This window comes from Amia ocellicauda, chromosome 1 (genome assembly GCF_036373705.1).
Source record: "Amia ocellicauda isolate fAmiCal2 chromosome 1, fAmiCal2.hap1, whole genome shotgun sequence".
Taxonomy (NCBI): domain Eukaryota; kingdom Metazoa; phylum Chordata; class Actinopteri; order Amiiformes; family Amiidae; genus Amia; species Amia ocellicauda.
Window position 1 is genome coordinate 58,361,296 of NC_089850.1, and position 69,258 is coordinate 58,430,553.

The following is a 69,258-nucleotide window of genomic DNA, read 5'->3' on the forward strand; positions in this document are numbered from 1 at the left end:
ATACATTAGTGGGCAGTAATGATATGAGGATTACAGCTGTGTTTATGAACCAGACGAGAGCGACCGGATGGCTTTCATTACTCCGCTGCGGAGATGCCCCATGTTTTCTCATTGTGTGATTTTTCCTTTCCCTTCCAGGATGGCGTTACAAGGAGGGCTGGTGGACAGGGGAAAGGGGGGGCAGGCAGCTATGTGAAGAGGGGAAGATCAGAGCCCTTCAAATTGAAATACACGCACGTCCTGAACACATCCATGAGACATCACAGATGGAGTTGTTTTTTTTCTGGTGCGTATTCTGATTTTAGTTGTTTTTCCCCAATGCTTTCCCTTCTCCCCCTCTCTCTGATATCAGGGTCTGGGCATAAAAGTGGAGAGACTTCCGAGGCTGCGAGGAGGAGCAGCATGGGGGGAGGGGCTTGGGGGGGCAGGGGGAGGGAATGAATTGCAGTTTCCAAAACAAAGCATGATTTTTTTTTTCTTTCTATTATAATGTTTTTAAATGTCCCAGAAACCAAAACAAGTTGAGGAGTGATTCCTGCAGGATCCGTCGTTCTGGCACAGAGCCCCCCCCCCACTGGCTGCTCTGAACTCGCACCCCTCTCCCTGACACACTGACTGACAGGTTGACTGACACACTGAGACGCTGCCTGCCTGCCTGCCCGCCCGAGTTGCGGCTGACTCAACGACTTGCCTCAGTTAGTGACACACCAGCTGGCAAACGAGCTGAAGGAGACTGACTGACACCCCCCCCAGCGTGGCCTCACAGCAGGAATAAAATGACACAAACTGGCAGAGTCACAACGCAAACAAGCCAGCGCAGCCACAGCCTGCTCAATGGCCGTGTTCTTCACAAACCTGGCTGCCGCCGGTGAACGGAGTCGAATAACAACCCTGCGAACACAACCTCCTTCTCTCTTCTCCCACTCCCTCCCTCCTTCCCTCCTGTTCTTCCCCCAGCGGGGGGCGTGGGCGGCTCCCCTGGCTGCTCCCCTGCTCCCTGCAAACACACACAGCCTTTCCACCACAGCTGCCAAGAAGAAGACAGATGGGGGCCCCGGCCCCAGGAGACAGGCCGGCCCCAGGTAGAGTGGAGTCCCGCTCCAGACTGGCCACTTACCCGCCTGGGTGCAGCCACTTGGCCGTGTTTATTTAATATTCAGCCAGCTGTGGGGAGCGGGGTTAGCCACAGCTTATAAAACTCACTCAGCGTGACCAAGAAGTACCCCCCCCTGTCGAAACAACTTCCACACCCCTAATACACACTCACACACACACACACACACACACTCTCTCACTTAACTCACTGCCGTTCTGCCAACAAAAGCAGAGGCAGTTTTTGTGTATGGACTCCACAGCATCTGGAGGGAAGCAGAGACGACTGAGGCCTACTCCACTCTCTCAATGACTCCCCACTCCTGAGTTTACTACTACGAGCTCTGCTAGAGCAACTACTACCACCATTACAATGATTACTACAACTGCAACTACTAAAACCGTTGCTGCGAGGATGACGACTGCAATCCCGTAACTCACACTGCCACAAATCACAACTCCTCCCGCTATAGCAGTCGCCTACTGACCGAGCAGCTACTAACACTACAAACTACTGCTGCCACTACGGCCCCTACTAGTTTTAATATTTTGGGCCGACCTTTTAAACCCTGGAGAACTGGCCTTCGATGCCACCACTGCATTACAGACTCACAGGGCAAAGTAGGAGCGTCCGCACAGGAGGTGCTTCAGTAAAAACACTGACTCAAACAGGGCGTAGGAAATGAACACGGCCGCCGAGAGTAAAGCGGCGTTCAGCGCCTCTCTTCACCAGTGTGTTTGTTGTGTGCGTGTCTTTGTTCTCTCCGGTTAGATTGACTTTATTTCCTCGGTACAGCAGCCCACCGAACGATAACCATCGCAGGCCGGCTCTGTTCAAAGTCCTCCTGCGTGCCTGGCTTCCCCTCCCCGATAAGCGCAAACGCAGCGCGGGGCACAGCGGCTCACATGACTCTCCCGGGCGAGCGAGTCCCTGCAGGCCGCTCTCTAAATGCTTCCTTCTGAGGCTGTAACTTTAGGAGGCTGGTTTTCCTTTCCCCACAGAGAGGACAGAAACCCTCTCACGGAGGAGAAGGCCCTGAATGGATCCACTCAGGTCTGTGAGCTTGTTTCTGGGCTGGGGGGTGGGGGGGTAAGATGATCAGATCACAGGCAGCTTTTGTTTTTCCTCGTTCTACTATGAGCTCACTATTCAGGCCTGCTGTATTGTAACCCTCACCGCTTGCCTGTGTTTTACACCGAGTTCAGCGCTTCACTGCAGGACTGGAAATGTACACTTTTGCAGTTGTGTACATACACCGATCAGCCATAACATTATGACCATCTGCCCAATATTGTGTAGGTCCCCCTTTTGCCGCCAAAACAGCCCTGACCCGTCGAGGCATGGACTCCACTAGACCTCTGAAGGTGTGCTGTGGTATCTGGCACCAAGACATTAGCAGCAGATCCTTTAAGTCCTGTAAGTTGTGAGGTGGGGCCTCCATGGATCGGACTTGTTTGGCCAGCACATCCCACAGATGCTCGATTGGATTGAGATCTGGGGAATTTGGAGGCCAAGTCAACACCTTGAACTCGTGATTCATCAGACCAGGCCACTTCTTCCATTGCTCCGTGGTCCAGTTCTGATGCTCACGTGCCCATTGTAGGCGCTTTCGGCAGTGGACAGGGGTCAACATGGGCACCCTGACTGGTCTGCAGCTGCGCAGCCCCATACGCAACAAACTGCGATGCACTGTGTGTTCTGACACTTTTCTATCAGAACCAGCATTCACTTTTTCAGCAATTTGAGCTACAGTAGCTCATCTGTTGGATCGGACCTCACGGGCCAGCCTTCGCTCCCCACGTGCATCAGTGAGCTTTGGCCGCCCATGACCCTGTCAGTTCACCGCTTTTCCTTCCTTGGACCACTTTTGATAGGTACTGACCACTGCAGACCGGGAACACCCCACAAGAGCTGCAGTTTTGGAGATGCTCTGACCCAGTCGTCTAGCCATCACAATGTGGCCCTTGTCAAAGTCGCTCAGATCCTTACGCTGCCCATTTTTCCTGCTTCTAACACAGCAACTTTGAGGATAAAATGTTCATTTGCTGCCTAATATATCCCACCCACTGACAGGTGCCATGATAACGAGATTATCAGTGTTATTCACTTCACCTGTCAGTGGTCATGATGTTATGGCTGATCGGTGTATATTTGTTTTTAATTTGTTTGAACACCACAAGACTTTTGTACTATGTAACCTTTTCTTTTACATTTCCTGGCTTAAATATAATTTTAGGGTTTTCCATGTAGTTACAAACTACATCAATGAGTAAAATATACAACACAGAATATTTGGGTATAAATATCCCTGTAAAAAAACTCATCCACACACTGGACTGAACACAACAAGAAACATCAGTCTCTTTTTTGCCATCAGAGTAGTCAGCAAGTCGCAGGTGTTGATGTGCGAGTCCGTGTGCAAACGTGTGTGTCTGTGACGGGGGGAGGCGGGGGGCTGTGTCGGACCCGGTTATTAAATTTCCCAGAAGGCCGAGCTCATTCCGCCCCAATGAGCGATCCTCCCAGCATGCTTCAAGCCCTTCCTGGACTGGCTGACTCCATGGCAACCTCTCGGTCAGGGGTCAAGGGGAAAGGTCCCTTTTATCTGCTAATGAGGTCGCTACCTGGAGCTCGCTCTCTCGCTCTCTCTCCCCCCTCCCTCCTCCTTCTCTCTCTCACACACAGAGGAAAGGGGAGCTGCAGAGGGGTGCAATCATTATGAGAAAATGGAAGAGACAGGCCTGCGGTCGTGGGGCCGAGCTCATCCCCGACTTCAAACGCCCAGTCACTCGGCGGCACAGAGGATAACTGATATTAAAAAGAAAACACAAGACGGAAGACAGACAGGAGCTCTACGGACACTCGCCACCACTGTGTGCATCGACAGGGGTGACAGACAACCTCCTTATCCTACAGGCCTAAACATGAACAAAACATACATTTACACAATTAGGATTTAGCTTAAGTACAATCGGTTCAGTTGTACTCAAAAGTATTCACACCCTCCATTTTGAAACACCGATACTCAGCGACTCATTTAGGTTTACAGTTAGGGTTTCGTCAGGTAGGGAATGGACATCTACCTACAATGCACCCTGTCCCAGAACTGGGAGCAGAGCTCAGCGGGTTCAGGGAGAACAGGACGGCGCCGAAGACGCTTCACAGCCCGGCTCAGAGTCCCGACCTCAACCCAAGCTATAGGCAGAACAGCAAAATCAGGAAGAGAATGTGAACACAGGCAACTAAATCCTCTGGCTAACCCTGCTCTGCAGGGGGACGGGCATTTCTCCGGTCATCTATCAAAAAGATTACAGCCGTCATTAGGGCGAACAGCAGGCCTGTCTCCTATTAAATACATTGTGAACAGCTGTGCTTCGGTATTTCGTCTGTCCCGATACCTTTTGTGGTGCACGGTAAATAATATTAGACATGATGCCGTTTTCAATGCGCAGTTATTCAAATTAAGGATAGGAATGAGCGTCATGTTAAGGAGATTATTTCCCGAAGCTGATTTGAAACAGAGTCACCCATGAGAGTCTTCTCGGTAAGTGCGATTTCAAAAACACTTCCAAACACTGGGGCAGGGCCACGGTGCCAGCCAGACAGACAGACAGACACCCCAGCACTGTTTTTCACGTACTCACACACACAAGCAACATTGCTCTTTGAACACACACAAACACACACAAAAAGGAATCAGACACTCGGCCACAATACAGTGACGCACACTTCCTCCGGGACAATGGGCGCACACCCTCGCGGACAGTCACTCACACGCCCCCCTGTCATGTTCTGGGGGCTGAGCGAAGGGCTCCATTAACTCTCGATTTAGTGGCGAGGTCACACGGGGCCTTTGTAGCACACTGACACCCTGTGAATGGGGAATCGGGGCCCTCTCGCTCCCTCCCCTCCATTGAGCCCGGACCGAGGAGCGAGCGAAGGAGAGGAGAGGTTTGGGGGGGTGTTGTTGCTGCCACACTCTCCCCAGGGTTCAGAGAGTCTGTCTGGGGGCTGGAGTGTCTGCGGAGGGCTCACACACACACGCACACACTGTCACTCAACATCAAGACTGGAGACTGGGGGGGAACGGAGGAAGTGAAGAGAGGGACAGAGAGAGATAGAGAGAGAGAGAGCGAGAGAAGGGGGGGGATCTCCTGCGGTAACTGAACAACGCAGCAGTGCTTGAAGGTAGAAACATACTTGTGAAAATAAAGAGAGAGAGGCGCGAGAATGAGAGCACGAGGAAGAAGAGAGAGAAAGAGCAACAGAGGGGGTCAGGGGTCGACAGTTACTGCCTGCTTCCTAAAACCCCAAATAAGAAAATATTTACACAAACAGGAAGCTCGACATTTCTCAATAATTGGAACCAAATGCAACCCCCTTACACACACACACACACACACATCTGTGCTCCGTGACTCAGATAGAGAGAGACAGATACAGAGAGAAAGAGAAGGAGAAGGAAGAGGTGGGAAGGAGACTCAGGGACAGAGAAACAGAAAATTAATGGAGAGATGAGGGGTCAGTGAAAGAGAGAGCCAGAGGGTAGGAGGACATGGAGGGAGAGAGAGAGTGAAAGGGGGAGAGGAACGAGGGGGTGTGGAAAGAGACCCCAGGAGATGAAGGGAGAGACTGCGGAGGAAGGGCGTAGATGAGCAGGGCGCTGTGAAAGAGCGTCCCTGTGGAAACACCTGACACACCCTCAGTGTAGTTCTAGGGAATCGGAGGTTGGCGTGATCTTGACACTTGTGTGAAGCGTGATTCCCCAGAGCAGGCCCACGCGTTCAACACGGATATAGCTTTTCCTCTTCTGTCTCCACATAGTCTCACCTCTCCCGCTGGGACTGCCCTCACTCCCACAGTGTTATTACAAGTGACCTGCCTCATCCTGCAGATGAAGAACTAGATCACGAGTATCCACCAAGCGAGGAACATCAATTCGCAAACCGCCGAGAGGAGAAAATGACACGTCAGCCGCCAAATAAACGAACAATGACTCGCTTACACTGGGCCTTTAAAAGCAAATTGGTGGAAAAACTATGGAGGTATGGGTAGACCACTATCGCTGAATCATCTCATCTCATCACATGGTGCACACCTCTACTGAGAGGAGAGGCGCCAGGCAGGCGAGCTGCTCCCAGGTAAGGTCGTTCAATGTGGGTGGTAATAACAGCTCTCTCTCTCTCTAGAGGATCTCCTGTATCTTGCGGACTGACTCATATTCTTGGACTCTGTGGATCTGTCTCAGAGTTTCTGCTCATTCATTAAACAACGAAGGGCTGGGGCCAATCTGTGTTGAACTGCTGTGCCAGTAAATCCATTAATGGGTTTGAATAACGGAGGCACAGTTACACATTTACATTTCTGTGAAGAAAAATGTAGCTTCTGACTACCGCTCACAGGTCTAATCAACGCACTGGGCTTCTTTTAACACCTTCAATGAATTATAACTTGGGACACTAGTTCCCAACTGTAAATCTCTCCAGCAACACTCAACTTGTCTCTCACAGGCCACCGTCCGGTCTCCCACTTACTCATCTCCGAGTGTGCGTGTAAATGGACAGATAGATAGACACATATAAAGACCAGTAAATATACAGACCACTGTTCACCTCGGGGTCGCCTCCATTTGTTTATATGTGGAAATCATAACAGTTGACCAGTTTGTTAAGCAGTTAAATGGGCGGACATTAGGCTGGTTTGAAGGTTGAACGCCCGCGCATGCGCCGTTGCACAATTATGGACTATTGAGCTTAGAAACGGTTTTACTGTAATAAAGTGCGTTCCAGGCCAAGAGGGACAGCGAGTTTATACCACCGCTATTATGGTGGCTCAGTTATATACTCTCAGCAGCAGTGGTTTCTCTCACCTCCTCTCTGGACTGGCCAGATCCGCGGGGCCACCTCCGCGGCCCTCCGTGTCACCCATCCTCCTCCTGTGCGTCTGTTAATAACGCTCAGTGTTGGTTCTTGACTTTTCCAAATAACATAAACTGACTCAAAAATCACAGAGAAATAGGTTTAAATTATACTGAAAAAGTACAGGCGTCACATTATTCCAGGCAGTGCGTCATACTAACAAAATCGCTCATACCCATCATCCTTCGCGTTGGAATAATGCTACGGAAGCCCACACAGGACATACATACTCAGTCCCGCTCTATAACATACCGTAGATACACCGGGGCCTGGCAGACTGACCAATCACGGCCCTTAACCAGGTTCCAAATCCCAGACAGACAGGCGAGTGGTCCAATGAGAGCGGAGAGGCACGAATACATCTACAATCCACAGATAAATAGAAATAATGTTTGAATTGACACTTAACCCATCGATAACCACGTCCAATAACTGGGTAGAGAATGCCAGCCACTATGACTGTCTATGCTAGCAGCGATAGTGGTTGTCCAATTGCCCTCCAGTTGAAACAATGTGAATTAAATAATCTAGTCCAGTAAGTGTCTATTAAACTGTACTTATTTGTTAGGTAGTTATATGTTTTAGTTCTAGCGAACACCGTTTCCCCCTGGCAAGTGAGAGCAGAGATGCCCCTCAACAACCAGGGTCTGAAAACACTCCTGAAGCAATAATATAATACATTTAAAATAAAAAGTGTTTCGAATGGTGTCGCAGGCACGGGGGTGGGCACTTCATATAACCGTGCAGCGCGTGTTCCTGTGCTGTAACGTCTCAGACCCAGGAGAGCAGAGAGCCGCCCCCCCATCCATCCTCCCTTCCCCGCTCGCTCCCCTCATTGCCCCCCCCTTAATTAGTGCCCCGTCTGAAGGAGTGCAGCAGGTGCGGCCCCACAAAACACTCTTTCAATTAGGGCCCGGGCTGGGGGGCTGGGGGGGTTGCAGGAGGTGATGTCATTTCACACACACAGACAGCCAGCCTGTTTGTCTCTCAGCCCCCCCCACCGCCACCACTGCCCTCCCTGCCCAAAAGCAGTGAACAGCCATTTTGGGACGCCCTTTAGCCACCCTAGACACAGAGGTCCGTCAGATTTTTTTTTTTTTAAGAAAAGTACCTCTCTTTTCTCCACACACACAAATCCCACGGGACGGCTGCCATTTAGCAGAATACATCTGTTATCCAGCTGTGATCACCACCGCCCCCCCACTCCGCTCTTTGTCCCTGAGCTCTGAAACCCAAACAGCTTAAGTGCTGAAACCCTGGGAGAAAAGGACCCCGGGACACACTTAGAGACAGAGGGAGCAGGCGGAAGAGGAAGAGGGGGAGGGAGGGTGCTGACATGCAGATCCAGTGTGGAGGAGGGAGTGGGGGGGGTAGAGGACAACAGACCAGTTTTCTACTGTTAGATACAATACCAGTGTAGCCTCTGGACACACTTTGATCCTATACCCTCTATGTCCTTGTACCGCCTGCACCCCCTCTATCCCTGCCCCGCCTGTAACTCTATAGCCCCTGTAACCCTATAACTCCTGTGACCCAGTACTCTGTGTATCCCCTGTCCTTGTTGTGCCCATGTCCCGTGTCCCCCGTCTTTGCTGTGCCCTGGTCGACAACTGAGTTCTCTCAGTCAACACACAGCCAGGGATCGAGTCCTCAGACACAGGACACAGAGCTGCGCTGCGGCTCTTTAATTAAACCCACAGCGCACTCTGGTGGTGCAGATCCAAAAAGCACAGAAATCATTTTGACAAAGGACAGAGATCTGTAAACACAAGCCAAGTGGGAGACAGACAGATGGACGGACGGACAGACAGAGAGATACACATCCACACACTCCTGTGTAGATGAAATGTCACCTGCAAACAACCACAATCATTCCAAAGCTTTACTGGAAAGAAATACCCACATACAAATATATAGAAAATGCATTTACTTATATATATATATATTTATTATATACTTATATATACAGAGGAGGTGGCGAGTGGAGCCCATTCAAGTCTTCAAACAGTCAGAAACCACGAGTAGAAATGAAGGCCAGGTGCATGTAGAAGTGAAGACAGGAGGCACGTCTGTACACACAGAGTTGTAGGGGTGTGGAGCAAGCCATGCAGCCAAAGCTCTGGGCTCCTTCAAGAACCATGACTGACCAACCACTGAACAGCCCAGGCAGGGGAATCCAGCTCCTGACCCAGTCCGGTCCGGTCCAGTCCAGTCCAGACGCTGTCAGGAGGCGAAGGTGCGCCCCCGTCCACACAGGACAGACCGCGGCTGCCGGGGAGCCCTGCCCCGTAGAGAGGGGGCTGGGGGGGGCCGAGGGGCAGGGGAGGCGGGGGGCAGGGCCGGCTTCACGCGCACGCTCACCCCACCCCCCCACTGCCTCTGGAACTCCAGGTGGCAGCGCAGGTAGGAAGTCAGTCTCACCAGGGAGAGGAAGTCAGCACGGGCCGCCTCAAACTGCCAGAGAGAGAGAGAGATCTGTGAGTCTCTCAGATATATCAAACGCTTGTGTGTGTGTGTGTGTGTGGGGGGCTCGGCGTGTCAGAGTGCCGGTGTGGTTGTTGATACCTGCTCGATGTTCTCCTGGTCCACACACTCTGTCCACTGCAGGTCCTGCCCCTGTGACCCCACATCGGCCCGAAACTCTTCCAGAGAGGAGGCCAGCGCCTGCCAACACCAGCACAGCTCACTGACCCACCTGCTGACCTCTGACCCCGCAACTCATGTTTAACACTGAACTGCTAACACAGCAAGCGTGGGGGGGAGGGATTAAAGCCCCACTAGGCCTCTCCAGATGTTGCTGCAGATGTTCAAGTCACAAACCTGCAGTTTGGTCAGCATAGGGCCGAACAACACAGGGCTGATAAGGAACCCCCCAGGAAAAGCCATCGGTGAGCGCCTCTTACCTGCAGCAGCTGGGAGGCGTCCGTCAGCTGGCTGTGACACACTTCCAGCGCGCCCTGGTACTGACCCAGCTCTGCGGAGAAACTCTGACCCCCCGCAGACAGCACAGCGTCAGCACAGCGTCACACCCTCGGTACAGTGCGCTCAAGAGCTACTCAACAACACAGGGCCGGGTTCATAAACACGGCACAGCCCGGATGATAGACAGCAGGGTGTTAGAGAGTGAACACAGCACAGCAGAGTGAACACATTGAATCTGCAATGGAAAGAGAGAAAGCAGAGAGAGAGAGAGAGAGAGAGAGAGCTAGTCCAGGCCGGTCTCACCTCCAGCTGTGTCAGTGTGGCACAGAGGTCCCGGGCACCCCCCCCCATGCTGGCCTGGCGGTGCAGCTCCCCCAGCCGCACCCAGCTGCCCCCCTGCCACAGCACAATGCCCTGCACCCGTTCACACAGCTCCTCCTGCACCTGCAGCAACCGGGCCAACAACACCAGCCTGAGAGAGAAAGAGAGAGGGGGCACTTGCTCTGTCTTTTTTTCTTCTTTCCTCTAATAAAGTGCAGCCAAGCTGTGTGCGGGGGGGGGATTGAGGAAGCAGTGGAGAAAGAGGAATGTAGAAAGGGGAGGGAGAGAGAGAGACTGGGAGAGGGAGAGGCAGCAGGAGGCGGAGAGAGGAAGGGAGATGAGGGCAGGGTTATAATAGAAGTTTGCTTTGAAAGTCAACAACTACATCTGTATCAGCGCTGTCAGGCAGTCATCGACCCATTGGTTCATTTACTGGGTTTCATTCTCATATTTCAGCTGAAGGAAGTCTCTGAACGCGTACTGTGTAACTGCCGAGTCGGCGGGTACCTGTGCCGCAGGAACGCGTCGAGGTGCTGCAGTCTGTCCGTCAGCCCTGGGGGGTCAGAGGTCACCATGGAGTCACTGGCGTCCTTACTGCCCTCCCTTCTCCCCTGCCTGGGCATCGACACCCCAGAGCTGTGGACGGCCTTCAGGACTGACTGGAAACAGAGCAGACACACAGACACACATGAGTCAGAGGAGGGAGGGAGGGAGAGAGAGAGAGAGAGAGAGAGAGAGAGAGAGAGAGAGGTCAAAGAAGAGGGAGGTGTAGAGATGGAGGAGGAGGAGGGGCTGAGGGTGGATTTACAGCTGATAGCACGGTCTGTGTTTCGGGACACGAAGGCAAAAATCAAGAGAAAATCCAGACTTGTGTTGAGTGTTGGAGCCCTCGGTGTGTAAGACGGTGTGAAGCTCGCGTCTCTCACCTCCAGCCTGTGGGACAGCGCCTGTATGTGGGGCAGGCTGTCCCCCCCCAGGGGCTCCCAGCTCAGGCAGGAGTGCAGGGCCGAGAGCAGGGCTTCAGTCTGGGCCTCCATCACGGGCACGGACACCGTCTCTGAGCCCTCTCTCACCTCCCGCTGGGACACAACAACAATTAAACAATTAATTAGACTTTTACTGCTTTATCTCCCTCCCCTGCCACTCGTAAGTTTAACTGCCCACACTTTAAATAAGGCTCTCACAGTATTCATTCTCAGATAATCAACATATAACAACACAAAAAATACCCAGATCACATTATGTAATAAATTAAACAATGTATTACTAATTTGGTACTAGAAATATGATAAGCAGTCACGTTTAATGATTTACATGTGTTTTGCCGTGTTCCTAACTGGCACCTGGACACAGAAACAGAAAACCGGACTGTCCGGGTGAAAACCAGACCGCTGGCATCACTACGACACAAGATTCCTATCCTGACAGCTACAATCTAGCAATACTGACAAAGCAGACCCTCCTCCTTTAGTTTGAACTCCACCTGAAAACAAATAAAATCCAGAAGATACTCTACCCACATTTTTTCCACAAAAGAAGGAAAATAAAATGTCCAGATCGACTCAGACTCACCAGCGGCCCCCTGCCTCTCCACAGCAGCGCCAGGGTGAGGAGACACAGACCCCCCAGCGCCACCTGCAGGCCAAGCCGCGCTTCTGCAGCCAGCAGGCGAGTCTCGCCCTGCGGTGGATCCGGGCCCGTGGGCGCCAGTGCCAGTGCCAGTGCCAGCAGCGCACAGCATAGAGCTCCAGTCCGGCTCAACTGTAGACTGTCAGAGGGAGACGGAAATATGGACAGAGAGAGAGAGGGAGCGAGGGGGAGAGCAAAGGAATGAAGATAGGGAAGAGAAATAGGGAGGGAGGCAGAGAAGGAAGCATGGGGAGAGAGAAAGGGGATGGGGAGAGAGTTGGCAATAGAGGAAAGAGGAGAGAGAGGGGGAAGATGGGGAGGCAGAAAGGGAGAGAGAGGGAGGAAGGCAGAGAAAAACAAATGTGAAAACTTACACTGGAAAGAGAAAGTGACTTGAATGATCAATTCACCACTAGTACACTGCAGGATCGAGTGCTAAACGTCAGAAGCCCAGAATCTGGACCATCTGTACACAAGCACAGTGGCGCCCCTATGTGCCTCCCAGCATGCTCTACTGTTACCCACAATCCCCCTCGTCTGCCTGTTCCTACACTACAAAGTACATCAGACTCCCATCAGCTGAACAAGCAGAGAAAAAGGAAAACATGAAGAGCGAAAAACAAAACAAAAAAACTCGACACTCACCCCAACTTGAGCGCCCATCCCTCTGTCCTGTCCTCTGGCACTCTGTCCATCACAGACCCTGACCCCGCCCTGTGCCCGCCGCCCCCAGCCCTGGCACCGAGAGCCCATAACACAGAACACACCACCACTGAAAGCAGACACACACAGGCGCACACACGCACTCCTCGCTGCAGCCTGCTGGACAGGTTCAGTTCAGGTCAGATCAGGTTTGCTTCAGGTTTTGTCTTCTCCTCCATCGCCCCCACAGGAATGCCGTCTTTCCAACAGGCTCGGTCTGTCCGAGACCCGGGGCATGCCACACAAGAAGGGCACGCCCATCCAACCCCCCGCAGGAGTGGAGCAACCGCACCCAACACCAAAGCCCTGCGCTACACTTTGTTTTCTTGCTTCCTCTGTAATTTCTTTTGTTCAGTTCTTGTGTAGTGTCAATATTTCGGCTGGTGTGGTTGTGTGTGGCGTTAGAGACCTGATAGATCCTTGCACAACACCCGTCCCTTATCCACTGGCCCATCCCCAAGCCATGAGTAACACAGCTTTACCCGTGTGTGAGTGTGTGCGTATGTGTGTGCGTGTGTATGTGTGTTATTATGAGTAACAGAGCGATTGTTGACTGAAGATCCGATCCTCTGGGTATGGTCCCGGCCCGGTCCCGGCGCCGCCACAGTCTCTGGGTACCGTCTCGGCCCCGTCCCGGTCTCCGAGTATTTAGGCCTCCGATGTGAGGTCCTGCACTGGCCCTGTCACACTGTTCTCCAGAGCAGGGGCCAACGCCTTAGAAACTGCGAACGAGATCAGCAGAACCGCAGATCCTTTACCGGCACACTCCCCCAACACAGGACAGATACATCTCTCACGTTAGAAACTACGAGAGTATTTGTGCTGGGCGCAGCTCAGCGGACACACTGATCCAGTCACACTCTCTGAACAACACAACAATATTTATTTATTATTATCATCATTCCAAACAAACCACATTGAGAACAGACATATCCACAACGTCTCCATCTGGGGGACGGGCAACCGCGTTCACATTTATTTCTTCTCATTCTCCTCCCAGCAAAGAACTACAACAGATGAATAAAAAGGCCCAACTCTCGTGGCTACGAAATGCAACACCGGAGGGTCGGATCTGGAGCGGCGAGCGCTTTAGTGTTCTACAACATCAAGAAAACAACGAAGGAAAACTGTGTTCATTGTGGACACGCCCCCGGGGCCCGATCACCACTCCACTCAGAGGCTTCTCATTTGAGGCGCTTTCAAATTGATCGGCTGCCGTTCTCTTCTGGGGTGTGACCGAGGACGAGTGCTAAACTAGAATAAAACTACTGAGAGCGGGGTGTCTGTGACGGTTTTGAGTTGGGGGTTTCTGTGACCTACAAAAAAAAAACTGCCCCCTTGATCGGGATTTGCGTTTGCGTGTACATTTGTATGCTGGATAGCATGTGACCGTGAGTCCGTGCGTCTGTCCGTGCGCTCGTGATGGCGGCGGGCTCCTCCGTGTCCCGCGTCATGTGACGGGGAGGGGCAGCGAAACCTTCTGGTGGCTGACAATGTCGCCGAGCTGCTGCTTGATCTTCAGGAACAGACGCTTGAACTCCAGGCCGTCACCCTGAGCCGAGGGACAGAGGGGGACACGGGGAGACAGACGGTGAGTGATATTTTAATCATTTCTGTCCATCTTTTTGATTCTAACCAGCCCGTGATAGATCCAGCGGACGGGCAGCGGGGCTGTCAGCCTGTCCCTACAGACAGTCCCTCGGGGCCCACACTCACCTTGGACAGCCGGAAGTCGACCAGAATCCTTTGCTCCATCTCCAGCAGGTGCACCTTGAAGATCAGCTTGTTGTTTCGGCGATCTGTCGTCGACACCGTCACCTAAGAGGAGACGAGAGGTCCGGATTGCATCAAAGCCCGGAAAGGCAGCCGCATCCCCCGTGCCCCGAGACAACCCCGACCCTGGGCCCCGGCCGCCCCTGCTACCTGATTGGTGCAGCTCTGTTTCCAGGTGTGGCCCATGCCGAGACACACGTCCCGGAGAGCCGAGCAGGTGCGGTCCTCTCCCACCGCCGTGAAGAAGCGCGTCATCCGCCTGACCAGACGCTGCCACGGGCCCTGAGAGAGAGAAAGAGAGACTGACTCAATCGAAAGAGGTGTGCGTCACTGCGTCCACCGTGTAGCAGTGGAGCCTTGCGTGTCGGTACATTGGGGCAGGGCACGCGGTGGCTCAGGGCTCAGGGTTCACACTACAGGTTTGTTTCGTATTCAGTACAAACGGAGACCACCGAAAGAGCTGGTCTCGGTCCGTTTGGCAAAATAATCGAGTTCGGTCCGCCTGAGAAACTTGAATGTGACACTGGAAGGTCTCTGTTCTTTTGTAATCATGTCACCCAACCAGAAATAACGTGTAGTTTTGTACCAGCGAGTTCTTACTGTTAATGGTAACATCAGTAATCTTAACACAACTGGATATTGGGGATTAATCATCAAGGGTGTTACACCAAGGGATTCCCATTCTTTCTAAACAGAATCAATTACAACGAAGTTAACATGCACAGGTAGAGCGTACGATCTGATCTGAAGATGCCGCGTGGGAGCGAGTGATTTTTCAATCATTTTGCAGCTTATTTGTATTTTGTTTGTGTGAGAAAGTAAGTGTCAGAAATAACTAATTTCTGTAAAAAAACTTGTTGAACACCCCCTCTTATGTTTAATGTATGATGTAAAGCAGCACTGTGTTTAAAGGTATGACAGAAGCAGTAAAATACTCTAGATGGATATTTAGGGACGCCACACTACTGTGTTATTGTATATGTCATGCAAAACAATCACCATTTGGCAGTGCAACACTGATTACAATATCCACAAGTATAGCAGCCTGTTGTTGTGTTCAGTAACTGCACACAGTGTTTAAATATTGGATGCGTTCATGATACAGACAATCGTCACAGACTGTGAAACTGAATTGCTTTGCCGGTCAGATCTGCACAACGCAACGCACACACAGGTCTATTATTATCAAATGTGTTTGACTACTGCATGTAGTTACTGTATTACCTTCATATGTATGTTATTGTACATGTTATGCTGCCATTTCTTATATGCACTAATCATGTAAAATGTAAATATTAATACAAAATATAGGAATGTTATCATTACAAAACGATCCGAGCTCACTTGATTATTGCAACATGAACACAAGTGATCCGAGTCCTGAGAAAACACGGAAGTGAACCACGAAAACGCACCCGAGTTCGAGCATAGCACGTCTGTGAACAGCAGCGCACTGATGCACTGTTTCACAGCAAACGAACCGAACCGACTGAAGCGAATCCAGTGTGAACGGGTCAGGGTGGGTTACCTGGCTGGACCCCGGGGTGCCCAGCAGCTGGCTGCTCAGCAGCATGTGTTCAGGGCAGGCGGGCTGGGAGAAGCTGAGCAGCTGCCCCACACCTGGCACACTGCCCCCCCCCACCTCCCACGAGCCCAGCGCCGTCACCGGCTCTGGCTGGGAGCTGGACACCTGCGCACCCTCCTCCCTGAGAGAGAGAGAGATGAGAACGGCAAGTCTGCACTGAACACCAGCAGTGAGAACATGCAAACACAGGCACACAAACACACACACACAATCAGAAAGATAGACGTGCACAAGAGGAACGCACACAAACACGCACGCACAAACACATAGAGCTGCCGACTGCGTTAGAGTGGCGGGGGGCGGTGTGCTCTCTGACCTGCGGGTCCGGCCGGTCTGCTCAGAGTCGGCGCGCAGCATCTTATTCCCCGAGCCCTGCGAGTCACACTGCCCCCCGCTGGACGAGGACAGGCGTTTCGCCCCTGCAGGACAGAGACAACACAGTCACCATGTGTGCACTACAGTACAACTGCCCTACACACTGCCCTTCAGTACTCCTGGAGCGCCAGTGCCAGGTACCTGTCCTGAAGCTGCGGCAGTACCAGCGGTCCTTCTTGATGTCTGGGATGGTGATCCTCTTGTCAGGGTCGTGCAGCAGCATCCTGGACAACAGACCTGGACACAGCAGAGAGAGAAAGAGACAGACAGGAGGTCAGGACACAGCGAGACAGAGAGACAGGCAGCAGGTCAGGACACAGCAGAGAGACAGACAGACAGACAGGTCAGAACACAGCGAGACAGAGAGGAGATGGAGAGAGGGAGGGAGGGAGGAAGGGGCAGGTAAGCGGACGGAGAGAAGCAGAGTGTCTTACTGAGGGGAGCAGCATTGATTTTCTTCCAGGGTGTGAGGAAGGTCTTCTTCTGCAGCCAGTCAGAGTACTCCTGGCAGCTCTCACTGGGCTGGTCCCACGGCAGCTCTGCAACAGCACGGGACCAGCAGAGCGTCAGTCCCCGGCCTCACAGCCTCCACCCCCTGCCCCACCCCGACTCCGTCCCCCTCTCCATCTCTCTCACCCCCGGCCAGCATGGCGGTGAGGACGATGCCGCAGGCCCACAGGTCCACTGGCGGGGCGTGGAACTCGCCCGGGGAGAGCAACTCGGGCGCCACGTAGGGCATCGTGCCACACAGCCGGCCCAGCCGCCGCTCGCGCCCGCGGTGCCGGAACATGGTGGCCAGGCCGAAGTCCGAGATCTTCAGGTTGTCTGAGAGAGAGTGAGAGAGACTTTCAATTTTATTTATTTTGTTTGACCATATCTGTAAATGTTTTGTCCACTTCCTTTTTATTTCACTGATGTGGTTCTAGGTCTGTCTTCCTGTTCTAGAGCTGCCTGGCTCAGAATCTGACTACAGAAGGGCCCCACCCCCTGCCCCCGGGCCCCGCGGCTCACCTCCCTCGTCCAGCAGCAGGTTCTCGGGCTTGATGTCTCTGTGAGTGATGCCGACGCTGTGGAGGTACTCCTGAGACACAGAACAACAGACACGTCAGAGAGGCTCGCGCCAGGGTCGCAGCGCACGGCGGGGGCTCGGTGACAGAGCGCCAGTCCGAGGGGGTCTGGGCTGCCGGGGGACAGATGCTCACCACGCCCGCCATCAGCTGCTGGAAAAAACGATGAGCGTCCGACTCCGGCATCCCCACATCCGGCTCTGAGGGAGAGGGAGAGAGAGGGAGAGGGAGGTTATTTATGTATGTATGTACACGTCTTGATGAGTATAATTTGCCTTGAATACTTATGATAGTCCTGCCAAAAAGGACCTTTAACTTGAACTGCACTAAACTAGTTTGAATTGAACTGAACTGGTTTAAACTCACCTAAACTGAACTGGTTTGAACTGAACTGAACTGGTTTAAACTCACTTAATCTGAACTGAACTGGTCTGAATTGAACTGAAATGGTTTAAACTCACCTAAACTGAACTGAACTGGTTTGAACTGAACAGGGGGCTTTACACGCATGTGTCAGTATAACCTCATCAGCATCTCCTCAGCTGCTCGGCCAACGGCTCCTCGCTCCCACACCAGCGCCCCCCCCGCCCTCACCGATGCGGTCGAAGAGCTCCCCCCCGCTGCAATACTCCAGGAACAGGTACTGCGTGGGGCCCTCGCGCCGGTGCCCGAAGTAGCGCACGATAGCCGCGTGGCTGAGCAGCCTGTTGATGCACACCTCCTTCTTCATGTTCTCGGCGCAGTCGGCCGCCCGGGAGGTGTCCACCACCTTCACCGCCACCGCCTCCCCGGTCTGCCGGTTCACCAGGAGACGCACCCTGAGGGGAGGGGTGCAGGGACAGGAGGGGTGGGAGAGGGAACAAGGAAAGAGGGAGGTGGAGGAATAATTATAATTACTAGATAAGAAGTTTCTAGAAACTTCATCTGCATTGTAAAATGTCTGTTATAAGACCCTTTACAAGAGTATCTGATGAATATGAGCAGATCAGCATGCTAAACACAATTTAAGGAATTGTAGCTTCAAAGCTTGATAGCTTGTCTCTGGAAGGCTTTATGAGAGCATATTGCATTTGACCTGACAGGAAGGTCAAAGGTCATCAGAAAGAGCATTTTCAGATAGATCATACATGGGCTCCTATATGTGTTCCATAGAAACTATAAGCCTAACTTCACTCTATAATGAGTTTTGAGCCACTTCTGACCTTAAGGAAAGGTCAAAGGTCAAAATGGAGGGCATTTTTGCACAGACCACGAGTTCCTATGTGAGTTCTAAAGCAATCATTAGCCTATCTACAGTCTTTAAGGCAATATAAGCAGTTTTAGGCATTGATTGACCACTAAGGGGAGGTCAAAGGTCAGAATGAAGGTTCTTGGACTATTTTAGCAGTAAACATGTTGTTCATTCCAATTCTAAAGTCAGATATCTGTTTTGAGCCTTACATCTAGGACAAAATATGAGATTTGTATTACTGATAGTGAACATGACCTTGAAGGAAAGGTCAAAGTTCAAACATTTTTTTCAAATGAACACACTTGGGCCCCATGACATGATTCATGGTGACTTTGATGGATTTTGCAGGCTGTAAGCCTGAAATGCAAGAAAATGTGATTTGACCTTGAAGGAGAGGTCAGAGGTCAAGTTAAAGGTCATGCAAGGATACAGCCCATATGGTTTCCCATGCATGTCCTATAGTTCTATAGTCGGGTCCGGACCCAGTGAAGGTTCTATCTGGACCTCGACACATTTCTCATAAATAACTGTTAAATTAACTACTGAGGAAGCGACGCTTTGTACACATACTGGAAAGTCCCAGATAGCGCCCCATACTACTGTGTGTTGTCCAATGACGTACGTTAGGGCTGGGCGATATGACTTAAAAATAATATCTCAATATTTTTGGGGAAGTTTGGGCAATACACAATATACATCTCAATAATTCTTGTAAATATATGCAGAATGCAACACATTACAGCGCAAGTGTTGTGTGATTACTATTACGTGTGTTATGTTGTTATGGGATATATATATATATATACACACACACATAAACAGTATGATTTACTGTCACATAACAACAATAACACACGTGATACTAATCACGCAACACATGCGCTGTAAAAGGTACAGATTCAGGCAGATTTAGCACAGCCGGGTTTATAGTGGCGCATTTCACATCTGCTAGACAGAGAAATTTCTTCTCTGACTGTCGTGTTTCGATTCTGCTTACCGGTGCAGCTCGTGTTAATACAAAATAGTTATAATAATAACCACTTCACCATCTTAATAAAAAGAAAATGAAACTTTCTGCATGTGTTTGCATTGCTTTCCAATTTATTAAAATGAAAACAAACTTTATTCTTTAAATATTATACAAATTATATACATCTAAATTAGCGGGGGTGGGGGGTGCCTGCAGATTGAGTTTAGCCCGGTGACGAGAGCGGGGCGGAACGTGTGCATTAAAGTGTCTTTTGGTTATTGTGGTTATTCTGTGTGAATTCACTCTCCTCCATGTCTGTCTGTGTTTCTGATGCACATCTCTCACCTCCATCAAGCACGGGTGGAAGAACCGGGAAGAACGCAAAGCGTCGTCCAAATGACTAAACATATTGCTGTAAAGAGTGGGATTTGCGACACATCGAAATAAACGATAGAGCATAACATGAAACGATAAGACTTTTTCTATCGTCACACGATATATATCAATCATATCGCACAGCCCTAACGTATGTTATTGTCAGGTTCTGACACCCGGAAGGGACAGGGAAGGTGGGATCCAATTGCAGACTTAACACAGGGGCTGAGGCATACGGCGTAGTCGGGAGTGGGAGCGAGAGGAGATGATAGAATGGGGTGCGCAAAAGTCAAATCGAGCTTTCAAACAGGAGTGGACAGACGGATATGCCTTTATCCTTCCCGCAGCGAGTGTCAAACCACTCTGCCTGATACGTTCAGAGGCCGTGGCTCTAATAAAAAGTGCCAACGTGAAGCACCACTATGAGACAAATCACAGATCTGTTGAGAAACATATCCACGGCAGTGTGAGGTGAGGGCACCAAAATAAACCAACTCAAAGCCCAGTGTGATCGGTCCACCAGAGTCCACTCCCACACACTCACTGCCCAACGACGTGCAAACGCATGTTCACTACAATAGCTTGGATGCTGGGTCAACAGCAAAAAACGTTTACTGATGGGAGAGTGGTGAGGGCATGAACGCATACATGCTGTTGTTGAAACTTTACTTGATGTTAAACAAAAAGACGAACTTTATGAAAAGATCCAACTAATCCCAATGTCACGTACAACAGCAGCAAGAAAGAGTGAAATACTAGCAGGATGCATTTCCAGCCAAGACTCAAGTTACTGGCAGGGCAAGCAAGAGCCCATTCATCTCACTAAAGAGAGATGGAGAAGTGAAGGGGGGGAGAGTAGGAAAGATGAGTATTAAACTTGTGATTACTTATTTGTTCAAAAATCAAAGCAGTTTTCAGAAACTTTCTTTTGTTATTTTTGTGTGAGAAGCAGTCTTGTTTTGCTTGAAATTATACATTTGTGATATGCAGCCTAATCATACACTCTTAGAACTAGTGTGTTCAATTGAACACATTCTGAGTTTGTTCAAGGACTACACAACTTTGTGTGAAAATGTACCGAAGTACAACACAATAATGTGTATTTTTAATGCAATTCTGTGTTTGAAACACATTCAAAAACACATACAAATACACATTATTGTGTTGTACTTCGGTACATTTTCACACAAAGTTGTGTAGTCCTTGTACAAACTCAGAATGTGTTCAATTTAACACATTAGTTCTAAGAGTTTAAATTAAAGTAACCTTTTTAACTCATGTTTAATGTGTCTGCATTGAAAATGTGCAATAAATAGTGTTATTTAAATGTAGTACTTTGTTTATTAGCTTTACACATACAAGAACTACATATGCCCATGAATCATAGCGCAAGTTAGACATTTTGGACCTTTAGGGGGAGAAAATAGGAGTCAATGGAGCTCTTATAATTGCGCAGCCCTGCTCTATAGTGACCGTCATCGTATCTGCCACCCGTAAGCAGTTATAAGCCTTCACATCTTTTATGTTGATATCCCATGATCCATAGCTCCGATCGGAAAACTGCAGTTTCGGAAACATCATACAGTTTCCTATCTATGCTCCACAGTAACATTACTCATAGGAGCTTCCTTGAACCGATAATGAGATGTTCAATATCTGAGGACATACGCTAAAGCCACAAACCTGCAATACCTGGTTCTGAGAAGGTCAAAGGTCAGAAAAATTATATATTCGGAAAGGGAGTCTATGATTTCCTATTAGTGTTGAATTGCAAGAACGGTGCTAAAAGTAACTTGTAAGACGTTATTAGCTGTTGAAGGTTTTGGGGTCCTTGGGGGCCTCAAGTGAATTTGGACAACCAAAAACAATAACATACATCTTTAGATATAGTGTAAACAGTGTACACAGTGTCATTTAGATTTACTGTAAGTGGTCAGAAACGAGAATAACAATGAGAAAAATAATAAAGAAATCGAGAAAGAACAATCTGTTACGACGCAGATGATAATATCAGGATGCAGTCGGCGCAGTTTGTGGCTGTGCTGTCTGGTGGTCCTGTGTAACGCTCCGGGCACCGCACTACAGCCGTCCTACAATAGTGGTGTACAGAGCTGTGAAGATGTGTGGGTCAGCGTTGTAACCCTGTCATAGCAGAGAGAGAGAGAGAGAGAGAGAGAGAGAGAGAGAGAGAGAGAGAGAGGGGGGTACAGGTGATACTCACTCTCCATACGCCCCCTCGCCCAGGGTCTGAACCAGGTCCCAGTCCTGCACAAAGGGCACCGCCATTGCCACAGACGAGGACAACACTGCAGACACACAGAGAGACACACTATAATATCCAGATTGCATTAAATAGCATTGCTGTGAACCCGTGCATGTCAGTGATTGGTAACCATTGGATAAATAAGCAGTTATTTGTATTTTAAATGAGTATGTACCTGCAATAAATAATGGATGTGGTTGTTGTGTTCATGCATGACGTATTTCCACACGATTGCCGGTGGATGAGGGCCCTGAAGCGCAGAAACGTGTCTGAATGTGCACACGGCGCAGACGGGCCCAGGTGAGACCCCTTACCTGGGACTCGCTGCGACCCCAGCGACGAGCTCAAGACCCGCACAGGCCGGCCTCGGCGCCTCCCCTCCCGGGCAGAGAGAGCCTGCGCCCCGGGCTGCTTCACAGCGCCTGGAAATGCGTGTCTGATTATTTATTCAGTTGAACTCGGTTAGTCCTTGGCGGTTATGCTATCCTCTCCTATCCGGCTCTATCTGTGCAGAGATGCTGCTCTGAACTTCGCGGTACGTCACCCGTTTAAAAAGACGCAAAGTTTCGAAGTGTTTAAAAAGTTCGCCACCCCCGTCCCGTCCCGTCCCGTCCCGTCCCGTCCCGCCGTGTCCCGGCCCGCTGCCGTCCGCGGTGCCGGTCGTGTGTGGTGTCGGTCCGGACAATGACAGCGGCTGCGCAGCTGCTCTCCCGCGGCTGTTTGGCGCGCTGCTGCATCCAAACCCCAACCGCCTCACTTCCTGTTTGACGCCGGGTGTCACAATAGAGCCTTTGCAGGTGACGTCAGCGAACTTCCCCACCAACCCCACAAGCGCCATGTTACTGGAGTGCGCCAGCACGGAACTTTTCCCCCTCAATCCTTTTATTCACCCCCGCCGCCCCTACAGTGTCTTTATTCACTCACACTCTGTGTTCAATTCAATGCCGACATTATTTGTATTTGTATTTAAAAATACACTGCTATAGTTATAGATAGCAACACACAGGACTGTAGATCCCATGATGCACCAGTAGAGCCCCATTTCCCAAACCAGCTCAGCAGAACACCTGTGGGATGACCTGTGCATGAGACAGCAGACACACAACTGCACTGTTCTGGGTCACCAAGTTCCCATGGGCAGCTGCAATGCGGTTTATAGCCTCTCTCTGAACGCTACACAGTACGATGACAAAATAAATACCGCAGGTTTTTCTTTCTTTATTCCTCCTTTTCTTAAGAATACAACTTTTTTATTTTTACATTGTACAAGTCCCTTCAGATCGCAGGATTCTCCACAAAATAAATATTTTTAAAAAGTGACATTGCTCCATCTTCTCCCGGAAAGAGACAGAGCAGCCTTAGGGCGCCGCTCTGAGAACAGCCTTCAGCGCCGTTATAGAGGGGGTTGAGGTGAAGGGCAGCTCCAGCGATGGCCACGCCACACCAACACGCAAGAAGGAGAGATCCCCATTCCCCCTGGATTATGTGTCCAATAAACAATATTTAAATCATTAGTTCGCTGAAAGAAGTGGCAAAGTAAGCGACAGGGAGAGACGAGGCTCCGGCACAGCGTGAGACAGAGACAGATGCGGAGAGTGAGAGGGGTGAGTTGTGAGAGAGATGCAGCTAAATTCGCACACGTAATAAATTCCGATTAAAACTCCCGACTCCAAAACTCTCTTCCGCCACAAAGGGTCCAACGGCCCGGGCTGCAGACAGAGAGGGGCCCCCTGCCGGGACAGAGGCTCCCGCTCGGCCCAGATACGCGTCTGCAGGTTTACAGGGGAACCCAAACGCCATCCCACACTAACTGGGCCCGGGTCAGCGCCAGAGGAGCCCGCGTTCCCGTCGCCCACATCGGTGCCACTGGCTTTTCCCTTTTCGTATGACAGACACCAAGAGGGACACAGGAAGGAAGAGGCGCACTGCGGGAGAGGAGGGAAGGGGTTTTTCTAGCAGCAGGAGAGGCAGGGACAGGGATAAAGGTACCAGGTTCTTTTTATTTAATACGCGTGTTTTCTCTCGGTGTGTTTGTTCTCCCCACACATTCCCAAAACCCCAGCAGACGCCGTGTCCTTCAGCGGGAACGACGCCGTGCCATAACGCACTGCTTCCCAGCCCCCACAATTCCAAGTCCAGTTGGAGGCGGAGTCTCTGAGGGTCACACTGTGGCAGCTCTGCTGAGAAATGAAGGGGCGGTACATGGGGACAGGGGACAGGGGACAGGGGACGCTATACCCCTTCACAAGTCTCTTGGGTTCCTGGTCTCAGTTCACGTGAAGCAGGATGTGCACAATATACATCAGCTGTCCAACTCGTTTCGTTTTGTTCCTTTTCATGAAAAAAAACATCACACTAATCCTTCTGCTAAAAAGAAAGGATTGCTTTTGTTCATTTGTCTCTCTCTCATCTCCCCCCGCTCCTCTTGCACAGCCCTCCCCCGGTCTCTGTGTGCGTGTGGCAGGGCGGGGAGAGTGCGCTCCCGTGGTCCCGAGGGGCCGTGCCAGGGGTCCGGGGCCGGGACTGGGGCTCAGGGCTTGGTGATGTGTACTTCGCTCGCCCCGCTGCCGTTGGTCGTGGTGGTGATGATGTACTGCGTGGCCGGCGGCTGACTGGCTGCCTGCTGCTCCAGCGCGTCGGGGTGCACGGAACCGGCGCCCTGCTGGCCGGAGCCCTGCTTCGGGTCCAGCTCCGCCTGGCCCTCCGAGATGACGTAGTGCGTCTGCGGGGACAGGGGACACGGACAGTGCGTCAGTGAGTGTGATGGTCAGCCAGTGTGCAGGTCAGTCAGTCAGCCGGTCGGTCGGTCAGTGCGTCAGCATATTGCATCACCCCACTGATAAATACAGTGCGTCAGCCAGCCAGTCGGTCGGTCGGTCGGTCGGTCGGCCAGTGTGTCAGCCAGCCAGTATATTGCATCACCCCACTGATAAATACACTTGCGGGCAGCACCATACTGCGAATGGGGTAACACATGCACACGCACACTGACCTGGGACACGGTCTTGACCTGGCCGCTGGTCACCGGTGGCCCCGCCTCTGTGATGACATACTGCGTTTGGGGCAGCGCCATCATCTGGATCTCTGAGGCTGGAGAGAGAGAGAGAGAGAGAGAGAGAGAGGTAGATTTCTACAGCCCAACACAGCCACTTCAGGCCTGCTGACCCAACCGCTCATGTGCAGCAGACCATGTGTACACAGTCCAATAAACACACAGCACAGTGTGTAGCGTGTACAGTGCGCGTACAGTGTGTAGTCGGGGCAGCAGGGTGACTCACAGTAAAATACTGTTTATTAGGTTAAGTATTTTACATTTACATTAATAAAAACAATTCAATTTTTTTTTTTTTAATACTTTTGATTAAAATCTTTAAAATCAATCCTTAAAATCACTTAAAAAAATTTAAAATCTTTGTGATTTTAACAAGAACTAAAACAATTAACTTTAAAATAAACGTGGGTGACTCACAGTAGCTCCGGTAGTTCCAGTTGCTGGGCAAGTACGCGTGCTGCACCGCCCCCTGCTGCTGGGACGAGGACGTCTGCAGGCCGTGGCTCTGAGCCAGCGCCACGGGGGTGACCGCCTGCAGCTGGGCGGGGCTGAGCTCCTGAGCCGCCTGGGAGGAGGGGCTGAGCGGCTGGCCCCCCACCTGCGGACCAATCAGGAACGAGAGCAGAGAGGGGGTGTTCAAAAACTCGGCCAAGCTGCTGCTCCCTCCCGCCTCGCTCCCTCCCTGCTCCCTCTCCCGCCTCCTCCCCCGCTCTCCCCAGCGTGCCGCCCCCTCACCTGCGCGCCGCCCTGCGTGGGGGTGTTGGCCTCCCCCACCTGGATGTGCTGCACCTGGATGGCGTGCTGCGTGTAGCTGTGCGGCTCGTGCAGTTGGCTCACGTCCACCGTGGAATGCTGGGAGGCGTGTGGGGAGGACGCCTGGGGGGGACAGGGAGGGGGACAGACGAGTCAAGGTCTGGTTGCCACAGGCCGAGAGACCAGAAGCAGACAGCGTCCCTGCCCAGAGAGGCCTCCTGCTGCCAGCCCTGCGGAGAGGCTGCTGCTGAGCCACACGGGGGCGCTGTGGCCCCACAAACCACACAAACCACTCATTTTAACTCAACATATTCGACTCAACCTCTGGATGATAAGAGGAGTTGCTTTTTATTCCAGGTCTGAAGGGAATGTCCTACTGAGAGACCTGAACCTTTTCACCCTGGAACAGAGGAGACTACGTGGGGACTTGATCCAAGTCCTCAAAATCATGAAAGGCATCGAGCACATCAAACCAGAGGAGCTTTTCCAGATCAGCAGGGACACACACACCCGGGGACACAAATGGAAATTGGGCTTCAAGGCATTCAAGACAGAAAACAGGAGACACTTCTTCAAACAGAGAGGCGTCACAATCTGAACAAACTCCCCAGCGATGTGGCTGAAGAGACAATTTGGGAACATTCAAAAACAGACTGGATAGGATCCTTTATAATAATAATAATTAAGAATAAAAACACAAAACAGTGTCCAATCGAGAGGAGGCCATTCGCCCCATCGTGCTTGTTTGGTGTCCATTAATAACTAAGTGATCAAGGTGGTCAGCTGGTAGCAAGCAGCCAATGAGCTGCAGACCTCACGCCCCCCTACCCTCGCCCCTAATGGCAGACGCCTGCGGCCCCCAGGGGTCTTACCGGGGCCACCTGGAGCACCTGCAGCTGGATGTGCTGCGGCTGGGCCAGCCCCCCGGCCTGGGACACGGGGATGTACTGGATGCGCTGGTAGTCCCCCTGGGGTGTCCTGTAGTCGGTGGTCAGGGTCTGGGACAGCTCCGTCATGGCCTGGGTCAGCAGGTCTGTGGTCTGGGGGAGGAACGCAGCACCAGTAACTTACCCATCATCGCTCACTCTAGGGGGGGGTGTATTCTGTTCTCTGTGTGCCAGTTTGTTCCGTGCATGTGTCTGCTGTCCTCTGTATGTGTGCCAGTCTGTACTCTGTGTGCCAGTACGTGTGTGCCAGTCTGTTCCATGTGCCAGTCTGTACTCTGTGCTGTGTGTCTGTATGCCAGTCATGTGTGCCAGTCATGTGTGCCAGTCTGTACGCTGTTCTGTGTGTGCCAGTCTGTACTCTGTGCTGTGTGTGTGGCTCTCTCACCACCACGGCCTCGGCGGTGGAGCCGTCGCTGGTGATGACCGGGGTGCTGCTAATGACAGCGGTGGTCAGGGGCGCCTGGATAGTGTTGGCCAGCTGGGCGAACTCAGGGTGCTTCTTCCGAATGTGCTGGACCATCTTCGTCTGCGGGGGGAGACACAGAGACACAGAGAGACAGGCAGTGAGGTGAGAGGAGGACACACCACCAGGGCTTCAAAACAAACTCTCTCATGCTGAATCAGGACTAGGAACAGAGACACAGAGACACAGACTCTCGCTCACCTTGCTGCTGTACTGTTTGGAGCAGTGCGGGCAGCAGACGGGCGCGGTGGCGATGGTGCCGGTCAGCTGGGTGTGGGTGCTCAGCATGGGGTCAGGCTCCCCCGGGCCGGCCGGACGCAGCTTCCTGATGCTGGGGGGCAGCTCGGCCCCCGGGTGGTTCTTCAGGATGTGGGCCTTGCGTTTACTGGCACTCTTGTACACCTGGAGGAAGACACACACACATCCAGCGAAACATTAGACGCGAGGACGAGGGTCTGAAGACAGGGGGACAGACAGAGAGAGACATGAGGAAAGAGTGCAGAGACAGTGAAGGAAGAGAGAGAGAGAGAGACAGGGGATGACAGACTGATAGGGTGGAAAACGGACGAGAGGACACAGGGAGACAGACTGAAGAAGGGAGGACAGGGAGACGGACAGACAGAGGGACCAGGCAGCGAGGCAGTGAGGGGCACCTTGTCGCAGTACTGGCAGAAGTAGTCTCTGTTGGGCTTGATGATGGGCAGCGTGAGCTCGGGCACCTCGTCGATGCGCATGTCAGGGTGCCGTTTGGACAGGTGGTTCACCTGGGGGGACAGGAGAGCCCAGTCAAGACACAGACGCACACAGACACACACAGACAATCTCTCTCTCTCTCTCTCTCTCTCTCTCTCTCTCTCTCTCTCTCTCTCTCACCAGCATGCCGCGCCGCCGGAAGCCCATCATACACAGGCGGCACTTGAACATGAAGCTCTCGAAGTCGGTGGACGGCACCTTCTGCTTCAGGCTCTTGGAGCGGTGAATGCGGTCGGCCTTCTTGGCCTCGCGCTCAGGGTTGTGCATCCTCTGCATGTGCTCCCGCAGCTTGTCCTTCCTCTGGGGGGGGGGATTATACATGCGTGTTATATAGTGTACTTTACATTTTTGTGTTGGCTTTTTTACTTTCCTTTTCATCATATTCATTTCTTCTCCTTCTACACGGTCTCTTTAACGGCCTCTGACTGGCTGTTCTTCAGATACTCCCCACTCCCTCCGTCCCGCTGCCCCTCCTCAGTTTCCACCTCTCGCGCTGCTTCCCTCCACCCTGCTGCTCTGCTGCTCCCCCTCCTGCATGCCGTCTCCTCCCTCACTCTCTTTCCCATCCCCTCTCTCATCTCTTCCTCCCCACCTCTGCCCTCTCCTCCCTCTCTCCCACCCCTCCCCTCCCCCCTGCTGACCTTGAACTGCTTGCCGCAGGTGGAGCACAGGAAGTCCTTGCGGTCGGAGTGGCGCAGCATGTGCAGGCGCAGCTTGTCGGGCCGGCAGAAGGCCTTGTCGCACTCGGTGCACTGGTAGATCTTCTCCGAGTGGAAGCTGCGCACGTGCTTCTTCACCTGAGGGGGCGCCGGCGAGATCGAGCGGGTTAACAGGGCCACGGCACAGCAGCGCGGTGCGGTGCCAGGGCTCCCAAACCTGCTCCTTGGGAACCCCTACCCTGCTGGTTTTTGGTCCAACTGAGCTCTCAATTACTAAATTGGGCCCTTAAATTGAACTAATTTGATTATATTTGACTTTAAATTGTGTAACCGATAAAAACTTGGTTCCTTAAGACAATTTCCTTATATAAATTGTTCACTTAACTTAAAACGCCTAATGTTAAAAATAATTAAAAGGCTCAGAGTTCATTAAATCAAGTGCTCAATTAAGTGATTGAGAGGCCGGTTAGATAATGGGTTTAAACTGAAACCCGTTTTTCCACTGGATTATAGTCCATCGGTGTCATTTCAATGTGAATTTACAGGAGTGTAACAGAGCGTCAGTGCAGTCGGAGAGTGGCACAGTGCGTCAGTGCAGTGGGTCAGCGGCACAGTGCGTCAGTGCGTTGCTCCCAGGGCCCCCGACCCCCCAGCTCACCTGTATGAAGTCGGTGAAGCGCTTCTTGCAGGAGGGGCAGGTGAAGTATCCGTCCACCAGGTGAATGGCCACGTGCTCCTTCAGCAGGTCCAGCCGGTCGAAGGACTCGGGGCAGAACAGGCAGGAGTAGGTCTTCTGGTCCGAGTGCAGGCGCAGGTGGCCCTCCAGGGCGGCGCTGCTCAGGAAGCCCTTGTTGCAGACGTGGCAGGTGAGCGGGCAGCTGCCGTCGCGGCCGTGGAAGCGCAGGTGCTGGTCCAGCTTGTCCTTGTCCCGGAACGCCTTGCCGCACTGGGAGCACTTGAAGGGCCGGAACGTCTTCCTGATGAACAGGTGCTGCAGCGCGGCGTTCTGGAGGGAGGGAGGGAGGGAGAGGAAGAGGAAGAGGAGGGTGGGAGAGAGGGAGAGGTGGATGGTAGAGAGAATGAAGAGGAGAATAGGAGAGGGGGATGGGAGAGAGTGAGAGGAAGGAAGAGGAGAATGGGGAGAGGGAGAGAAAAAATAGGGGTGGCAGAAGGGAAGGAGAGAATAGGGATGAGAGAGAGTGCAGAGGCACCAATAGAAAGAAAGTGAGAGCATCAGGAAAAGGGAGGCAGTGAAGTAGAGAAACAAAAAAGTGCAAGAGGAGGGGGCAGAGATGGAATGATGGAAACAGGGAGAGGGTGGAGGAGAGAGAGGGGGGGGATACATGAGAGAGGGGAAGAGGTAGCAGAGAGAGAGAGAGAGAGAGAGAGAGAATATGAACTGAGAAGGTCAGCCCCGTACACAGTCCGAGTGCATTTGTTTGTCGGAACGTCACAGAATGGAGGAGTCACCAAAAATGAAGAACAAATGGGACAATCAGAATCAAATGGCCAAAACAAAAAACCCAAGACATCCCAGATAAGACCATGACTGTCACCCTCCGGGGCGCAGGGTGTGAATGAATGACAGGATCGGGTCGATCCGCTCAGCCCTACCTGCAGGTCCATCTTCAGGAGGCAGAGAGAGAGATGGAGAGAGAGACAGACAGAACACGGAGGTCAAAGCAGCACAGCAAACTGCTTCCACGTCTTAGATGCTGTTCTGATTCTGTTCCATATGGAATCGACCTAGAATGGGCGTTTTGAACAACCCACCCCCCCAACATGGCTTACCCCCCCTCCGCCCACAGCCTCCCCGACCCCCACACGACACCACCGGCTAAGAACAGAACCCCGAGATCTGGAACGGCAGGGTTTCCGGTGTCGGATGCCGATTGGCTGGCTGGACCGCAGAGACGGACACAGGGGCCCTACCCGTATCCTCTTGGCCCGGCGCATGTCCTCGGGGGTCAGGTGGGGGTCGGCAGGGGGTGGCGCGGCCTGGCTGGTGTCATCCTTCGGGGGCTTGGGCGGCTCGTCGCTGGGCGGCGGTGGGGCGGCGGCGGGGTGCTCGGAGGGCGGGGCGGGCTCGCTGACGGGGGGCGGCTCGGCCGAGGGCGAGGGCGAGGGTGGGGGGTCACCCTGTGCGGCGGGGTCCGACTCGACCCCCGGGACCCCCAGCTCAGAACCCTTGAGCCCGTTTAAAGCCCCCTCTGGCCCCTCCACAAAGGGCATCTTCCCAGGGAACCCCAGCACCTCCTGCCAATCACAGAGTACAGTATTATTGTTGTTAAGCAGTAGTTGATGCCTCTATCTACGGTGAATTAAATTGCACACTAACACAGGAGAACCAGGTACAAATCACACGCATGACCAGATTAAATACACAAACCGCTTAAACAACACACTCGGATTTGGGTTGTGTACGGAATAAACACAGAGCGGCCGAGAGACAATACCCAGCAGTTCTGGCACTGAAATGGGCCCCTTGTCGTTGTATAATGCATGTCATTCCCACTGGCGTACATCTGCCCTCGAGCTCCCGCATGATCGATGCTTTCGGTCAGTACCGTACCGCTGCCTTGTCATTATGACATCACTGCATCCCGGCACTCGCCGCACCCTGCTCGTCTCTCCACACCGGCTGGCAGCGATCGCACGGCCCGGGTACCCGTGCTCTGCATTCATTGCATTTTGCCCTGTCCCCCCGGCCTGGGTACCTGCGCCCGCTCCTCGCTGCTCTCCGCCGGGGTGTCCAGCCGCATGAACTTGGGGGGGCGGCCCGGCCTCCTGCCCGGCCCGAACCGCTTCCGGCCCCGGCCTCGAGTGCGGCCCTTCGCTCTGGAGCAGCGGGAAGAGGGAGAGGGGCACAGTCAGACATGTCACGCGAGTCGAGATACAGCACGTGTGCGTGTGCGGCGTACAGTGTGTTGTACCGGCTGATGAAGTCCAGCTTGTCGTCGTGCATGTTGAGATGCTGCTGCAGCTGCTCGGAGCTCATGAAGCGCCGGTTGCACTCGTAGCACGGCCAGTTCTTCTCCTGCTCCCGCAGAACTGCGCAGCGCAGAGAGGGGGAGGGACAGAGAATTACAAGCTGAAGCAGAAATGACTTGCAAGCGCACCTAACTTTAGTCTCCCCTCGTTGCGGCATATAGTTCTGACAGGACCGGCCCAGCCCAGGGGACAGTGTGGCAGGTCATCCGCCGGGGCAGAGACGGCCCGCAGGCTCACGAGCAGCCACGACCGGCCGCTTCCACGGCGCGGAGCCCCTCACCTTTCCTCTCCTCCTCCGTGACGTCGTGGATCTTCTGGTGGACGAAGTCGGCATAGGAGGCGGCGTACCACACCTGAGAGAGGGAGAGCGGGGGTTAAACACACACAGTGCCAGCGTCCGGCCCCTCTGCCACAGCACGCCCCGCCGCCCTGCCCACCTTGAGCTCCTGCTTGGGCTCGATGTTCTTGATGGTGGTGTAGTACAGGTCCTTGCCGTACTGGTAGGCCACCAGGTTCTGCTCTAGGTGGTTCTGGGCGGGGCGGACGAACATCATCCAGTTGCAGCGCTCCTCGTCGGAGAGCTCCACCCACAGGCCATCCCCCTTCTCAACCTCCTTGCCCCCGTCCAGCAGGCACACCTGGGGGAGCAGAGGGCGGGCTGGGGTTAGAGATCGTGAACGGCACGGCACAGAACAGTGTAGACGGGGAGTGTGGCGCCAGCTCTTGCCTTGAGGTGGATGTACCCGTCCATCAGCTGGCTCTGGGCCACCAGGGGCCCCTCCACCGGGCCAAACTGCGTGCGCTTGGGGATGCGGCGCTTGGAGTAGACGCCGCCCAGGTAGCGGTCGATGTACAGCACCAGGGGCAGGCTGGCCCGGGCCTTGGACAGCACCTGTCGGTTAGCGATGGGGTGCAGGGGGCCGTGCTTCAGACACACCGAGGGGTGCGCGTTGTTACACTCCTCACACCCTGGACAGAGAGAGAGGGAGAGAGAGAGCGCAATTAGGCAGACGCAGAGAAAGTGCAGACCCCTTCTCTCGTTAGTGCCTCGGCCAATTCAACGAGTCGCTCGGGACAGACACTCACAGAGGTCGTGGGGGGTGAAAGGTCGCGGGGGCCCGGGCTCCCAGTCGTCCAGCTCGGAGTCGTCGCCCTCATCCTCGTCCTCCTCGTCGGAGTCCAGTGCCGAGTCCGCCATGCCCAGGGGCCCCAGGGGGCTGGAGGAGGAGCCCCCCACACTGGCCATGGAGGGCAGCGAGGAGTTGGACACGGACAGCGCCCCCTGTGAGATGACACGGTGGGAAACGGTGAGCTTTGGCCACAGACGCCTCGCACAGCGGTGCCACACAACACGGCTCAGTATCCAAGGTACTGGCACAAGGGGAATTCAGGGCAGGGGTGTGGCAGACTAAACACAGGAAGCGCTTCTGTGCGCAAAGAGTGGCGGGGGGCTGGAACAAGCTAGCCAGCCCGGTGTACCGAGTGGAGCTCCTTCTGGGTGTGACCTATCTGGGGCTCCGGCCCTGACACACTCACCGGGGGCACGGGCTCCAGGATGGCCTGTGGCGCCTCGGCCACATTACTGAGCACGTGCAGGTTGGCCGCGTTCACGTTCTGACCGCTGGGCAGCAGCACGGTCACCTGGGCGGAGAGAGAGGGAGGGAGGGAGGGAGAGGGTATGATTGAGTCTGCATGTGCTCAGTGCTGTGATGTGCGTGATTCACACAGTGCCGCACAGCTTCTTGTGGTGTCGAGTAACACACAACCCTGGCATTCAGGAGCGTCCAATGGTTCAGGTCAGTATAAAACCTCCCACCGGGGTCTGCGGCTCACCTGCTGTGTGGTCCCGTCCTGCTGGATGTACGCCACCTGCGGCTGATCGGCAAACACGGCCTGTGGAGAAGCACAGAGTCACGGTCACGCCTGGCACCTTCCAGGTCAGTCACCCATCTCTCCCTGCCCTCTTCCTCCCATCCCTCTCCCTGCCCCTCACACTCTTCCTCCCGTCCCTCTCCCTGCTCACCTGTGTGCCGTCTGCAGGGTGTATGTAGACCAGCGTGTGTTCGGCAGACTCCACCGACGTGTAGGAACTGCCGTCCGCCGTGTAGACCACCTGTGGCTGGGGCCGGTCCTGCTGCTCCCCACTGTACACGATCTGAGCCACCGCCGTGCCCTCGAAGTGCACCTGTGGAGAGGGAGAGAGAGAGAGAGAAAGAGAAAGATGATTTTAAACCCCGTCTGCCTTCGGCCACCCTTAGGCTGTGTCTTCTACAACACTGCTGCAGCCCTGATCCGCCCAGACCCCACACAGGGCTGTCACACCTCCGGCAGTTTTCCGTTTAAGACAATCCACAGGCAACCAGCAAGGAGCCGATTAGAAAACAATATGGTCTGAAATGGTTCTAGCCTTCATTTCATTTCGCCAACATGCGACTCAATTCCTATTGTTCTGTACAGACCCAGGGCAATCATGTCTCAGCAGATTAAGGACACATTCAGTTTGGTCAGTAATACAAGCGTGGACACACACGCGCACACACGCGCACAAACACACCTAATAGACTCTCTCACACACACAACAAACAGACTCTGACACAGACGCTCAGTCACACAAACAGGACACACATACACTCCTGCAGACATTCCACACAGACGCACACGCACACGCTCTCCCGCACAGACCTGCGTGGTGTTGCCAGCCTCGTTGTCGGGGGCCTGGCTCCACACGTGGGGGGGCTCCTGCTTGGTCTCCATGGCGACACCCCACAGGCACGCTCACTGCAGTCCTGCTACCTTCGCCGGCTCACCACGCGCCCGCACACACATGAGGGGCGTTTTGGGGGGGGGAACCTGATAGGAGGGAGGGAGTGAAGGGAAAAAACAACACACGGGTCAGTACAGCACGGCTTTTCATCACGCGCCGCTAATCAAGCGTTCGCCCAGAGCGGCAGCACACACGGACCTGTGGAGCCACCGGGAGGGAGAAACTCAACAATGATACAGAGCGCCAACTTTGCGAAGGCTGCGCTCGATCAGCAGCCAGACACTCACCCTGCCCGGCGCCGGTCAACCGGTGACCTCGCCAAGAGGCCAGCTGCGGCCGGACGGGCAGAAAACCGGCCCCTTGCCCTGGAATAAGGCATGCGTTCGGACCCATTAAGTAATTGGAAACCATTAAGTGATTGAAGCCTCGGTCGGGAGAGCAGTCAGTAGCCCTTTAAGAGGATTTTATCATCATTGATCGGTCCAGTTGACGGCTTTATTCCAGGGCGGTTTATAATTAACGCAGCTGCATCTATAGGACGGGCCGTCGCGGCCTGTAAAACAAGATGCACGGAGAAGAGGGATCCACAGAAATGGGACATGGACCAGCGTGTCCGACGACAGGGGAGACATGAATACAGCACAAGTCACAGTGTGAGCCACTCCAGGGATTAAGTGGTGGGATTACTTCGTCCTACAGCGAGACAGCTGCTGCTCTGGACGCCCCTATTCAGAAAACACCTGTGTAGTCCCCCCAGTCCTGCCCCTCTCTACTGGGCCACCACGGCTCTGAACATCCAGAGAGCAGATTTATTTAGTGCCACTAGTGGGATGTGTAGCATCCTGTCAATACAGTTGGTTTTACACACAGTTACATTGTCTCACCAGGCTGGACGCTTGGCTGGAAGGGTCACATGATGTAAGTTCAAGGGCAGATTACAGGGTAAAACTTGATGCCGTGGAATCTGCTCTTAAATAAGTCTGTTCACGGACCTAAACAGCCCAGTCTGCCCCCGTGTTTCCACTCAATTATACTGAGGAAATGTTTAATGAGCAGTAACTCATGTATACAAGTCATATTAAAGCTAAAATGTCATAAGTTCCTTCTTTTAATAAGGTCACACATAAGATAATGTCAGGTTCATCTGAAATTGGTTTTCTGCCGCCTCAGTCGCATAAATTGCATTTAAGTGCAATTGTTAGAAAAATGGATTTGCAGCAAATGAATAGAAACAGGATTAGAACGAGATCATTAGATTCTATTCTATCAATAGTGAGGACATAAGCCAGATCAATACTGTTTTGATTTTTGTAAGTGATTACATTCCATTGAAGTACTACTTCTAATTGTGTTTTTTTAAATATTTGTCTCCAAGTTTCCAGGTGTGAGTTTAATTTAATCCCTTGTTATTATAATCTTAACGGGCCTACGGGTCTGCGAGTGTAAGACGTGCTGTAATCCTCTGCCCCGCACACAAACCCTCCATGCTGTGTAACTTTCTCCAGAACGCCTCCGTGGCCTTGAATGTTTACAAAGCAGCGGCGCTTCTCAATTTGATTAAGGGCATCAGCCACATCAATCGATACATACACGGATAAATTCATACATGTCAGCGAGCCGGACAACAACAGAAGCCAGGATGCCGTTTCAGGATTATTACTATCCGAAGCAGTGTGACAATTTACACGTGCGACACTTGTGTAGTGCCGTTTGTACACCACCTCACACTCACACAAGCATTGGGAGAAATGCTGCTCACAGGGTGTTCAATATGGTGTAGTTGATCGATCACTGTATCCTGATAGGAGAGACTGAATACTCCACTGTCTCTCCTGATTGGCCCTGATCATCACAGAGGTGTGCCATGGGACTCCGGGCCAAGAACAGGTTTGTGACCTTATCGCATTATATGACATTGAAGGAAAATACTCTGATACTATACCAAGTATGATTGGTCATAATTGCCAATAGGGCTTCTACTTATAATTAATTATTATAATAATAAATAAAACACTGGGGTGAAAGGTCCTTATTTAGAGCTTACAAACGGATTCCTCTAAATGATAGCGAGGCCACATCCACTTTCCTGGTGCAAATAACACTGTGTATGGAAATGATGTGGCTATAAATAATATTGATACGGTACGTGTTTATATTTTGAGATGCAGTTGCCAGGCAATGCATGTATATTTTCCTCCTGGGATTTCATCAAGGCTTCCTAACCCAATTATGAATGCATTATTATATGTCCATTAAATTGCAATGTGAAATCACAGAATCAAATAAATCACGCTGCTGCTGCTGGGTATAAGGCTGGAAGGATGGAGGGGTCTGTGTTTTCAGTGCATTGGTATTTTGATGTGAGCAGGACTCGAATAAACAAGTAAAGAAATAAACGCACCGGTGCATAAGCACGCACGCAAAAGCACCTTCCCAGCCCCGACACACGACTCGCCCGGGACGGTCAGTCTAATCGGGCGGTGGGGGAAAGAGGGGACCGGGGGCGAAATGAGCCACAGCCGCCCGGGGAGAAAGGCAGTCAAAAACACGGCGGGGCAGATTTATCGAGGGCTTTCGGGAAACGCCGAGGGTTTTCATTGGAGGGGGACACGCCGGCCTGGGGTAATATCGATCCGATTACCCCCCTGTTTGACCCCTCAGGTTGTGAGTTCCAGCCGGACCATACCAACCCTGCACCCGCGGAAACCCGGGAACGGAGCGCGGCGCGACACCCGCCTCAGCGCCCGTAACGCAGACGCCGAGGCTGGGCCGCCGCTCGGGAACCGTGGCCCGGTCCGCATAACCCGGCGGGCTGGGTTTCCACGCCCGTCCCGGCGCGGTTTGGGCCCGGAGGGTTTGGCGGAGACCCACCCGTCCCCCCTCCTGGTTGCGCCCAGCCCGGCTCTGCCGCAGAACAAGGAAGAAGGCGCACCATTTTGGGTGGGACTAAACAACAACAGCCGCCTTCCGAAGAGACCCCCCGGAATATTTCTTTTCTCCCCGAGGACGGAAAGCGACGAGCGGCCGCGGAAGCCGAACAGATACTTACAATTAGGTACCCCGGCGGCGCGACTTCGGCTTTGGCTCGGAGATCGGCGGCGAAATTTGGGTTTTTAATGGAAATGGCCAAGTGGGTCTCACCTCGGAATGGTAGCTGCAGAGATGGCCGCATTGCATATATTAGCATAATCTGCCTGGCAACGGACGGGGAGCCGGGTCGCGATTGGTGGAGGGACTCGGCGTGCGGGCTTCGCGTTTCATAATTGAACGTGTTGGGGTTGTGAGTCAGAAGAAGAAGAAAAACACGCGTCGCCCGTTTTATGCTGAAATCTGTGCTTTTTACGCAACATGGTCGAGCGCTGTGTTGAGTTAGTATTTTGGGGTATCTTTAAACAAAATAAAGGATTCAAAATGTCTGCTGTGGGAATCGACCAATCGCTTTCTTCCGCCATTCCCCGTCGGCCAATCAGAAAAAAGAAGTGGCTGTGTGCGGGCCAATCAGACTCGGTCTCTCTGTCTTTGGAGGATGTGTTTATGACGACAGGGCCGGGGCCTGCGCTCCATGTGTTCGTAACAAGATTATTATGAATTCCCCCGTCTGTGTCTGTGGATGTCAAACACATCCCCCCCGACCCTTTCTGCATCGCCAAAGTAGATTACAGTGAAAGAAAACCTATTCATCTAAAATCAGAGAAGAATGCACAATAAACATGTTACAAGCCCCTCAATCTGGTCTCTCTGACCTTTCGTGTCAGCTCTTATACTGAATATAATATGAGCATGAACACAGCTTTTCAGGTTCCATAAACAAGAGAGAGCCATGTTTTTCAGATAATCTTTTGTTTCCTCCATTTACGATATAATATGGCACCCACACAATAAAGTACGATCGACAGTGAACTAGCCTGTCAACGGCCTTGTTTCTCTTTCCCTGACCACCCCTCTCCTCTCGCTCTCATCTCCCTCCCATCCACTTATCTTGCCACATGAGAAAATCAAGTCAAATAATCAGATATAAAAGCTTTTTATTTATTTTTTTACAGGGACCATTTATAATTCCCTGTAACAGGGAGCTGCTGGGTATTTTACCTCATCAAGCCCCTCAGGAGAAGATGTACCATCTCTAATTGCATGTAATAATGCTGTTTTATCAGTGTCTCCAAACTCCTACCAATTGATAACCTCATAAAATACATCACAATTGATAGCCTTAAATAACTAACTCCCCAAGCTTTATATTTAAAAGCATTACACTGTCGTATTAAAATAGCAACAGGCATAATAATTCTCTCAATGAACCAGGGAAGTATTGAAAGCATAAAAAGGCACAATTACAGTTAATGATTTGGATCGTGAGTCCCCTTGTGTAAAGGGTCGATTCACTCCTGCATCTCGAGTAAACGAGGATGACCGACGTGCCGTTGTTTCCTGGACTCGGCTCTGATCGGACCTGGCCAGGCATACCAGCCTGCAATGGTCTACCTCTCCTACAGTCCTTCCTTCAGAGCCAGGCGTGTGTGTAGCCTGTAGTCTCTGTCCCCGGGGAGGCGCTGAGGGGCAGACAGAGACATGTTCCCGGTGGTCTCGCCAGCGCAGTGTCGCGTAGGCCTGCCATGATCCTGAGGAGCATCTGCCTTTACTCTTTCACCATACAATACACACACACACACACACACGTGTTCCTCTCCTCCTGCCCCCACCCCGGCTGCAGAACTAGGTCACATCTCTCATAGCGTGAGAGATGGGCCGACAGTTTCGCTTCAGTTCCGTCTGCGGATTCCGAACAGGACGTGCAACGCCGTCCAAGATCCGCCCGCTGCGAAATAGCTCTCCCAGCCAGCTACTCCGGGACTGCTCTCCCTGAGCTGGTGAGAGAGGGGCGGGGGGGGCGGAGTGGAGGTCAACCTCAGCACAGTCCCGCAGCCCCCTGATAAAAAAATCTGGTCCTAGAAGTTCGTGATCCTTTTTATGCTTTGCGTTTTGCCCCCCCCTTAAGGACTTGACTTAAACCCAGTAGTCATTACTTATATAACTGCTGACTCCAGCCCTCTCTCCCAGGTCTTCAACAGGTTGTGGATTGTAGAGCCTGGGAAACCCTGCAGGACTCAGCCCCCCCAGGACCAGACAGACAGACAGACAGAGACACTCTTGGAGCCCCACACAGCATTACTGAGAGACGGCTGGATTCTCTGCCCATCGTCACAGCTTTAGGGTTGGGGGTGAAACACGGCCCCTAGGGGGACTGATATAGTGAACAGGCAGAGGGGAAAGTAGATGGAGAGAAGTCTTAGGACTCAGGGTAGAGCAGACACAAGCCAGTGTCCAGGCTGTGCCCCCTGCTGCCGATGTGAGATACTGCACCCACCACTCCATGCACAGCAGCCACCCAATAAAGCGACCGTCTAGTAAAGCCAAGAGAAACAATAGGTTTGTTAACGTTAACCTTAAAATAAACTTTAAAAAAACACACACACATTAGCGAAGCATCAAACCTTAGCTTCCTTGCTGGATGTCACATTGGTAATAAAATATAAACTGATGCGACTCTGAAACACAGATTTTCAACCTGCAACGAATCCACAGAGACACTGGAACGACCTTCACCCGAGTTATTGATATCCATCACCATCCTGGCAGAGGACCCCGTCCGACACACGTGTGAACAGCCGATTGGCGGAGCAGGGAGCGTCTGTGCACATCTGGACAACATTGTAAAACCGGGATCAATGTCTGGCCCTGACTGACTGCTACAGTGGGATGGGTTTTATTTGTTCGCCCGCAGTTTGCACATGCTGTCTGCTATTTATTTGTATTAGTTACTGTGTGCTCAGACTCACGGGGCCCTTATTGAGCCTGCACAGTTGTTCACCTCCCTCCAGTCTAAACCATCAACCCCTGCTGTTGTTTACCAGAGAAAATTGGTTTGTTCCACAGACCCAGATTAGCACTAGTCTTGGGCCACCTCTATTTCAGAGAGGGTAACTAAAACCAGCAGCAAGTGCATTTACACACAATGGGAACAGAGTCTTGTATTGTTCCACAGAGTTAATTGTGTCTCTCTGTGACCAATACAGGCAAACAACAGCACCACAATGTATCCTTGTAGAAGAATTGCCTTAGGCGTGCAGTCTGTGTTTTGGTCTCTCAGTTATCTGTGGAAACGCCCTTCCTGTGCACATTGGACTTTTCCTCTCTGGGTGGAACTCGGGCTGGCGGGTGGGGGGGTTGTGAGTCAGACAGGAAGCTGCGGTCACACCGGGCTATTTTGAACAGGTAGCACATTCCCCGGCACGGCCCAGGGGTCTGACCCGTGCTGCTCAGGTGTGTTTGGGACCGGCTGCAGGCCTGACACACGCCCTGCTCCGACTCATATTTACTCGCACTTCACCAAAGCTGATTCACAGCTGCTGGAGGATCTTAGTAATGGTTCCCAGCACTGCTACCGGGTTAATGTTCACATTTACAACACGACCACAATTTTTGACTTCCTAATCACTTGGCACAGAGGCCAGCCCTACTGCAGTTTGGTAAAAAAAATACCCTGAAGCAGCGATTTCCAAAGACACTGAGCAGAGATGCGGTTAATCAATTAAGGAAGCTTCAATTATTGAAGTGTTCCGAGTGCTCGAGCGGTACTGGGGTGCGTCCCTAATGATTTCCAGATGGAATCTACCCACAGAACCTGTGAACAGAATGAATAGGTTATAAAACATACCGGAATGGGCTCCTTCCAGGGCCGAGATTGGACAGCCCTCTATGAGGTCACTGTAGTGGGAGGGGCCACAGTCTCTTCTGCTGCTTCCATGCAAAACGTCAGCAACCTGATGCAAAGGGGATTAGTCAATATGTGCTCCAGGCAGGTGGGGAGCAATGGAGAAAGATCTAGCAAACCCAGCGCACAGGACCTCCACCACACTGGGATAGAGTAGGTTTGCTGTTTTTTGGGGGGAAAGACTCCAAGTGTTTTTGGAAGTCCAAGCTGGCAGTGCTGAAACCAGGTCCTGAGTCTGGTGAAAGCCCACCGTGCCCTCACCTCAAGTGCCCTTCCCATTGTAGCAGAAGTCAAGGAGCACACCCTCCTACCAGACTGGAGCATTAGCCTGCGGGCAGTAGAGCTCATCCTGCTGTGTCAGGCCAGCCGCTGCACAACTGCCAAGCACAGAGACACGTACTGGGAGGTAAATGAGCCAATTAGGGACCAGTGAGGGTGTGGCCCTGCCCAAATCAATGCGTGCCCTATAAAAGGAAAAGAAATCACTGCTTAAAACAGGACTATACAGACACAGCACAGAGTTTAACAGACTGGAACCAGAACAAAAGACTGCACAGCACGTTATTGAAAGATCACAGTACAGAAGTGCATGTCAAACTGAGGCACTGGGATGGAATGGGATTGTAGCTGTGAAAGGAGCTCTAGCCACTTACCCAGCATGCAATCTGTCCAATAGCCCTCTTCACAAAGGATTCTCCAGAGCACTAAACAGTGCATGTGTGAAGTACAGTATCTGTGAACCATTAGGCACAGAGGAGAGATAGTGAAGCCTTGTGCTCAGCGAGATTACTGCTCTGTGTAACCACTAACCCCCCACCCAATGAAGGACGCAGAAGGGCAGAGATTGAGAAGACATTTGTTAGGTTCTGTACAAGAGGATCCAGGACAATGGCAGCCAGCAGGACAGAGGTGGGTGGTTTTGGTTCCTGCAGAGATTTGTCTGGAACATGCTAGATCATTCATTTCTACAGAGGGTGTTGCAAGGCGCTACTGTCTGTAGGGAGGGGGAAATCCAGACTTGCGAAATAGAAGCCAGACGAGACGAGGGTTCGAAAACTGCCCGAGATTTGCCAAGTTTGACTTCCTGGCATTAGTGAAATCAGCACTAAAAGCACACTGCCATTCAGCACGTCTCACTCGGAGGTCTGGAAGCCTTTCCTCAAACAGGCTGACGCAGAGCAGGCCATTACTCCGGGGTGCAGCCAGGAGAGAGAGCAAGCCAGGACCCGACTGACCGACCGACCGACCGACCGACCAACAGCTAGGAAGAGGGAGGCGACCTTGAACAGATCACATTAAGCAGAGGAGGATAAACCCCATGACATCCAGCGAGTCCAGACCCTGCAGATTAACACCCATTAATGTGATCAACGCGAGCCACGCATTACCCACGAACACAACCCACAGATCAGGAACTAGCCGGGAATGAAGAAGTACAGACAGACCATAGTGCTTAAAGCATACATTTACACTAGATCTGTATGGCAGAGGAGTTTAGTCTATTAGAAACCAGAGCCTTTAAAACAGGCTCGGCATTTCATTCCTTAACACGGACAGATTTACAGTCTGGTCCAGATTTAGGAATGACGCTGGGGTACAGAACTGTCCAGAAGTTCAAGCAAGAACTAATAAGTAGAAAACTTCCATTAAAACCCATTTAGTTCCCAGCAGACCACAAACCAGGACTGATGAGCAGTAGTCAGGCAGAGACATGTAAAGCATTCTGCCAATAACACACAGCAAATCCATTCCTGCAACAAGTTAAGGTGCCAAGATTTGTGGAAGGCCACTGAAGTGAAACCAGGATCATTAAAGCCTCCTTAATGGAAGATTGAAGTATAAGGGGTGTTAGGTTATAAATAAAGGCATTTTAAAAGCCATTCCATTTAAATTGGAATCTAAAAAGCAAAAGCCACAAGAAGAGAAACTGAATATAAAACAGTGGCTTTCATTCCTACACAAAGAGTCACAGTGACCACAGACCCGGATCTTCAAAACCAGCTACTGCCTGCATTCCAGCTCATATACTCCTCGCACAGCCGCCCCCAGGCCCAGCCCTCTCGCTGAGCTCTGAGGCTTGCGATTGGACAGCAATTAAGAGCTCCACCTGGTACCCCTCAATACCCCACCCACACTGGTCAGACCCGGATTGTTACAAGTTCTTCCAACACATCAAGACTTTGACCCAGACAGTGACTGGTGCACACATTTCTCAATCCCCGAGTGGGTTAATAAACAGGATAACTGGTCTAATCCATGCACGAATGATGACCCAATCATTGACAAGGAACATAGACAGCTAAGAGCTTGTCAACCATGTACCTTCTCGTTTAAACCCTAGCTTTGACCCCCACCTCGTCAACATTAATCTCCTCATGCTCCATCCTTGGTAGGTCTCCGTCCAATCTGTTCCGCTCCTCTGCGGATGTCTTTCGATACAAGCAGCTGTTAAATTAGTCATCGTAATGAATACAAAGTTGAGTTTGCTCATAGCTGTAGTGCAAGACTGTCTCTGGTGTGAAGGCCATAATTAACCAGGGGATTGTAAACCCAGCACTTTGAAACCGCTTACTTTCATCGCCACTACTGACAGTGACCGGGCTTACAGGGGAGCTCATTAAGTGTGAGGCGGGTTAATTGCTCTCTCCCACACCCACTCACCTGGTAACGAGGTCCACAAATCCTGCATTACAACCGAGCTGGTTCAATACATTTCCTGTTTAATTCACACTTATACTTGTTCTCTTGCTCATGAAACTGTTTGGTTAATGTTTCTATAAAAACATACACATGCAGAGAGAGAGAGAGAAAGAAAGAAAACTTTCAGATGTATCAAACGTTTTAAATCAGTAATACGGTGGCGTCTTCTGGTTTTCACTCAAGCTGCTCTTAATTAGTCAATTAAAGTTAAAATAAAGTTAAATAATTGGTCTAAATTAAACAACCTGTTTCATATTTAGTTTCATAAATATTGTTTATGAAGCTGTATTATACTCTATCGCTATGACATTTACTGATTGTTCATCCTAGCAAATATGAGGCAATATTCCAGGACTGAAACAAATTAAAAGCAGGGCTCAGATACGAGATTCCTTTGGAGTAGGACATTGGTGGCCTGTTCTGCAAGTGCCACCATCTTGCAGCTTTTACAGGTCTCTCTAAATCACCAATCACTGGATGCCTGGGAACACAGGGACACTTTGATGAATTAAGACCCATGATTGACTCAATTAAGCAGTTAATGATCTGGATAAAACAAAACCTGCAGGCCCTGCGGCTCTCTGGGCCTAGTGTTGGCCATCCCTGGAGTAGGATATCAGCACCACGTGTTTGAGCATGAATAATGTAGTGTGTCTTGGACGTTTCTGCTGGTGTGATCGCTGTTCCGTGATATAAGACGCATTATAGAGAAAGATATAATGGATAATTAGGTACAGTTTAATGAAGACTGCCCCCATGCTTCACATTGCAGTGGGGATTACAGAGATATTGTCATTTATTTTAGGAATAACGTTTATTTTAGTGTCTCGGATTTAAAACCTTAAGGTGAGGCCCATTCCCCAGGCCTGCTCAGGACGGGGTGGATGGGGGTGTGGGTAATTTTACCATGGTCGTTAGGATAAGGGCATTTGGTTGTGTGACTGATTGTACATATTCGTAGAGAAACACGTTTAAAATGGGTTGTGTTTTTTAATCTTTTCAATTAAATACAAAATACATTTACCCTATCTAGACCGAATCAGTCCGACATAATCAACACAAACAACTTGCTTCCGGGTAGAAAGCTCACTTCCAGCAGCGTTTGATTGAGTAGCGAATTGGTTTGACCCTGGAATTTTACAATCAATCAATCAATCAATCAATCAATTAAGTAAAAGGCGACTGATATATCGTGTAGACGGGATTCGAAGACATGTTTCGGAGGTAATTTTTGGTATGCACCCTTTATACGCAACATATATAGTATGTATAGTCTAAAAACTGAACCTTTAGGACATAAATGAACATGTCACTCGGTCATGATGTCCGTACAGCAGCTGATCTGGTCTTTAATTCTGTCTCACAGTATTTAAGGAGGCCCTCTGTTCAGTGTAAGGGGCTGCAGAGCCGGAGAGTCTCAGGCAGGGACAGGCGGGAGACGTTCACCAGCACATCCAGGGCCGAGCAGCACTGTGTTTACAGTGTGAGGTTTTTCAAGTGGAGTTTATATGAACAATAAAACCACCAGCTGGTCCAAGTCACTTACTTTGTTATTGTGACTCAAGATGCATCAGCCACAGGCCAGCGGCTCCTCGGAGATGTGTGTGTGTGTGTGGGCACTCCAGGCACCCACAAATGTAAGCAGTGCATCTGATTTAGATATGTTATCCCTTTTCTCTAGTCCTAGGCCCTTTCTTCCCCAATATATATCACTCACTTTCCTGGCAATAGAACCACAGAAATAAAACATATTTTTATGTATTGGTTAGCAGTCACACTTATCCAGGGCGAAGTACAGTTTACACAATCAGCATTTTAAGCATCACAGAAGTGCAGGACGTTTTCCTGGACGTTGCTCTTTAAGTTGCTTGTTGGATTTTTGTTTGGATTTCACAGTTTTTTTCAACAACAAAAGAAGATCATCAAATCAACAACAACAACAACAATAATTTAGCAGATGCTTATTCAAACCCGCTTACAGAGACTTAGGGGGTTAACCCAGGAGACGGAACCCGCACCGCAGAGTCGCTGAACAGGGTGTGACCTCTCCAGGGACGGGTCGGTGACTCTCAGGGGGACAGGGGAGCCAGTAGGGGAGCTGGGCTCAGACGTGGGAGCTTCATTCAGCCCCTGAGTGTCCACCGCTGGGCTGTAGTCTCCTGATATCAGACCTGAGCTCTCCGTCTTCCCCACAGTGGCCCCTCTTTGGCAGGGCAGTGTCCGCCGGGCATCCTGCGCGGTCTGGGCCAGGCCTGGCTCTGTGCCGCTCAGTGCTCCCCAGGGCTGCCAGCTGAAATCAATCACTGATCTGGATTGCAATTTAAAAGATACGTTCAAAGGCATCGATTTATAAGCTGTTTTTCTTCGTCTGCTCGTTTCATATCATATCATTACATCGTTTTCAAGGACAAAACGTTATGAAATATTTGAAATCCTGTATAAACACACAACGTCTCAGACTCGTATTTCCTCTGTACCAATTTTCTGTGGATTTAAAGCTTTGCAAAGGAAAGCCCAGTTTGCTGCCAAATTGATTCCTGTGCCCCCACTGCAGCAGTCCGCATGATGAGAAAATGACACTTTCATAGACAGGCCCGTAATGATACTGAAGCTCCTGTAAAGCATCGTTCTCACACTGTGCTGATGCAATGTGGAGCTCGGTGTGAACGGCAGGGTTGGCCGATTTAAAATCTCTTCAAAAGATTTAATTAGAAAATACATCTATTTGATATAAATACACAATAAGCAAATTTGAGAAAGGTTGTATCGTCACAACTCTGCACTAAACTTCGGTCTACAATGGATATTAAATACCTGATTCCATATACAGCAATAATTAGCTTTTTTCCATATATTCTTTTAATAATGATTTGGTTTAGTATAATTATTCACAAACCTGCACTTTCAGCATCCTTAACATGTTACATATTAGAGTACCTGTAATAATGTCTGTAATTTGAAGGGAAAAAAAGAAAAAAAGATTTAAATAAAGTAAATCAGCGTGATGCCAGGGTTAGGAGCGAACCCCACGGAGGAGTGGCAGGCCGGCCCGGGCGGGGGGTGCACCAGAGCCCAGCAGGTCCCCTCCGGATCCCCCCGCTGTGGGTGCTGACCCGTCGGCGCGTGGGCTGCTGGGAGTGGCGTGGCTCGGGCCAGCAGGAGGCCAGGCGCGCTGCCACGGTGATTAATGTTCCTGGAACTTGGATCAATGTCCCTGGCGTGACGGCCGCTACTGCTTACTAATGCGATCGACTGTCCACCATGCACAGGCGACGCGCGTTTTTACATCAAACATCTCCTGGGTATATTTATCTCTACCGTTTTTTTTTCCTATAGACACATTCCTACATACTTTTACATTAGGACGACAGGCAAAGGCTACGAATAAGCTGTTCACTGTGTTTCTGTGTTTATTAGTTTTATTGTTTTAAAGTCATGACAATATAAGAAAAGGGGAACAAACAAAGCAGAAGTGTTGATCAGTGCATCTCTATTGCTGAGGCTGATGTCCAATTAAGGCGTTGGATAGAAGTAGCCACACAATCTGCAAAAAACAATTATAATGTAAGAACAGCAGCGAGTGGCGCCCATCTCTCTGTAAAACAGCCCAATTGCAGTCTTAATAGATATATTATTGTTTCCATAACAAACATGCCATGTAATCTCCTTCACCAGGCGCCACAAGCCAGTGGAAGGGATGTTTTTCCTTGATGCGAGCAGGATCTGAATATATGCACGGTTTCGACCTTTAACAGCTTCAGGTGTTACTCCCGGTATTGCTCTCTGTGGGTTCTGTGGCTGGACCACCCCAAAAACCTTCCTGATGGACATTCCCAAGACCCATCCAAAACCTGGGTCAGGACCAAAACTGCTCCAACCATCTCCTGCAGAGGGTTCAGCTGTGTCACCATCTGTGCGGTTCTGAAATATCCAGGTGTGATTTTCCACCGACATTTCCTCCATATATCGGCGTTGGTAATCCGGCGCGCCTCGCTAGATCCTCCAGCTGTGATTTCCTGTTGGCGCTCAGCTTCCCATGTCTGTCTGACACACTCTGAATGCTCCGGTATCTTAGAAGGCGGAGCTCGGTGCGTAGAGGCTGCTGCTTACCACCGTTTCCCCGGCTCTGACGTTTGCTAAAATATTGCTCGCCGGGTGTTGGGGTTCTCGTTGTCGTCTCCAATTCGTTATGCGTAAATAAGTAATGTCTAATTTGTAGCTATGGGAAGAAATCGTTCTAGAGAAGCTGAAAATCTGTTCTTAATTAGAAAGATTTAAGTTGTTTACCTATTGGTGGCTGGTGTGCAAACCTAAATTGGACCATTTTTTAAACCCTGCATCAAATGACAGGTACAAAAGGTTTAAAATCGTTAACATGAGAAATACGTGTTACAGTTGGGGTTCACAAGGTGCCTTCGTAGGACAGTTTTCCAAACCTGAAACCTTTAATTAGGACCTCCAAGGAGACAAGGAGACCCATCTACTTTTACATTTAGATTTGTACTGTAGTATCTGTAAGACTCATTAGCCAGTATGTCATGGCGTGTGGCCCCGCAGACTCTTTGTGCTCTGCCATTTCAGGTCATCCCAGAGGTGTTCTGTCTCTGGGGTTGAGTGGGATCTATTTTTAGCGCCTTGCTCCACTCCCAGCTCTGGAACAGGGTGCATTGTGGGTAGATGTACGGGTGGCCCCTCACTGTAAAACCCCATCAGTACTAGCAGGACCCTGTGGGCCCCAAAATCACAACACAGCAAAAGGTTTGAAGTTGCTCTATGCTCCTCTCCATCACAGCAGTCTGGACCGGCGCCAGAGTAATACAGAGACTGTCACCACCTGATTTAAGGCAACGGAGGCCCAAGGCTCACTCCACTTCTTCTGCTGCACATATAATACCCCTCCCTTAGTTTTATTTCATAGCGCACTGTTCTAAAAGCCCTGCCTGTCAATAATTCACGAGGAGGATCTGCCAGGAGCCCTCCGCCACGCACGGGCCTCTCTCATTACTGCCGAAACAGCCTCTCTCTCTCTCTCTCACTGCTGCTGGAGGTTTCTTTCCGAAATCATAAATTGCCGGAGCTGAATTATTGATGCCGGTGTAATTTGTCCAAAACACTTCTTCCCAAATATCCCCACAAACACACACACACACGCACACACACACATCCCGGCGAGAAATTACAGTTCCTGCCAGAAATAAGAACCCCTGCCCACCCCAGTGTCTGCGTCGGCTGGAGACGCACTGCGTGGGCGTCCTGCTGTGGTGTCTCGAGGAAATGTGCTACAGCCATTAATCCCAAGTGCTGATGAACACAAATTGTGTGGCCTCTAGCAGCGCACGTCATTTCGTACCTGTTTTATGTTTGCCTTCTCGAGACTGCGATACACAGGTACAAAATGATGTACACGGGTACGAGTACATATATAAGGCCAGGAGGGTGAGAGTCCTGACTTCAATCTCATATATACAGACGGGTGACAAATTAAAGGAAGAACCTGAATAAATGAGTGGAGAAACATAATGAATGCAGATGCCTCCAAACAGGTGCACTGCATGATACAATGAAGCAATTAACATCCCATCATGCTCTGTGGCGTGTATAAAATGCTGAGCAGACCCAGTTGACCTTGATTTTGGATCAAGATGGCAAGAGGAAAGGATCTCAGGGACTGTGAAAGAGGGGTCATTATTGGGGCACGAATGGCAGGAGCTTCAGTCACACAGACGCTCAACTGACTCGTGTTCTGGACAAGTGGGCGAGGGCATGTGTGGGACACCGAGAGAACGGGACAGGCCTGACTGCTGGACCCCTACAGTGAGGGGGTCCGGAGGCTCTGTTATGCTGTGGGGGGCATTTTCCTGGCATGGCTTGGGTCCACTTGTCCCCTTAGAGGGAAGGGTCACTGCAAACCATTACACAGTTATTCTGAGTGATCACCTTTATCCTATGGTGACACATTTCTCCCCTGATGGGAGTGGTCTCTTCCAGGATGACAATGCCCATCCACAGGGCACGAGGGTCACTGAATGGTGTGATGAGTGTGAAAATGATGTGACTCATATGCTATGGCCTTCACAGTCACCAGATCTCAACCCAGTTGAACACCTATGGGAGATTCTGGACCGACGTGTTAGACAGCGCTCTCCACCACCATCATCAAAACCCCAAGTGAGGGAATATCTTTTGGAAGAATGGTGTCCATCCCTCCAGTAGAGTCCAGAGACTCTAGGATCTGTGCCAAGAGCATTGAAGCTGTTCTGGTGGCTCGTGGTGCCCAACACCTCACTGAGACACTTTATGTGGGTTTTTCCATTAATTTGTCTGTAGATCACCTGCGGGAGGAACTAGATCAGTGAATCCCTACTGTAATATACTGCGCCACTCAGGAAAGTGGTCCAGAATTCCAGTTAAAACTCTGACCTTCAGCATCATCACGAGTGTCTGTCTGTTTCCCCCGATCGGCTCTGTGTCATCGGTTCAGGACAGGAGAGACCGAGACCTAACGGGAGGGGCGGCGAGCCGAGATGTGCGTAAACGAGCCCGTCTCTCCGTCTCCCCTCCTCACACTCTCGGCTCTGCCAACGGTTTTGAAAGAGCGGCTCGGGAATGAGTCACGCGTCAGAGAGAGCAGGAGGCAGGATCTGCTAACGGCGGCTATTTCCGTCTCCCGGCTGGAGGAGGGCCGAGCCGAGGTGTGGGATGTGACGCTCTCTCTCTCTGGGGTGGTCTGGGGTGTCGGGGGGCGACCCCTGACTGTGCCACCGAGGTCCTGGTCTCAGTCGCTCTGGGGGCTGGACAGTGTACGGGCGTCTGTGAAATGGCTGTTGCTGTCGCTTGCTCTTATTTGTTGGCCGCCCTCCCAGAGCAGAAGCTGATTGTAATCGCGTGCTGTTCCAGGCCCGCTGGCACTGAGGCTTATCATTACAAAAGGACAGATCTGTTGTGTGGGTTTTATAGCAGGTGTGTCATCAATTCCAGCGTAATTTGCCTGAACACGAGTGCCTTGTTTGTTTAAATGCATATGAAGTAAAAGCACACGCCTATTCCACGTGAATGTCATTGTCTGACTGTTGCCGGCCTTCTGCACAAACACCGGCCGGAGGTGTTAACTGGGCCACCCCACTTCTCATTCGTTGCTCTCTCTGTCTCTCTATCTCTTCCTTTCTTTCTTTCCCCCTCTCACGCCAGACATGATAGCAGGCTACCTACTCTCCCTTTCTCTCTCTCCTTCTCCCTCTCGCTCGCTCTCTCTCTCGCTCTCTCTCTCTCCAGCTGTCTGATATAATTAGCCTGCTGTTGCCTCTCTCTTTTCCTCTTTCTCTCTCAGAGTATGACTGCAAGGCTGCTCTCTCCTCCCTCTCTCTCTCGCTCCCTCCCTCCCTCTCCCACCAGCTCTGTGGTACATTCAGCTGCAAGTTTGTTGTTTTTTCTCGCTTTCTCTCTGACCAACAGAGTGTAAAGTTGTTAAGCTTTCTCTCTTCCCCACTCTTTCCATCCCCCCCACATTAAAATGTTTCCCCGTTCCATCTCTCTCCCTCTCATCTCTCTCTCTCCATCCATCTCTCTCTTTCTCTTTCTCTCTCTCTCTCCCTTGCAGTGCAGTCAAGGCCACAGTCCAGCTCTCAGACACGATTTAAGATTCGCAGGTGGCGGAGAGCGAGAGCGAATGCGAAACGGCGTTTGTCAGGCGAGCCTCAACAATCCAGTCTCAGCGAGAGCCGTGTCGCGTGGGAGGGACGCGTTTCATTTAAAATAGCCACATTTCTGTCGGCGTGTTTATTTACTCAACACTGCCGGGGTGGTGGGGCGAGGGAGAGGCAGAGCGTGTTCGCGATTGAGAGTTAAATATTTATCAGCGCTATTTATTTCTTTGAATACCCAGGACGACTTACAGCTGTCGTGTTAACCAGAAGACACACTGTGAGCAAGAACTGGCATAACGCAGCGGCCCCAGTACACGCACAATGCACTGAGATCAAGCACCAGAATGAGGTTCAGTAAGTTAAAGTAATGGGACAACGGGCAGAGTTCACAAGCTATAAACAGGCCCACCCGAGTCCCCAATGACGGCTTTTTATAGACAGTGGGAGCCAATACTGGGCCACGCCTCCAGCCCTGCAGCTATTTAAGTCAGTCCCCGCCTGCGGTCCAGTTCTGTTGTGGCTGAGAAGATGCCAGCGCTTATTTACAGCTCGGCTTCCATGGCCGTGAGTCTGCGCTCGTCCCCTGTCCTCCCTGTCACCCGTGTTCCCTGTCAGATGTCAGATCCAGCGACTGTCTCCAGAGGCTTGTCCCCCGTCCTGGGTTTCGCGCTCCAGCGTCCGTGCTCGTGGCTCGAGAGTGGCACGGAGAAGGCTAAGCTTTTTTCGGAGGATCCCTGGTTTCACGGGGCTGACTCAGAGTTGCCTCACACCTGCGCTTGCTGAGGCTGTGTGTGAAGTATTTATTTAAACTCATGGTATTGGTGCTTTTTTCCGTATTGTGTGCCGTATCCAGATGTGTTTTTCCTGTCTGATTCCCTCGTGCTGTTTCTCCAGATGACAGCTCCCTCCGCTCCCATCCCTCTCTCTGCCTTCAGTCTGTTATCACCATCACCACACCGCACCGCTACACAACAGAAGAGTTGAACACAAGCTTTGAGTTTTACATGCTGGTCTTGCACTTTTCTTTCAGTACCTGTTGTTTTGTGTTTATTGTATTCTATGTTTCACCTATTCTACAGTATCTAGCCTTAGCAAGATGTAACTTGGTTTAGTTTGACTTCAGACAAATAATAATAATTCTACTAGAACATAAGAACATAAGAAAGTTTACAATCGAGAGGAGCCCATTCGCCCCATCGTGCTCGTTTGGTGTCCATTAATAACTAAGTGATCAAGGATCCTATCCAGTCTGTTTTTGAATGTTCCCAAATTGTCTCTTCAGCCACATCGCTGGGGAGTTTGTTCCGATTGTGACGCCTCTCTGTGTGAAGAAGTGTCTCCTGTTTTCTGTCTTGAACACCTTGAAGCCCAATTTCCATTTGTGTCCCCGGGTGCGTGTGTCCCTGCTGATCTGGAAAAGCTCCTCTGGTTTGATGTGGTCGATGCCTTTCATGATTTTGAAGACTTGAATCAAGTCCCCACGTAGTCTCCTCTGTTCCAGGGTGAAAAGGTTCAGTTCCTCAGTCTCTCAGTAGGACTTTCCCTTCAGACCTGGAATAAGTACTACTAGTGATTACAATAATAATAATAATATGGTTAAAATGAAGGGGGGCGTCTTGTTACATGCTAGGGAGCGGGATGGCTGGGATGGGCGTGGTTGGCTCAGCATTGTGATCCACAGAAAGGGGGCGCATCCCTGTGTGACTTCACTTCCGCGGGGGGAGAGCCGACGCCTGGTGGCGCAGCGGCTCAGTCGTGCAGGAGTAACGGGACAGAGAGGCCATCGCGCCGACAGCAGGACGACTGTACACGGCTTTCCTCTCGCAGCGGTGGTGGAAGCGCTCCGTCCTGACCGACACGCAACCGAGACCGGCGGAGACGACCTCGAAGATGGGTTCAGTGCCCGTGATCTCGGTGCTGTTCCTGGGCATCGCAGTCCCAGCCCTGGCCGGCTACATCGAGGTAAGAGTGGCGGGCTGGGATGGACCCGCATTGCCGCGCCGGACCCGCACTGATTGCCCGGGATTGCGTTGCCGGTGGTTGGGTTTTTTTTGTGCCACATTTGGTTGTTTTCCATCCTGGTCCATTGCTGTCTTCTAACTGTGCTGCACAGTGTTGCACCACCTCGGATTGAATAACGGGTTATTCTCTGCTGGAGAAACGCTCGTTTTTATTGTGCTTTATAGCTGGTTGCATGATTGAATCCCAGGGCTCGGCTGCCTGTTAACGCCAGCCTATATCAACCACAACAGTCATTTCAAAAGCCGTGTGACAAAGGGTGGATCTGTAAGCATGCATTCACACAGGGGTGAAGTTTCTCGTTATACCCTAATTATGCGCATTTTCGGTCCCGTCCAGCCGCCCCCATTCTGGGTGAAGTGGTTCATTTGTGATGTCACACTGGACACCTGGGCTCGCCGCGCTGCGCGTTACTTTTCATCTGTTACTATTATTATGATGTTTATTCTTAGTATTATCACTGTTATTGTTGTTCTTCTTATTGATATGAATATTGTAACTGTATAAAGACAGACCCGTCACCGCGGCGGGGATGTGGGCAGTCGTGTGCCGGGCGGTGCGGTGCCTGTGCGGGGCCGGACTCGGGCATTGCGGGGCTGTGATTAGCCGCACCGCCGCAGAGATCAAGTGAAAGACGGCGGGTCTGGCGCCCGGTCAAGGCGGGGTGTCGGGCCCGGGGGAAGCCGAGCGGCCGGGCAGGGTGGCAAGAGTGACACCTCGGTGCCAGCGGGTAGCGTTGACAATGCATGTGAAATGCGAGCTGGCAGTCTTGATTTCTTTACAGCTATTGGTCTATTATGAGCGGAAACCCTTTATAGATCTTGTTGCCACTCGAATAAATCACAATGCAGTATCATGTTGGAGGTGATTGAGTGTTCAGTGTGTGATACTAGATTAACTATCCGGGGAAAGGTCGGGAAACATTTCATGCATTTAAAAGAAAACCTGTAAAATTGGAGGGCGTTGGAAAGGCAGCCCTTAGCATCGTCACAATTAATACTGAAAATTGGATCAATTAAGGGCGTTCAATTACACTGGAATGACAGCCGTGCTCGCAGTGTGTGACGGTCGCCTGTTTCAGCTCACATGTCTGCAGGTTGCACAGTGACACCAGTGATTCAGGAATAAAGAAAGAAATGCATGATGCTAGCAATAAATAATAAACATAATTGGGAATACAGACATGTAGGTCATGGGGATTTTGTCATAGGGACTGGATACTTAAACAGTAATGTAGTATTTGATATTTGATAGACTATAAATGCCATAGAGGAGCAACAGAAATCAAAATGTTTTTATTTTGTATCATATTAACCATGAAAAGTCACCGAATCTCAGCCACATAACATCCCAGCGAGTCCACACAGAGGTTCAATATTTTACGCCATTATATAATATGTATATAATAAGCCTCCTGTGAAACATTTATGAGGCTCTTATAACCAGAGCGTGGATGAAGGCAACTCCTGGTTTCCCGCAGAGCATCAGTGGCTGGTGTCAGACGGCCCTGTTTGTCTTGCGCTCCAGGGCTCAGGGAGACGTATCGCTGTGCGGCAGGGTGGCGTTGTTTTGGGCTCCGGTAACCCTGTCCCTCTCTCTCTCTCGGGTCTGGACTCGGATCTCTTACCCGCCCCGACTAAACGAGATGTAATACCTTGTGGAATGGCTTCTCAAGAGCCTGCAAGGAAGTGTGGTGCTCCTTTCTTTCTTTCATCCTTTCTAGCCTTTCATCCACTTTTCTCTTTCTGTCTGTCTCTCTTTCAGCAGAGTGTATGCCAGCTGATGTGCAGTGCTGGTGATTAGTTGTCGTTTGTTTACCTAGTTGAGCTCTTGTCATCCGCCTATGACTCGGTATTGACAGCGACATAATAAACCCTGGCTCTGAACGGCAGCTGGCATCCGGGAGTCTGTGGCTTTGTGGTGACGGCGTTTGCTTTGCCGTATAGAGCCGTGTTTGGGGCCGCACTGTGTGGCGTCTCTCTGTCCATCGGAGCACTGGATTGGTTGTGGGAGGTGGGAGACGGAGGCTGTGGACCCCAGTCTGCGGCACTGCGTATAACAGTGCAGCAGCCAAGCAAGGCCCTGCAGGACGGCCCAGCCCTCCGTTCAAGGGAAGTGAATTTCACACTCTCCTGATTCCAGCGCTGGGGTGTTAATTGCCTTGTCATGGGGGGGACGGGGATGGGGACGGGAGACATAGCCCTCCTTAGTCCGACACCTGCTTCAGACCGAAACTTTAAACAACCCTGTCACTCGCTAACAATCCCTCTTCAGACGCTCACTGGCAGCTTGTGCCGCGCAGGAATTTTCCTTCTGCCAAATGTACACCGTAGCTGCCATGGAGTAATGTGTTTTTAATTAGTGATTGGACGGGATTGGATTGAACGAGGCTGAGCTTCTGATTTCGCCCCGGGAGACAGAAGCCTCCTCGAATCCCGTTACTGAGCACTTTATGCACGCTTGCAGTACGCACTGCTCCGGGTTTGGACCGACTCCTAGACGAGAAATCCAATCGCTTCTGGACACGGTTCACCGCACATGCCGTGAGGAAGTGTGGGCCCAGCCAGGATCTCCCTCTCGCCTGTCCTCTCCTTCCTGTTTCTCCCTTTCTTTCTTAACCTCCAATTATCTTTTCCTTTAACCGCTTTTCTTCCTTTCTCTTTATTTTTCTCCCCCCTCGCTTGTGGTCCCTGGGTGTTTCTGTGTGCAACGATAAAGAATTGGGTCTTCCCCCCCCGCCCCTGCAGTTTCTGTCTGATGTATCATGACCCTGGAAAGGGGAAGATCGTGGAGGGGAAGTGGAGGAAAACAAAGGGGGCTTCCTGTTGCAGCAGGCAGGTGGGGTTAGATATTGTGCAGCCTCCCAGCAACATTTGACCAGTCTTCTGTAAAACATTGATCAGGCCCGGAAAAATCGGCCGTGGGTGAATGCAACCTTTCAGTTCCCCTGTGACGGAGATGTGTCACAGAAAAGCACAGCGCTGTTTTCTCCAGAGTGTGACAGTTCAGTGCACTTCTCCATTTCTGACTGTTCGACAATCCGTCTCTCTGCAGCACTCGCTCATGCTGTGTAACATTTCACCTTTTAATTAATGCACAGGTGTTCGCTGAAGTACTGGCAGCATTAACAATCCTGTAGATCGAACACCTCTGGGAGGAACTGGAATCAGGAATTGGGATTTGTAAATGCTGGCTCAGTATGCAGGAGGACTGGCACAGCATGCCCCCTGCCGCCTATCAATAATTGCCACAGAGGTCGTTAGTTGGGCCTGCGCTAAACAGCAGACTTTCAACTTTTGTTCTCCCAAAAATGCCTCGTTACCTCACAACCCAATTAGTTTTCCTCTCTTGGCTTCAGTTGTTCACATCTTCTCTCTGCCATGACTTACCCTCTCGCCTCATAACGAAATCTGCTGAATACATTCGGGAAATGATCACCCTGGAAAGTTGTGAAATTGTAGGTGAGAAATACAAAATGAAAAAAGGGAAATGATTCCAGTCGAGCCGTCATAGAAAAAGCTCCCCTTTGACACGTATGCACACGCACACTCGACTGAACTCGCACTCTCGCACACGCACACACAGTGGAGCCGGGGCTGTAAGGCAGTGCAGTGTCTTGGAGTCCGTGCTATGCGTAGGCCGGCACTCACTGATACGGCACACAGATTAAGGCCAAGACAACATAGCTGGAATATTTCTCCCTGCGCTGCGTCCCACACTGCGGCGTTGGGGGCGGGGGGGTAGTGCAGCCAGGCCAGAGCACGGACCTGGGAGAAATGAGAATTACAGTCCAAATTACAACCGCCACCTGAAGTGCCGGCGTTACCATCATAGTGCCGTTCTGTTCAGTTGCGCCGATGCGGTGGAATTTGGCAGAGAAGGTGACGGACAGAGCAATGTTGTGCATTGTAATTGTCACCCAGCAGCAGTCAGCCCGGAGAGGTCGGCGTGTGGGTCTCAAGCGTGACACTGCTGGCGTCATGGGACTGTCACAGCGTTGCACATCAAACGGTTCTGTGAATTACGAACCGGCCGCAACGGCACGGCGGCCAGTGCCATATCTCTCCCCCTCCGTCTCTGTGGATAAAAGCCTCCGTGCCAGGACTGCATATTTGTTTAGGCAGGTGTGTGCGAAGCCCTGAGCCTGCAGGTTTTCACCACAACGTATCTGCTTTTCCCTACATGGCGTCCCCAGCTGTGTAAACAGCATCTTCTGCAAGAGTGTGCAGCAAATATCGGCAAGGCCAAGCGCCAGCGGTGTGTCTGCCGCCGTGTCCGGAGCTGTGTTGTCTCTGAGTCAAGGCTGCTGTTTGTCTGATACGGCTTTCAGCTGCTGGAGGATCAGCAGACATTGTGAGCCTTTACAACTCTACACAACAGCACAGCAGACTAATGTACAGTATGGCACAGTATAGGACACTAGAATACAGCACAGTGCACTAGAGCAGGGGTTCCCAAACCGGTCCAGGAGGACCCCCTTTCCTGTAGATTTTTGGTCCAACCGAGCTCTTAATTGCTTAATTGATTCCTTGATTGAACTAAGAATGCTGTATAACGCTCAATTATATAACTAAGAGCTCCGAACAAAAACCAGCAGGGCAGGGTGTCCTCGGGCACCAGTTTGGGAACCCCTGCACTAGAGTACAGCACAGCGCACTTGAGTTAAGTAGAGCACAGCATAGCACTCTAAATTAGGGTACAGCACAGTGCAGTAGAGTACAGCACCGCACACTTAAGTACAGTAGGCACTTCCATGGCATCTCGGCTCAGAGGAAGCAGCTGTGAGTGCCAGCAGACGCACGGTAGCCTGGAGGACTCTCCCCCCCCGTGCCAGCTGCCATGGGGAAACGTAGGGCTCGCAAGGTGATTGTCAGATGAGGACGTGAAGTCCGGAAACCAGCCTCGACCACATTCTGCTACCAGAGCGCCGGGCGGCGATGCGTGGCGCCGCATTTCTCGTAAAAAAATCCCGTCTGCTCTCTCTTTAAATAGATGCCTGTTGTTCCCCATGCAGAGGCGAGGAGTCGAGAGGAAATGCGCTATCTAAATGCAAATTGTCGTCGGCTGCGAGCGTTTCAGTTGCTTTAGAGGTGCGAATCGCTGTGAATAGGTGTCTCTGTCAGACAATGCGATGCATGTGAACGAGGTGGCAAATTCCCAGGTCCCCTGTTTCACAGCGGAGAAAAGCAAGAGACAGAGCTGCTACCTCTGGCTTTGCGGCATTCAAATCTCTTTTTCAAAAATAAAAGACAGGAGAGCGAGTGAGAGACAGACAGAGAGAACAGAAGTATTGGAGGATGGTACAGTCTTGAATCGAGTCTCTGTGGGATTGTGCAGACTCGTTTGCTGTCTGTTCCCATTATGATTAAGAGTCAGAACTGTCTGTTTCCCACTGGTGTTGAGAGCCGGGCCGGTCCACCTCCCATCAGCACCGAGACAGCAGTCAAGTGTCCTACTGGCAGATCTTCAGTACTCTCTGGGCAGTGTCCTGGACGAGGCTAATCAGACTTGTTACGTTAAAATCCCTCACCACAACTCCCCTCCCCCACCTTAAAGATGAAGAGAAAAACTCTCACAATGAAACACTCTTGTGTGTTGTTTCCCCATTCCTGCAAATCCCCGTAAATCTGGGAGAAAGGGAACATTCTGTACTTGGCTCCGAGAGAGGCATCGCAGAACAGATCAAATAATCCCATCGTGATGCGAGAGTCATGTCTTGGCCTCGGCTGCAGACCCGTTCCCTGTTCACACCTCCTGCCAACCCCCCCAGCTCCTCGGCACGCCTCCCTGATGCCCCCCCCCTGACCCGTCACCTTGTAGTCGCTGTAAACACATCTGTGATGAATAATGTGCTGCAGGAAACGTTTCGCTTTGCTTGTCCCACCCTTTATTGGGGATTCACCGTGCAATAAACTACAGCAACGTCTCTCTGGTTCCTGACAATCAGGCTTGAATGGTATAATCTCCACACCGTGGCTCCTGCTTTTATGCATGACTGCGGCTCCTCTCACGGTGGACGAGAGTACGGTCACGTGGAGATGAATGGGGCCACGGGGACTGGTTTGTGCTGTCGGTCACCTTGGCTGAACGGCGCAGGCCCCGGTCCGCTGGGCCCCTTGCGTGTCCGCTATTAATGTCACGAGTATCCGCAGCTCGGCGTTAGGAACGAGGAGGCGCTGAGCTTGACTTCAAATCTTGCAGTTTCGTTTATGCAGGTTCAGGGTTAGTCCGGACTTTCCTTTTCGTAAACACCTGCTCCCTCCCACCGTCGTCAGCTCAGTGCCTTGGCGCGTCCCTGCCGGGCCCAGATAACGCAGCGTCTTTGCTTGGCTGAAAACAAATCAAATCAAAACAGAAAACGATAACCTGTAGTGAATTCACTAAGGGATGTGAAGCGAGCCGTCTCACGCCCGCTGCATCGCGCGGGAGTCCTCGCTCCCTTCGGTCCCCCCCCAGCTCCTGGGGTACGACTGCCATGGGGAGCGTGGGTGTTGTGTAGAGAAACGCCGCGAGTGTCACCGCCACATCACGACAGGAAGTGCAGGAGTAATCACAGGCCGGGGCATCCAACCAGGTGTGTGGAGAGTTGCTCAAGTTGCTCTATTTTTTGTGAGACAGTGTTGTCCGCTGCGATGGTGATGTCAGGCTCCCGCGGGTGGTGGCGTCGTCATCCGTTTGGTCTTGCCTGAGCGAGACCAGTACACTCCTGTTGCCCAGCTCCAGTCTGACTCAGAGATTCACACATTTTCTGTGGGCTGTGGGTGGTCTCAGTGGGCCGGCCACACACCTGGAAACCCAGGCTGCCAGCCCTCATGCTCAAAGGCGCCACGCTACCATGCCTCAGTGCCCGGCCGTGTGCAGGGCGTGTTTCTCTCCTGGTTTTATTGATGTGCAGAAAAGCAAAATGTATGTTTTTCTGTTGGAGAGCGAGTTCTCTGAGTGGCTGGTGGCCTCAGTGCTGAGAGTGTGAGTGTGCGCACGAGTCTGTCTGCGTGTCTGCGTGTGCGCCTGCCTGTGCGCCTCTGTGTGGAATGTCTGCAGGAGTGTGTGTGTGTGTGTGTGACTGTGCGTGTCTGCATGTCTGTGCATGCCTGTGAGAGTCTGTTTGTTGTTTTTCTGTGGGTCGCTCTCTCTCTGTGAGTGTGAGTGTGAGTGGTGACTCATCCTGTGTTTATCAGCCAGTGCTCATTATCTCTGTGTTTGAAAGGGTCTCGGTTAGGAATTAAACCCAGCAGGGAAACGGAGGCTGTTTTGTGGCCGCCAAGCCGCATTGTTTGCCCTTAATTTGCAGGAACTTATGCATCCAGATCTTCAGAGCTCTCAGTGAAGCCGGGCCTTGAGGGGAGCTTTTCAATTATTGCCATTACTTCTGCCTTGCTTTTATTTGTTTTGTTTTTGCCTCATTTGTATTGTTTTTATTTGTTGATTTGTTGCTTTCTTTTCTTAATTTTTTTGTGTTGGGAGACAAAATAATGGATACAAAAACACCCAGACAAAGCAATCGACCTGATTTCAAAGGGTTTCTAAGTTCTACAGCAACCCCTACAGCCGTTTGAAGTCTAAGTGGGTTGTGTCTCACTGTTAGGCATTCCTGTGTTGCGCCTGGAATCTCCCTTTTCATAGTTACACCTTTCAGCAATCTGTGATGCGATTGTAGCCATTGATCTATGGACTATAGGGCCCAGACTGGAGTGGTGCTGTGAGGACTATAGGGCCCAGACTGGAGCGGCGCTGTGGGGACTATAGGGCCCAGACTGGAGCGGCGCTGTGGGGACTATAGGGCCCAGACTGGAGCGGCGCTGTGGGGACTATAGGGCCCAGACTGGAGCGGTGCTGTGAGGACTATAGGGCCCAGACTGGAGCGGCGCTGTGGGGACTATAGGGCCCAGACTGGAGCGGCGCTGTGGGGACTATAGGGCCCAGACTGGAGCGGCGCTGTGGGGACTATAGGGCCCAGACTGGAGCTGCGCTGTGGGGACTATAGGGCCCAGACTGGAGCGGCACTTTGTGGACTATAGGGCTCAGACTGGAGCGGCGCTGTGTGTACTATAGGGCCAGACTGGAGCGGCGCTGTGTGGACTATAGGGCCCAGACTGGAGCGGCGCTGTGTGGACTATAGGGCCCAGACTGGAGCGGCGCTGTGTGGACTATAGGGCCCAGACTGGAGCGGCGCTGTGGGGACTATAGGGCCCAGACTGGAGCGGCGCTGTGGGGACTATAGGGCCCAGACTGGAGCGGCGCTGTGTGGACTATAGGGCCCAGACTGGAGCGGCGCTGTGGGGACTGTAGGGCCCAGACTGGAGCCAGTGACTCAGTCTGCACTCAGGGAGTTTCTGAACTGTCGACTCACAATCTCCCCAAAATAAGATCACGCTCTTGATCTTCAGCACCTGGGCTTGGCTCAGACACAAAAGCCTGCAGCGAGTGTCGTTTTTCTGTCTTTCCCGTCTCTTGCTCAGCACTGTGTGCCTGTGCTTGTAATCGGTTGTGCTGATGATGCAGGGCGCCGCTGGATAGAGCCACCAGGCAGATGAATTACAGCCACAACATCAGCAGTAATATTAGTAACGCCAACAATGATGGCGACAGTAGCCGGTGTCGTTGCTCACGGTGTCAGATGCAGGCAGGAAACGGGTCTCGCCTGCTGGGTGGTCGTGTTACACGTACCGTGGCTGGTGATTTACGGTTCTGTTGCGTGCCAAGGCCTCCTGGACTGGACGATGGGGCGGCAGCTCTGCTCCACCTCTTGGCACGACCTTTGTCCCCCTGACTGTGAAACGCAGACTTTGCCGGGGTGAGTGGGATCTGGAGCCCCATCCCCCCCGAGACACACTCGCACAGCTGCCCCACTGCAAGTGATCTGTGACTAGTGTGACGTGGTTTCTCTGAGGTTGTTCCTGGCTGTGACTGGCTGGTCAGGGGGTCAAGGGAGGGGGTGTATGGGAGCAGTCAGTCACCTCCCGGTGCAGTGCTGGGGATGGGACATGTAGGTTTCTAAGCATTTCTTGGTGCAGGTGAGCAATGAGAGTGTTAATGTGTGTCTGCGTATGTTCAGAGATGGAAATGTCAGGGTTTATGAGCTGCCAGCTGTTGTGCGCGTGTGCGAGGCGCTCAGTCTTTCATGCTTGTTCCCACATTTCCATTCAGAGACGTGCTGAGTGGGATAAACTATACACTTCACCTTCTCACTCCATACGTGCAGTGTGCACCAGGACTGCAGCTTTTCCCAGCCCGGTCTGAGCCGTCTGTCCTCCGTCGCATAGGAAACCACAGCACCGGGGCTGCGGACACACATGCACAGGACTCCAGCTGCTCTCAGTGTCGTACCGGACCTCGCCTGCAGTCCCAGCGCAGGTTGAATGGGGTGCTCTTTTCTGCATTCGCCAGTCCAGTTCCTCCCAGAGGGGATCTAGCGACAGGGTGGCGGTCAGTCTCTTACTGTCCCGTTCTCGTGATTGCTCTGTCCCTCCGTGCTTTTGACACCCTTCTGAATGCAGTGTTGCTATAGGCCGCCCGTGTGCGTCATGCCAGTGCAGCTTTAATGCTCCCAGGTTACCCGCTGCCAGGAGCTCCGACAGCTGTGATCGTAAACAGCTGTAACCCATTAACGCTGACGACGGCACCACTTCACATTGCCAACAACCAGTGCCTGGGTCACAATGGGCTACGCCACTCAGTTTCTCTCTCTCTCTCTCTCTATCTACTTCTCCTCTTCCTCCTTCCTCCACACGGAGCCCAGGGCCCGAGCCCAAAGCCGAAGAGAGGGGTGTATCATGTTTCAGATCTCTTCTCCGTTTCTACACCACTCCGCCAGTTTTTGGACCGTCAAAGACATCAGCAGGCATCTCCCCCGAGACCCCCAGCCAGGATAGGACTCCCTCGGCCAGTGTCTCTCTAGCCCAGACGTGACCGGCTCCGGTTTCAAACGAACATCGATATCTTCCACCCTGCAGCGTTGTGACCCGCGCCTCGCACACGTGGAGCTCCTCTCTCACTGGACCGCATTGTGTTCTGCGGTGAGTGAGACGCGCTGTGTGATGTGTAGATGTGTTAGGTGACTTCTCACAGCTCCTTATTTCAGAAGTCAGCCGTTGTGGGCAAAGACTTCAACCAGACGGACGGAGCGAGCGATTAGAGCGCAGCACAGCGCCGGTGAAGACAACAACAGTCCGAACAAATAAAGAGTGACAGCCTCCGAATGTTTCCCCCGAAAACGAGGGCAGCAGAGGCAGGCACCCTTTCGCTTACATCTCTGCGTTTGTTTTTATTCGCGCTTTCTCCGAGTCACGGTTGAGCGTGCCAGGCTGACGGGTGGAGGAAGTCTTTTTTAATTTTTGTACTTGTGTCTTTGAACATCTGCCATTCCAGGGCTCTATAAATAGGATCCCCACCAGCGCTAATAGAGGCTCTCGGCCCCTCCGTCAGCAGGCCTCTGTGTGTGAAGCCTCTTGCTATCTGGAGATGAGATCGTCGGCAGTGAGTCCGGTGCGCCGGGGACCCGGGAGCCGTGTGACATGGGGGCCTACGTGCTGCGGGACGCCGCTTGGCCATCTCTCCTGCGGTTCGGCTGCTCTGGTCTGCTGCCTCGCCCAGCTGGGGGGAGGTATGGACAGAGGGAGGGCAGCGATCGAGATGACCGGGGAGGAAGGAAATCGGGGGGAGATTGGTGGAGGAATTAAAGGGAGTTCGAGGGAAGAGGAAGAGAAGGAGAGATAGAGCTTGTCTCCTGAGACTGCTTCTCTCACACCACACCTTCCGATTTTTTTTTAAATTTGTTAACCCCCATCCCCCCTTTGCTTGATTTAAAAAATTGCGGAACAAAAATGCACACACACACACACACACACACACACACACACACACACGCACACACAATACTGTCCCGGCCTCCAGAACTGGAGCGTGTCTGTTGCCCTGCACCACTCCTGTGCCGTATTCCCCGATGGCACTGCCCCTCTCTGGCAGCCTGCGGTGGCCAGCTGACCGTCCGTCCATCCGGCACTTTCACCACCCAGCGAAGGCAGTAGTGGGACAGTTCGGTGCGTCTGTGTGAGAGAGGGCCCGTTTGCCGTCGGTCTCATTTCCACCCTGCACCCGCTGGCACAAGAACCATGCATTCCTGCGGCCAAGTTTCCCGCCCCACCCTGTCTCTCCCAGTCCCTGAGAGCACGAGCCAAACCAGCCTTGTTTACATACCTGTACTCTTACCAACCCATGTGACTTCTCCCGGCTCGATTTCTAAGCCAACTTTCTCTCTGACTCTACCTAGCTCACCCAGATGACCTGACCTTCCCCTGCCTCTCATTAGCCAATACTTTCTCGCCTTCCTTCCTCACTCTCTCTCAGCTCTGTTTCGAAGCCTGCTCTCCCTCCTTCCCCGTCCCAGTCTGTCAGCTCTTCCCTCCCTCCGGCCGGTCCGGGCGGCGGTGTCCTTATTAAACAGACGCCTTGTGGTGCTCGGGGGCTGTGGGCCGTGGTGACGTCGTGTTTGCTCCTGATTAATCGCACACAGTGAAGGTGTGGGCAGCAAAGGCCTGGCTGGGTTTGTCCTTGAACAGCACCTCTCTCTCTCACTTCGTGCTTTGTCTTTTTCTGTCTCCCTGTTGAGGTCAGAGCCAATACATGGAAAACACTGGACACCTGCCTCCATTACTGATACGAAATGCATACGTCCGTGTGGTGATGCAAAATGACTAACGTCGCCCAGAGTTCAGACCGTTGGCCTTTAAATGTGGGGGAGGCACGAAGAAATGCCCACCCCCTCTGTTTTCCTCTCTCTGAGTGATTAGCTGTCCCAATTTTGCAGCGAAGTACAAAGTCCACTGTTCTCAGGAAAATGGGAGGGAGAGAGAGGGGGTTGAGTTGGAGGAGTAAAGCATGAATTCCTGCTGCAGCTGATAAACGCACTGCAGGTGCCTTCTGAGAAAAACGGCACCGATCCACCAGACATGGAAAAAAACATTATATATATATATATATATATATTATATTTTGATTATATTCAGTCATTTTGTGTGGTGTCACAGTGCTGGGCTGTAGTGTCCTGTCACAGTGTAGTGTGGTGTCACAGTGCTGGGCTGTGGTGTCGTGTCACAGTGTGGTGTCACAGTGCTGGGCTGTAGTGTCGTGTCACAGTGCTGGGCTGTAGTGTCGTGTCACAGTGCTTGGCTGTAGTGTCCTGTCACAGTGTAGTGTGGTGTCACAGTGCTGGGCTGTGGTGTCGTGTCACAGTGTCGTGTCACAGTGCTGGGCTGTGGTGTCGTGTCACAGTGTGGTGTCACAGTGCTGGGCTGTAGTGTCGTGTCGTGTCACAGTGTAGTGTCATATCACAGTGTAGTGTCGTGTCACAGTGCTGGGCTGTAGTGTGGTGTCACAGTGCTGGGCTGTAGTGTCGTGTCGTGTCACAGTGTAGTGTCATATCACAGTGTAGTGTGGTGTCACAGTGCTGGGCTGTAGTGTGGTGTCACAGTGCTGGGCTGTAGTGTCGTGTCACAGTGTAGTGTCATATCACAGTGTAGTGTCACAGTGCTGGGCTGTAGTGTCGTGTCACAGTGTAGTGTCATATCACAGTGTAGTGTCACAGTGCTGGGCTGTAGTGTCGTGTCACAGTGCTGGGTTGTAGTGTCGTGTCACAGTGTGGTGTCACAGTGCTGGGCTGTAGTGTCATGTCACAGTGTGGTGTCACAGTGCTGGGCTGTGGTGTCGTGTCACAGTGTAGTGTCATATCACAGTGTGGTGTCACAGTGCTGGGCTGTAGTGTCGTGTCACAGTGTAGTGTCATATCACAGTGTAGTGTAGTGTCACAGTGCTGGGCTGTAGTGTCGTGTCACAGTGCTGGGCTGTAGTGTCGTGTCACAGTGTGGTGTCACAGTGCTGGGCTGTAGTGTCGTGTAACAGTGCTGGGCTGTAGTGTCGTGTAACAGTGCTGGGCTGTAGTGTCGTGTCACAGTGTAGTGTCATATCACAGTGTGGTGTCACAGTGCTGGGCTGTAGTGTCATGTCACAGTGTAGTGTGATGTCACAGTGCTGGGCTGTAGTGTCGTGTCACAGTGTAGTGTCATATCACAGTGTAGTGTAGTGTCACAGTGCTGGGCTGTAGTGTCGTGTCACAGTGCTGGGCTGTAGTGTCCTGTCACAGTGTAGTGTGGTGTCACAGTGCTGGGCTGTAGTGTCGTGTCACAGTGTAGTGTCACAGTGCTGGGCTGTAGTGTCGTGTAACAGTGCTGGGCTGTAGTGTCGTGTCACAGTGTAGTGTAGTGTCACAGTGCTGGGCTGTAGTGTCGTGTAACAGTGCTGGGCTGTAGTGTCGTGTCACAGTGCTGGGCTGTAGTGTCGTGTCACAGTGTAGTGTGATGTCACAGTGCTGGGCTGTAGTGTCGTGTCACAGTGTAGTGTCATATCACAGTGTAGTGTAGTGTCACAGTGCTGGGCTGTAGTGTCGTGTCACAGTGTAGTGTGATGTCACAGTGCTGGGCTGTAGTGTCGTGTCACAGTGTAGTGTCATATCACAGTGTAGTGTAGTGTCACAGTGCTGGGCTGTAGTGTCGTGTCACAGTGCTGGGCTGTAGTGTCCTGTCACAGTGTAGTGTGGTGTCACAGTGCTGGGCTGTAGTGTCGTGTCACAGTGCTGGGCTGTAGTGTCGTGTCACAGTGCTTGGCTGTAGTGTCCTGTCACAGTGTAGTGTGGTGTCACAGTGCTGGGCTGTAGTGTCGTGTCACAGTGCTTGGCTGTAGTGTCCTGTCACAGTGTAGTGTGGTGTCACAGTGCTGGGCTGTAGTGTCGTGTCACAGTGTGGTGTCACAGTGCTGGGCTGTAGTGTCGTGTCACAGTGTAGTGTCGTGTCACAGTGCTGGACTGTAGTGTCGTGTCATAGTGTAGTGTCGTGTCACAGTGTAGTGTCACAGTGCTGGGCTGTAGTGTCGTGTCACAGTGCTTGGCTGTAGTGTCGTGTCACAGTGTGGTGTCACAGTGCTGGGCTGTAGTGTCGTGTCACAGTGTAGTGTCATATCACAGTGTGGTGTCACAATGCTGGACTGTAGTGTCGTGTCACAGTGTAGTGTGGTGTCACAGTGTAGTGTCGTGTCACAATGCTGGACTGTAGTGTCGTGTCACAGTGTAGTGTGGTGTCACAGTGTAGTGTCGTGTCACAATGCTGGACTGTAGTGTCGTGTCACAGTGTAGTGTCATATCACAGTGTGGTGTCACAGTGCTGGACTGTAGAGTCGTGTCATAGTGTAGTGTCACAGTGCTGGGCTGTAGTGTCGTGTCACAGTGTGGTGTCACAGTGCTGGGCTGTAGTGTCGTGTCACAGTGTAGTGTCATATCACAGTGTTGTGTCACAATGCTGGACTGTAGTGCCGTGTCACAGTGCAGTGTGGTGTCACAGTGCTGGGCTGTAGTATCGTGTCACAGTGTCGTGTCACAGTGCTGGACTGTAGTGTCGTGTCATAGTGTAGTGTCACAGTGCTGGGCTGTAGTGTCGTGTCACAGTGTCGTGTCACAGTGCTGGGCTGTAGTGTCGTGTCACTGTGTGGTGTCATATCACAGTGTGGTGTCACAGTGCTGGGCTGGTGTGTCGTGTCACAGTGTAGTGTGGTGTCACAGTGCTGGGCTGTAGTGTCGTGTCACAGTGTGGTGTCACAGTGCTGGGCTGTAGTGTCGTGTCACAGTGTGGTGTCACAGTGCTGGGCTGTAGTGTCGTGTCACAGTGTAGTGTCGTGTCACAGTGCTGGACTGTAGTGTCGTGTCATAGTGTAGTGTCGTGTCACAGTGTCGTGTCACAGTGCTGGGCTGTAGTGTCGTGTCACAGTGCTTGGCTGTAGTGTGGTGTCACAGTGCTGGGCTGTAGTGTCGTGTCACAGTGTGGTGTCACAGTGCTGGGCTGTAGTGTCGTGTCACTGTGTGGTGTCATATCACAGTGTGGTGTCACAGTGCTGGGCTGGTGTGTCGTGTCACAGTGTAGTGTCACAATGCTGGGCGGCAGTGTGTTCAGGGTGGGGCTGTAATTTATTGTTTGCAGTTTCAGTACTAATAACAATGAAATGAAACAACACAATGATTTTTAAATTCTTTTTGAAAGAGACAGATATTTATTTTTATTGATCAAGAGACCAAACATAGTACACAAATGAACCAGACAATCCAAATTAAAAACACAATAAAAAACAAAGACTACCATATCCAAAGTAAAGCCAAAACCATTACCCAATTAAACCCCCCATAACATCATATTAAAATAATGAAATGTAATGAGAGATAGACAGAGGCAGAGAAATGGAAGGAAGGAGGTGGGGCGTGCACTGTGATGAAAAGAGAGAGAGAGCGGGGGGGCAGGGGATACAAGAAAAAGCAGGAAATGTAGAGAGAGAATGAACGGATTACGAGAATCTAGGAATGGTTACTCAGATGTTGCAGGAAAGAGGAATTGAGAGAGAGAGAGAGAAAAGGTAGATGGAGACGGAAGGTGGCTGGGTCTTGCTCCTTCTCTCTCTCCCTCTCTCTCTGCTCCGATTGTGTT

At 51.7% G+C, this 69,258-nt stretch overlaps 4 protein-coding genes and 1 long non-coding RNA gene across 9 annotated transcripts in view; 1 reads left to right on the plus strand and 4 right to left on the minus strand.

Moving 5' to 3' along the window:
- Positions 1–8,931: 8,931 nt before the first annotated feature.
- On the minus strand, positions 8,932–12,924 carry LOC136754782 (uncharacterized). Its single transcript, XM_066710907.1, has 8 exons — positions 12,529–12,924; positions 11,827–12,022; positions 11,181–11,333; positions 10,762–10,913; positions 10,237–10,405; positions 9,915–9,998; positions 9,577–9,675; positions 8,932–9,465 (listed from the first exon to the last, which is right to left on the minus strand). The coding sequence occupies exons 1-8, from the start codon at positions 12,576–12,578 to the stop codon at positions 9,235–9,237; spliced, it is 1,134 nt and encodes a 377-aa protein (XP_066567004.1). The 5' UTR covers positions 12,579–12,924; the 3' UTR covers positions 8,932–9,234.
- Positions 12,925–13,449: 525 nt separating this feature from the next.
- On the minus strand, positions 13,450–22,929 carry chek1 (checkpoint kinase 1). Its single transcript, XM_066710919.1, has 13 exons — positions 22,539–22,929; positions 22,183–22,267; positions 17,980–18,203; positions 17,521–17,585; positions 17,330–17,399; positions 16,955–17,143; positions 16,753–16,857; positions 16,460–16,555; positions 16,260–16,362; positions 15,887–16,064; positions 14,509–14,640; positions 14,302–14,403; positions 13,450–14,137 (listed from the first exon to the last, which is right to left on the minus strand). Exons 2-13 carry the CDS (start codon positions 22,245–22,247, stop codon positions 14,036–14,038), a joined length of 1,431 nt encoding a protein of 476 aa, XP_066567016.1. The 5' UTR covers positions 22,248–22,267; positions 22,539–22,929; the 3' UTR covers positions 13,450–14,035.
- Positions 22,930–24,204: 1,275 nt separating this feature from the next.
- On the minus strand, positions 24,205–37,778 carry prdm10 (PR domain containing 10). 2 transcript variants are annotated; one of them, XM_066710939.1, is made up of 23 exons: positions 37,748–37,778; positions 34,525–34,692; positions 33,866–34,027; positions 33,676–33,735; positions 33,379–33,483; positions 32,929–33,124; positions 32,570–32,811; positions 32,280–32,480; positions 32,123–32,195; positions 31,785–31,902; positions 31,569–31,689; positions 30,784–31,107; positions 29,510–29,857; positions 28,834–28,989; positions 28,313–28,492; positions 28,093–28,203; positions 27,641–27,841; positions 27,362–27,502; positions 26,902–27,069; positions 26,012–26,152; positions 25,694–25,874; positions 25,217–25,314; positions 24,205–24,946 (listed from the first exon to the last, which is right to left on the minus strand). In XM_066710939.1, exons 2-23 carry the CDS (start codon positions 34,594–34,596, stop codon positions 24,755–24,757), a joined length of 3,591 nt encoding a protein of 1,196 aa, XP_066567036.1. In that variant the 5' UTR covers positions 34,597–34,692; positions 37,748–37,778; the 3' UTR covers positions 24,205–24,754. The 2 variants fall into 2 exon arrangements, with proteins under 2 accessions (XP_066567036.1, XP_066567028.1); XM_066710931.1 differs by having other exon boundaries at positions 37,656–37,767.
- Positions 37,779–38,637: 859 nt separating this feature from the next.
- Positions 38,638–43,820, minus strand: LOC136754808 (uncharacterized). 2 transcript variants are annotated; one of them, XR_010817597.1, is made up of 5 exons: positions 43,733–43,820; positions 41,690–41,842; positions 41,322–41,427; positions 40,211–40,305; positions 38,638–40,008 (listed from the first exon to the last, which is right to left on the minus strand). It is a non-coding gene; the product is annotated as an uncharacterized LOC136754808 (long non-coding RNA). The 2 variants fall into 2 exon arrangements; XR_010817598.1 differs by lacking the exon at positions 40,211–40,305 and having other exon boundaries at positions 38,639–40,008.
- Positions 43,821–53,432: 9,612 nt separating this feature from the next.
- The window catches only part of aplp2 (amyloid beta (A4) precursor-like protein 2), a 46,886-nt gene continuing 31,060 nt past the window's right edge, over positions 53,433–69,258 (plus strand). For 2 of the 3 annotated variants that reach the window (XM_066710966.1, XM_066710983.1), the window contains exon 1: positions 53,434–53,683. In XM_066710966.1, the coding sequence (XP_066567063.1) occupies positions 53,612–53,683 (72 nt within the window). In that variant the 5' untranslated portion in view covers positions 53,434–53,611. Of the gene's footprint in view, positions 53,684–69,258 lie in introns of all 3 variants that reach the window. The other variant, XM_066710975.1, reaches the window with a different exon arrangement.

Coding starts and splice junctions, on each gene's coding strand:
- LOC136754782 (XM_066710907.1), bottom strand. CDS start 12,578: ATGGACAGAGTGCCAGAGGACAGGACAGAGGGATGGGCGCTCAAGTTG. Junction 10,914..11,180: donor CGCTGTCCCACAGGCTGGAG/GTGAGAGACGCG, acceptor CTCTGTTTCCAG/TCAGTCCTGAAGGCCGTCCA. Junction 9,676..9,914: donor ACGCCTCCCAGCTGCTGCAG/GTAAGAGGCGCT, acceptor TGGTGTTGGCAG/GCGCTGGCCTCCTCTCTGGA.
- chek1 (XM_066710919.1), bottom strand. CDS start 22,247: ATGGCGGTGCCCTTTGTGCAGGACTGGGACCTGGTTCAGACCCTGGGC. Junction 14,641..15,886: donor GCACCCCGGGGTCCAGCCAG/GTAACCCACCCT, acceptor TCTCTCTCTCAG/GGCCCGTGGCAGCGTCTGGT. Junction 14,404..14,508: donor AACAGAGCTGCACCAATCAG/GTAGCAGGGGCG, acceptor GTCTCCTCTTAG/GTGACGGTGTCGACGACAGA.
- prdm10 (XM_066710939.1), bottom strand. CDS start 34,596: ATGGAGACCAAGCAGGAGCCCCCCCACGTGTGGAGCCAGGCCCCCGAC. Junction 32,812..32,928: donor TTTCACCCCCCACGACCTCT/GTGAGTGTCTGT, acceptor CTCTCTGTCCAG/GGTGTGAGGAGTGTAACAAC. Junction 31,903..32,122: donor CACGGAGGAGGAGAGGAAAG/GTGAGGGGCTCC, acceptor TGCGCTGCGCAG/TTCTGCGGGAGCAGGAGAAG.